General features: G+C 38.2%; 2 protein-coding genes across 4 annotated transcripts in view; both read left to right on the top strand.

Moving 5' to 3' along the window:
• The window catches only part of LOC140342267 (coiled-coil domain-containing protein 170-like), a 32,827-nt gene extending 7,681 nt beyond the window's left edge, over positions 1–25,146 (top strand). The window contains exons 3-13 of the mRNA XM_072428392.1: positions 60–99; positions 4,285–4,398; positions 6,422–6,666; positions 8,384–8,528; positions 8,863–9,048; positions 10,792–11,109; positions 12,146–12,346; positions 16,883–17,056; positions 20,322–20,561; positions 22,296–22,532; positions 22,994–25,146. Coding sequence (XP_072284493.1) covers positions 60–99; positions 4,285–4,398; positions 6,422–6,666; positions 8,384–8,528; positions 8,863–9,048; positions 10,792–11,109; positions 12,146–12,346; positions 16,883–17,056; positions 20,322–20,561; positions 22,296–22,532; positions 22,994–23,212 — 2,119 coding nt within the window. The 3' untranslated portion in view covers positions 23,213–25,146. The remainder of the gene's footprint in view (positions 1–59; positions 100–4,284; positions 4,399–6,421; positions 6,667–8,383; positions 8,529–8,862; positions 9,049–10,791; positions 11,110–12,145; positions 12,347–16,882; positions 17,057–20,321; positions 20,562–22,295; positions 22,533–22,993) is intronic.
• A 10,707-nt stretch (positions 25,147–35,853) lies between these two features.
• Positions 35,854–70,021, top strand: ESR2 (estrogen receptor 2). 3 transcript variants are annotated; one of them, XM_072428492.1, is made up of 10 exons: positions 35,854–35,988; positions 43,829–43,948; positions 46,729–47,201; positions 49,543–49,718; positions 52,275–52,391; positions 52,835–53,137; positions 53,238–53,376; positions 62,093–62,226; positions 63,754–63,934; positions 69,339–70,021. In XM_072428492.1, exons 3-10 carry the CDS (start codon positions 46,750–46,752, stop codon positions 69,514–69,516), a joined length of 1,680 nt encoding a protein of 559 aa, XP_072284593.1. In that variant the 5' UTR covers positions 35,854–35,988; positions 43,829–43,948; positions 46,729–46,749; the 3' UTR covers positions 69,517–70,021. The 3 variants fall into 3 exon arrangements, with proteins under 3 accessions (XP_072284593.1, XP_072284594.1, XP_072284595.1); XM_072428493.1 differs by having other exon boundaries at positions 63,754–63,920; positions 69,339–69,434; XM_072428494.1 differs by lacking the exons at positions 35,854–35,988; positions 43,829–43,948; positions 46,729–47,201 and adding an exon at positions 49,343–49,418.
• The last annotated feature ends 2,068 nt before the right edge of the window (positions 70,022–72,089 follow it).

Raw genomic sequence — 72,089 nt, 5'->3', positions numbered from 1 at the left:
TACTTTCTAGCAATTACTTTGTGTACATTTTGTAACTCATTATTTCTTTTGTTTTGCAGACACTACTATGACCTGCCTGATAGCCCGGGAGAAGCCAGAGTAAGTTGAGATTTTCAGTTCCTACACATATATTAGATTAAGTAAGACACTGCTTTATTGAATAATACTGCAGATCTTTTACTAATTCTAAACACCATACACTGTATGTACTACCGGTATATTTGTGTCTCTGGAGATTATCATTTGTGATTGGGGTGGGTAAAAATCTTATATCCACATATGTGTCTAAAAATGTGACTAATAATGATTTCCTGTTCTACATCACCAAATGACGGACTGCTAAGGACACCTATTGTTTTCCCAATAAAAAGCCTTCAATGGGATGTATCCTTCTTGTTCCCCCAACCCATCTCCATTGAACAGGGCAGGAAGCTTGTAAATGATTATGTGCTCCAATGATTATGAAAGATCCCTTCAACGTTAATTGAGCACCTGTATGAAGCTTTACAGAGACAACATTTCAAAAAGATACATTTTCATTTATGGTAGTTTCTGCACAGTTAAATTGGATTTATATTTAAAGCAAAAGTAAACTAAAAAAGCCAAAAAAAAAAGTTATTTATTGCAGAAGTGGCAGGCTATATTTTTTCTGCTAGAAATTAAACTTACCTACCTGCTCGCAATCTCTTGCTGAATGTAAACCACATGAACAGCACAGTGGCTTAGAGGTAAGTGCTCTTGCCTTTGCAGCGCTAGGTCCCAGGTTTGAATTTCAGTCAGAACAATATCTGCATGGAGTTTGCAGGTTCTTCCTGTGTTTGTATGGGTTTCCCCCAGGTACTCCGGTTTCTTCCCACATTCCAAAAACATGCAATCAGGTTAATTAGCTTCCCGCCAAAATTGACCTTAGACTGTATTAAAAGACGTATGACTGATAGGGACATTAGATTGTGAGCCTCTTTGAGAGACACTTAAGTGACATGACTATGGACTTTGTACAGCGCTGCGTAATATGATGGCGCTATATAAATACTGTAATAATAATAATAATGAAGTGTATTATCCTGAGATGCTGGTTTCTGTGAATGAATAAAGTTCTGCACAAATGCTGGGTGAAGATTTTAGTAATGGATTAAGGAGAGAAGAAAATAGTTCTGCTTTAAAACTCTAAAACTCCAAAACAGGTTATTAAACTTGTTAGATTTTTTTTTTTTGTGTCCCTGCTGGAAAGATTCCCCCTCCCTCTATTTGTCCAAGTAACTATTGCCAACTAGACTGAAAGTGGGGATATTGTGAACTTAAATCTTGCATAGTAAGTACTTCTTCCAATGGGGACAATTGTATTGACAACTGTCTAAGAGAGGTTTTCCTCGCTTTGGAGGGCCTTCTTCATACTTCTTGATACATCTATGGAACAAGAAATGAAGGTGAAAGCTCCCCAATGGGACACAGAGAGCAAAAAGTGCATAATTTAAATTCCCAACTTCACTTTTCAACATTAAAAGAAAAAAAGTTTATACAATTCCTATGAATGCTTGAAAATTTGGCAATATTGCACCACGAGAGGGAGCTCTTGTAATAAATATAAATGACAGATAAAATAATAAATATTAAAAAAACATAGAACTCTTATAGTTGGAAGCGGCAGTTTAGCCACTGTGTCCAGTAGTTAAATCTGCTGGATTATTACAGAAGAAAAAAAAACTTTTCTTCCCACCATAATTCTTCCTTTATGTGATCCATTGCTGAAAGAGAAAAATCAGCAAAGAGATGTTTTTCGGTTGTCTGTTCCAGCCAAGCGTTGGCTGGCCTGTGTACAGATAACTGGGTGGTATGTCGCTATGTTGATTTATAGATTTTTCTGTGAATTTCCATGGAGGGCCTGTTCTAGGAATTATTAGGTGTTCCTCAGTCTGGTGTTTTCCTAATTGTACACTTTATTAAGGTGCATAAATATGCTTCATTCCATACTAAAGTGCTTTCTGTACTTTTTAGCTTTGTTTAGATGTACGTTTTATATGTTCTGGAACTCTGTTAGTGCTATCCAATGGCTTGATGAATGAAGCAGGGCCGCGAGGACTGAAGATATCTATAGATCAAAAATTATTTCTTTGCAGGTGGATGGTTGGATGTTTTTTTTTTCAGATTATTCAGACAGTAATCCCAATTCACAAAATTTACATGGGATAATGATTATCTTTTTTTGAAAAGCATAAGTGAAAGTTTTTCTTCAGATGAGTCTAATAAGATTTAAAAATTATAGTCACATGGCTGCGTAATATGTTGTCGCTATATAAATCCTGTTTATTATTAATAATAATAAAAATAATATTAATAATAATAATAAATACAAATTCTTATCCTTTGTGTTAAACTAGTAATTGTTTCCAGCGACAGTATTATTATTAATAATAATAAAAATAATATTAATAATAATAATAAATACAAATTCTTATCCTTTGTGTTAAACTAGTAATTGTTTCCAGCGACAGTACACCGAATGAGCATTGTGCAGATAGCGCTGTTCTGTTCTATGGAGAGGGGAGGGGGAGGATAAGTGGGAGGCACTTCGCTGTGTCCTGCTAATATGCTAATAAGAAATCCATAGCAGTCATTTAAAGTCTATAAAAGATTATTCAGTAGCCATTGAGTGTTTATAGTTCAATATTTTTATGTTTTTTGAGACTTTACTGTAGTCTCAGTGACGTAAATATTATAGGTTTGAATTGGCACAGCAAGTAAGATTGCAAGCTCCCATGTGCATGCATGCACTAAAGCATTCCCTTTTGGTTGAATCATCACTGTTACAGCCAATTAGTAATCATTCATTAAAACTTGACATATATCTCTTGGCTCCTCCAATGACCTACTAATGACTTCCTCACTCATAACCTCATCACACGCACAGCTCCAAGACTTTTCTAGAGCTACCCCAAATCTCTGGAATGGTCTTCCTTGCCCTATTCGGCTTGCTCCTACTTTCTGATTATTTAAAAGACCCCTCAAACCCCATTTTTTTAAACTTGCCTACCCATCTTCTGTCTCCTAAACCCTCACTACTTCCCACCATTCCATACCCTTGATTGTCAGCTCTTTGGGCCAGGGTCCTCTCCTCCTTCTGTGTCACAGTCTGTATCTGTGTGTCATTTGCAACTCCTATTTAATGTACAGTGCTGCGTAATATGTTGGCGCTATATAAATGCTGTTTATTAATAACAATAATATTAATAAAAAGCAACCGATGGAAGTTGAAAAGACAAACAAATAAAAAAAAACTCTTCCTATTTTACTCCCTATTAATCCTTAGTTAACCCAAATCCTTCCTAGTTTTCTCCTTTTTCCGCTTCTGCTCCTAGCCAATATTTTTCTGCTGATGGTTTTATTATTTTTTTATATAAAATTTGTTTTTTTCATTTGTTGTTTTTTTGTAACTTTTTTATTTAGTGGCAAGAGAATCGCCTTTTTTCTTTTGCAAAAAAATGTAAAATGTTTTGTATCAGAAATACAATTTTATTGTTGCTTTAAACAGAACAAGGTATAGAATAAAACATATATAGATATATATTTTCTAAAACTAGACCAGCATGGATCCCTCTCCTTCCTCTTCAGACCTCTTATCAGAGTGTTGCAAGGAAGTCTTAAAATCATTTTCCAACACTGTTGTCACATGTTTTGAAACAGGAGGTGGGAATAGATTTCAGCACAACTGTGTTGGCACAGCTCTGGTAATAGGCCAGAACTTTACAGGTACACTAAAGGTTATTTCAGTACTTGTTCCCGATAAACAGGGTAAATCCATAAGACCCAGGATGTTGTTTAAATTCTGACAGTCCTGTTGAATCCAGGACAGTAATGGTACCACTACTTTTTATTATTATTATTATTATTATTATTATTATTATTATTAATAATAATAATAATAATAATAATAATAATAAACAGGATTTATATAGCGCCAACATATTACCCAGCGCTTTACATTACATAGGGGTTGCAAATGACAGACTAATACAGACAGTAACACAGGAGGAGAGGAGCTTGCCCTGAAGAGCTTACAATCCAGTAGTACTTGTCCACACTACAGGGCTTTGGAGGGGCTGGAATAGGAAAAGATATTCCTGCCCATAAAAAAGGGGGTGTATGCTTTTAAAAACTACTACTTCTTTATTAATCAGTAAATTTGACTTTTTCTAGATTACTGCTGGAAAATTATTTCAGAAAGCTTCTGTGTATTAAATAAACATGTTAGCTAAATAATTATAACCATTGTTTTTTCTCTTTCAGACGTCTTATAACACTGGGTATAAAGACCAGCTGGTGAACTACAGGAATGCAGCTGAAGCTGCACAAAGTGAACATGCTGCACTGCTGGTGAAAAATACGAGCCTGCTGGCCGAGGTGAGGTCTATATGGGAATCAATGAATGAATAAAAGCAATACATCTATAATCCGTCACATTTAATTTTAGGTAGATGGTGTATAAATCATGTGTTAGCCTTTTACTTTCTTTCAGTCTGGTACTTACAGGTAAGATATGATCATGCCTTTCAGTTGTGTTGTCACCCTCTGCTTCGAATGGAGAATATCTTTCAATGCACCAACTCAATGCTTGGAGCAAAGAAATACCTGAGACTCCCTGGTATAGAGGAACATCTGACTCACTTAAATTGCTGGGCGAAACAGTGAAATCACACAAGTGCCGTGTTACCTATAACTACAATTCATTTACACAAAATTGTCCCACTCAGCTGCTGAATAGAATGGAGGGGCAACATGAAGAAGGTAAGTATATGCTGATGGAAAGGAACAGATTCACAATGACGTGCACATAGGCTTAAGATGATCATTGCCCAATCATGCTGGCGTTGGTCCGACAAGTAAATGGTCTTTGATACATGATCTCTGCAGATACGTCCAGAATGAATTTTTTAGCCTCAAGATGCATGCACCTTGTAAAGAAGTCCTTGGTTTGGACCAGTGGGGCATGCTTATGTTTTCCCCGACTGGCCTTCCAACTGCTTTCCTATATCTGTGGGTAATTTAAACCGTAGGTGGCAGAAAAACAAAGGGGGGAATTTATTATTGGACACTCCCAGAAGTAACAGATTCTGAAGATTCTGCATTTGGCAATTCTTCTTCATTACAATAGAATTTAGCATTAGGAGAAGTATTTACTATCCTTTAGCAGTAGTTACTTTACTTAGTTTACATTTTTGTTTTAGCAACTTCCCTTAAATACGCAAAAAAGAGTGATGATGTCTACTTCTGAGTGCAGATCAGGGAGATGGCGTCTGGTTACATGCAGAATTTTATATCCAGTTGGTATAAAGCTGCTTAAAATAGGTGTAATTTCTAGGAACAAAATGTACATGACCTCCTAATAGTCCCAAAACAGAGCCTCTTCAGCTGTGTCAAGTGATAGCAATGTGTCATCTTTACTTCCAGACTAAAATCTGTAACTCATCATGTAATGGTCTCTGTAAGCCTCCACCCCCCACCCAAATCAACAATGCAACATCTAACATTACTCTAAGATTGTTCCTAATATCCTTTCTCTCTCTTTTTACTCAACAAGGGCTTATTTTTTTTTTTATTAAGTCAATTTTGCAGGTAATATGATTTTTTTTTTGCTTATGAAACTTTGAATTATTACAGGATGGTGCAAGATGGAAACCACAATTTATTATTGTGTTGAACCAAAGGCCATTAGAAAATGGAAGAAGGTGCATCATCTGAAAAACAAGGACACATTTCACAATGGATATTAATGTAGTTACAAGCCTTATATGCCAGATACAACCCGCACATAAATGTGTGCTTTCCATCATGCTTTATTGTCATCACTCACTATGGTGGTCACCTCTTTTCCCCTTGCTGTTGTGTTATATATTGGTGCTATATAGCCAAAATGATATGAAGATCTCTCCACACCATTAGGCTGCTGTGGCCTCTGCAAACTGGACCCATTATAAACCAACAACATGTCATTTCTAACATAGTGACACATGATTGTAAGTGGGGACCAAACCCATAAATGACAGATGCTTTTTGCACTTTACAGTCGTGCACAACTTTCACTGATAGTAGTTAAAACATTGAAGAGGATTCATGCATTTTCAGCATTGGGCATTGTACACTTGAACATTAATCTCCTGCTTGTTTGTGATATTTTCTTGCCAAAATTTAGTTTTTTTTTTAGTTGTGGAACATTGGGAAATAATTAAACTTTCCCCACAATTGCTATCCTAGTATTTCAGCACGCAAGAAATATATTTTTATCTCTCTGCTGTAAATAGTCCACTTGGTTGGTATAAGACTGGTTCAGGATATAAAATAGATATGACCATGTTTGAGTGACCTGTGATGTTTAAAGTACGCCAATATAAATTATGATGTCTGTGTACCATTTTGCCCTTTTCAGGTTTCTGATCTGAAGAATAAATTGGCAACTAAGGATGTCTTCAATCAAGACCTAAAAGAGCAAATAGAAGGCCTCAAAGAGAAGAATGCTCTTCAGGCTTCTAAAATTAAATCCCTGAAGGACCACATAAAGGAATTGAGTCACGTGACCAGTGGGAAGGCTGAAGCGAATGCTGAGATATATTCTTTAAGGAGAGAAAATAAGGAGCTAAATGAAAGGATAACTGAATTGGAAAACAGAGTAAGGTGGGTAAGATAAGTGCACCAAAAATTAGATTTTTCTAAGTGGATGCATGTGGGCTGATGATGTACTTCCCATATGATGTAGTTCCCATATGTCTTTAAGTGTGTTTCCTTTACCTTCTGTCCCAGTGTGCTACAAGAAGACGAGAAACTCAACTATATAGAGCAATCCTCTCTTTAACAGTTGTTATTTTTGTAATCTTCATTGGAAGGTACCATTCCATATTGTTTTGTTAACAACACACAGCTCTACATTTGTCTAACAGTTCTAAGGAATTCCTTTCTACTGTTCAGATAAGGAACTGCTAACAACCAATGTAAGGTGCATTCTACCCACTGGTCATTAGTGTAAAGGGACCCTTCTCCTACTGACCATTAACATTTGGGGTCCTTCCCCCCTGACCACCAATCTAACGAGGCACTTCTCTGATCTGGATGAATATTATCATTAAAATTTAGGTTAACTGATAAAATTGAAGGCTCAATAACAAACTGGAGAAATTTGTGTAAATTGGGGCCCCATGGGATCAAGCAACTACTGCCGGTATTGTATAGTTGCTCATCGGAACCTCAAATGTGGTTGACTGCCCTAGCTGTTTCCCTAGTAAGCTCTTGGACTTGTCCCTGTTCTCATCTATTCTTCTTTTTTCTTTTTTTCTTTTCCCTTTTTTTTATTTGATTTTGCAAAGGCGTTTATTTAGGAAATGCTCATTTGTTTTACTTGATGCTAGATAAGTACTGATTGTTTATTGATTTAATCAATACGAAGGGTTAGAAATACACAGGAGTATTTGTAATCTTGTTTTTGTTCCTGTGGTTTTGTATGTATTTCAGGATGTTTGTTTTCATGTTTTGACATCATTCTGTATTTTTGTGCCTACCTTTCTCCTGTTTAATATATATGTTAAAAACTTAAACAAAAATGATAATATTAAAATAATTTGATTGTAAAGGGTAGCCCTGGGAGTCAAAATCACAAATCATACCACATTCCTGTTTACTAATTTAGTTTGCTGTTCACACTAACGTACCATAGGCTGTGTATATAGCAATTATAGGCAAGGCTTTCTTATACTAAAATGTATTTTAGGAGTTTCTCCATATGAAACAGGTGAAGTGTCCTCAAGAAAAGTTGTTGGCTTTGCCATATGTGCACTTTTCTTGGGAGATGTAGTTATGGGGTGTACCTGCATTAATAGGAACGTACACACGTCAGATGATTCTCGTCCAATAATCGGCTCAAGGCTAGTGTTGGACGGGAAACCGGCGTGTGTACAATGCTTGTCTGACGTTGTTCATGGATCCGTTCTGGCGACAAACGATCATAATGCAAGTGAAGGGGAGAGAGCGCAGCGGGGTGACGCTCCGTTGTTCTCTCCCCTCTCCATAGAGCAGAACGTCACTGTATGTACAGCGCTCATTCATGCATCTTTCAGTCTTTCGTTGTTGGAAAGGATTGTGAAAGATCCTTTCCAATGAAAATTTTTCAGCGTGTGTACGTAGCCTTGGCTCCCAGCAGCTGCACCTGTCTCAAAGAGTGATATCACCAATTTTTTACTAAAGGAACAAGATAAAAAGAAATAGATAATTGCTGGGACATTCCCATAAGGAGGTGAATGAGGTTGGGGAGTAAATTTGGTAATGCCTAGACATACACATAATTGTTCTTTAAATGCTGCAAGGATGTTTTTGTGATTCTCAATGTGCCCACCATCTGCAGGTTACATTTGATTGAAAGAGAAAAGGCGGACCAAAGGAGCATTAGCTGTGAGAACAAACTCCAGGACAGTATTGACAGGTTGTCCTCATGTCTGAGCATGAATGTTGAGGACCAAGAGGACCCCCTCAAGGTTTTGGTGACAAAGGTAATTCCGATAACCTGAGTAACTCCTTGCTGGAATAACTGTAGGGGATGATGTATAAAAACTGTGTGATACTCTTTTGATTAAAAAAAATGGTTTCACTCTCATTGGGGAAATTCTCACCCTTCTTTGTCCTGGAGAGCAGGACATTGTTGTGGCTAAGACAGAAAGTTAGATGAATTTTAAACAGTTTGAGTTGTTTTGTTGTGACAATTGTCTAAGGTGGGAATTTTTCCTACTTTGTGTTTTTTTACATTCGTACATAAAAACTAATTTGGGGCAACAGACCTTTTTTTGTCCATATTTCACACAGCCTCTTATGTGTTCTATTTTCCAGGTAGAAAAAATGGTGAGAGAACATATTTTGCAAAAATCCAAAGTGTCAAGTCTCGAAGACGCCTTGGCCAGCCAACAAACGGAGCTTAAAGCCAGTCGGGATACCATAGTGAAGTTGGTTTCAGAGACCGAAAAACACAAAAGAGCCATCACCAACTTTCCAGCAGAGCTCAAATCGCTAAAACAGGTGAGAGAGTTCCTGTGTTTGTCTTTTGTCCCTGAAGCACAACAGTCACAACATGAAATCAAGATGTGTTCCTTGTCTTTGTATCCACATTGAGTGACACGATGGGTCTGCATAACCCAAGGTTATACCTTACAGTACAAGCATTGGATGTCTGGAGATAAATGATCAATTTGAGTGTTTCTTCTACAAATCCCAGGGTCACATCTCATGTCATTTTACCACTTTGCAGATATTTAACTGCGCTTGTGACCCACATTGTCATAAGTTGGGTCACACTTCAATCTAATGTGATGTGCTGTTTTCCTGTAAAATACAGAGGATGTTTTGTTACTGTGAAGCCAAAGTTTCTTACTCTTGTTTTATTAATATGTGATTTTGTTTGGATAGGATAGGTACATTCTGTACACTATTTTATTTATTAAAGCTAAAAGGTAAAAAACTTTCTTTTCACATGAATTCCAGACATTTTTTAGTCATGGGTGAGTGGGGGAAAGGTTAGAACCTCTTTCCTGCTTTTTTCCCGTTCTTCTTGTCCCAATGGCCACAGAAAGTGATGGCATTCTTTACTTTGGAGTCACATACAATAATTCAAAGCTATCAGAAATTCAAAACCTCCAAGACATTGCCGTCTGTGCACTTGTGTAATTACTTTTTCAGTGTGGTCACGGAGACAGTAGGTTACTGGAAATTTCCCCTATGTTGCAACAGTTAAAATGTATAAGGTTCTAACTCTTCTCCACTCTACACAAAAGACATTACTTGTGGACCTACCAGGTAAAATGTATATATCCTCTAGATTTTAGGTTAAGCATCTTTTGCAAAGATAGGTAGATAAAAATGTATAAGTATAAAAATAATTAGTTCTCTGTCCTTAACCAGGACAGATAAAGTCTTATCTGTGTAGGCAAAAGCTCTTCAAAGCTTTATGGAAAGGCTAAACCCTCAATGCACTTTGCTCCAATCAACAATGTACTTTATCCTGAGCATCATTAGTAACTAAAACACTGTGCAAGGGGAATGGTATAATGTTGGAGCCATAAATCATCTCGCTATTTGAAATTAGTGGCCTGACTCTCTAATGTGCTTCTGATAAAAGCCAGCTTTACTAGCATTAAAAACACACATTGTAAAAATAAAACCAACACCATATTTGAACTTGTTTTGCAGCACCAGCCATTGTGTAGCACAGGGGTAAGCAAACTCTGGCCTTTTGGCCAGATACGGCCTAGCCAGTAGTCTGTTCCGGCCTAACGTGCTGCCTTGTCGATCTGGCCTAGTCCCGGCCGACAGGGGTCGGCAAGCCACATGCGGGCTTTTGAACCTTCTTGTTATGCCTCCTTTCTCTAATTACAGCGGTGAGTGGTAACACTTCCGCCGCCAGGGTAAGGGGACATTCCCTCTCCTCCATATGCATTGCGGAGAGAGGGATTTCCTTTCAGGGGTGTTTCTGGTGGGGGCGAGCCATCAGCATGGGACTCAAGAGTGAGTCCGGCCTAGTGTGCCTTCTTGACCTCCTTAAATGGCCTAGTAGCCAAAAAAATTTGCTGACCCCTGGTGTAGCACAACAAAGCATAAAGCATAGCCTAAGAATGTAATATTTAAATATGGCTGCTTAAAGAAAACGAGAATGAACACAAAATGAATATCTTTTAAAATGTTATGGATCAAGCGGATCTCTTTTATTTGTTTATCTATAGGAAAAGTCTATATATTTCCTTTACCAGTTTTATGTCTTGGATACAGGAGCGGGATGAAGCTATTCTAGCTAAGAAAAGTTCTGAAAGAGAAAAGGAAATTCTTCAAGAAAGACTGAAGGACAACCATAAAGAATGGGGGAGCCTGCGTCAGGAGCTGATGGAGAAGGAGCAGAAGATTAAAGAGCTGGACAGGACTTTGCATAACTCTGGCTATGAGGCTAAAGCTGCTCACAGCCTTCGTCAGAGTTTTGTAGGTCAGCTGGCCACCATTCTTGGCAATGGATTTACAAATGTGCCAAAAACTGAGGAAGCTGTGAAGGAGCGAATCCAGGAGATCTGCCATAGTGAGCACACATGGAAGTCTGTAAGTAATGTGCTGTACTCAATGAATAATTTATAGCTATGGGGATCTGGGAAATTGAAAAGTTAAAGCTGAACTCTAGGCAGATAAAAAAACATCAGTTCATGCAGATGTTAATATTATTCAACATCATCATCATCATTAGGTACAGCATACTAAAACCCTGACCTTACCAGACCAGTTTTTACAGTTCTGTGATCCGTTTTTAACATCCGTGATCCATTTTTAACATCAGTCCCGATCCATCATAGGGCAGCGCCATCTTCTTCCTTCTTCTCTTTCTAGTTGCAATATTGATATTAAAACTTGCTGCTGGAAGGTGCAGGGGAAGCGGGAAATGTTGGGTTTTCTGTAAACCTGCAGCTCAGCATTTTCTGACAGTTCCAGTGCAGAAGGAACACCACCTGCAATATTGCCCTTCCTGAAAATGTTTAACATTTTTAAATCGTATTTTAGTTTATCAAATAGGGTATTGTTTTAGTGTAGTTTAGTAATGTTGCAGATGGATTTTTAAAGAGAAAATAGGTTATAAAAAAATATGTATATTTATGGTGATGCTAACCCAAAAATATGTACTAATGTATCCTGGGGGGGGGGGGGGGGGCATTTTCTAGTGACTTGATCAGTGGTGGTCAGATTTTTTCCCAGGTAGTCTCCTGTTTTCCTCTTCTGTTACTCCATCATTATCCATTCCAAGATTGAGGTGTCCCTAGAACAGGTTCCTTTGATTAACAGCATTGTAGGCCATAAAGAGATCCAGGTTTGTATTCTCTAGCAGCGGTGCTTGCATCACTGGACTTGCTAAACAAAGTAACAAATCCTTTGGCAGGTAGGAAAGTTTATATCCAGTTTATTTATTTTGGTTTTACATTAAGTTGTTTGCCTTACATTCAGCATAAAATATCAGGCTTGGTTTCCCAGTATAAAATTGTTTTAAATAGTCTCTCTTGTGAAGGTATTGGGTTGATGGAAGATGTTTTACGTTTACTTAATTGTTGGCAAATATATGTGTAAATATATGGACCATGTGTTCACGTAGAAATGTGAGGAGCATCAGCAGAAGATCAACAAGCTCTCCAAACAACTTGAGCAACAACGGGATTTATACCACGAGGTCATGGCAAAGTCCTACAAAGCCGAAGAACTGCTCCACGAACAGCAGGATTCCATGAAGCATTTACAAGGCAAGCTGGCATCAGAAGAGATGATTAAAGATGGTTTTAACACAGAGAGGAAAAGGGTATGCACGTAGATAATGTGTGTTTTATGTGTTTTTTACAACACTAGGTTGCTCCGCGAATCCTAACAGTATTTGGCTTGTAGTGAAGAAGGGCTATTAATATTATTAATATTATTATTAAACAGGATTTATATAGCTCCAACATATTACACAGTACATTAAATATGAGTTGCAAATGACAGACGAATACAGACAGTTATACAGGAGGAGAGGACCCTGCCCGAAGAGCTTACAATCTAGTAGGTGGGGGAAGTATCACACAATAGGATGGGAGATATGTAGTGGTGGGAAGTAGTGACGGTTTCAAAAGACAGAAGAAGATGGGTAGGCAAGTTTGAAAAAAAATGGGTTTTGAGGGCTTTTTTAAATGAGCAGAATGTAGGAGCAAGCCGAATAGGAAGAGGAAGACCATTCCAGAGAGATGGGGCAACTCTAGAGAAGTCTTGTATCCGTGCGTGTGAGGAGGTTATGAGTGAGGAAGTCACTAGCAGGTCATTGGAGGAGCGGAGAGAGCGTCAGGGGGAGTACTTTTTTACCAGGTCAGAAATGTAAGTGGGACAATAACTGTGGAGGGATTTGAAGGCAAAGCACAGGAGCTTGAATTTGATTCTACGGTGAAATGGAAGCCAGTGTAGAGATCTGCAAAGAGATGCAGCGGAAGAGGAGCTGTGGGAAGGATGGATGAGTCTGGCTGCAACATTCATGATAGATTGTAGAGGAGAGAGTCGGGTTGGTGGAATACCAGTGAGGAGGAGGTTACAGTAGTCCAGACGAGAAATGATAAGAGCATGTACAAGGAGTTTGGTGGTCTCAGGGGACAGGTAGGGGCGGATTTTTAGATGTTGCGTAGGTGAAAGTGACAGGACCTGGAAATGTTCTGAATATGGGGGGTAAATGAGAAGGTCGGGTCAAAGGTGACACCAAGACAATGTGCCTGAGGGAAGGGCCGAATAACAGTGTTGTTAACAGTTAGATATATGTCAGGGGGGATTTGAAATTTGAGGGCGGGATGATCATGAGTTCCGTTTTATCCAGGTTGAGTTTCAGGAATCGGTCAGACATCCATGATGAGATGGCTAATAGGCAGCATGAGACCTTATCCAGGACTGAGGGAGACAGGTCAGGGGTGGACAGATAGATTTGAGTGTCTTCAGCATACAGATGGTACTGTAAGCCAAAGGAGGAAGGGTTAGAAGTTTTTGTTCCAGTTCCTGATGACCAGTTTTATGTGCAAAAAATTAGAAGGGGCACTACTGGTTTAAATCTCTCTAATACGATCCCAGAGTGCCATTAAAACTCAACTGGGGTTCTAATTTGTCCTCATTCTATCAAGTTGGAAATCTCTGGAAATGTATTTTATATTTATTTAATATTAAGAAAACTTTGATGGGGTAAGTGAAAACCTCTAGTTCGTCAACATAATCAAAAACCAAAGCTGGGAATGTTAGCATGGCTGGAAAATCTCTCCAAATTGTATAGGAAGCCAAGGGGTGACTGCTTTTACCAGGCACTATTTATAAACTATCATTTTTTCGTACTCTGACCTTTAGGTTGGACATACTTAAATATGTAAAAAATGATACAAGGCAAGCCATAATTCTTAAATAAAACACTTTTTTTTCTTATTTTTAAATTACCGAGGAGTAGTTATTAAAATGCAAAGCCTTTTTTTTAAACATCCTTAAAAGTTTTAATCAATTTTTACAATCAAAGTATCCTCCATCCATGTCTTCCAAATATAGTTATCACCTTTTCACTCCTACAGTGGTTTACAAGTTATTTTATCTGTGATTTGGTGTATCATTTTTCAGCATTTACTGCGTGGCTGACACCAAAATTATAATAACTTCTCAACACACAGGAAATTTTAAGATGACATAATACTCAAGAAAATAGGTTTTTAAAAGAACCTTACATGAAAAAGGTTAAATAATAAATGTATGAAGCTTTACTTTAAATGTGTTTGAATTTTATGTTGAAAAACAGAAATATGCAATTGTTTTTAGAAAAATGTATGCTTTCATACATATAATCCACTAAGATCGTAAAACTGGGGATATACAAAGTATTGCATTGACAAAATTTTGTTTCTTTTCACAATTTGCTAAATTCTAAATACCTTTTTGGCCACCATTAGTTTGTTAAATATAACATTAAAGTGTTTTTGTAAATACATTTTAGTGTTCTGGTATAAATCTAATGTTGTCCTGTGAATTCATCTTATTAGCCATGCCTGTTTTACCTATGTGACCTTCAGAACATGCACCCCCATATGTAGGGAGATAAGGAGAAGGGAATCTGTAAACTTACTTCTTCTGTCTTGAAGAGCTTTATTCAGTTAGGCCCAATGTATAATGTTCCTATGGCCACTAATGAGTTTTAGCTCTGCCTTGGAAGTCTAATTGTAGTTGGTGATATTATAAGCAGAGAAGGACTCGGAGAAATACCAGAACAAAATTTAGGAAGTATGTTCCCAATGACCTTGCAAAGGTGCTCCCTGAATTCAATGCACAGTGAATTACACAGAGTTAATTTATATTGAGTGAATATCACCTAAGTGTAGCTGAGATGGTAAATTAAAATCTTGATTGATATTGATTAGTATATAGTTGATGTTCTGTGAGGGAATTACCTTTCCAAGGGGCAGTCCGTTGAAACCAATGCTATCAGACAGTTGTAAGTGTATTGGATTCTTTATTCCATCACACTGATGTGGTTCCTCTCACAGCCCCTCTATTAACACTGTGTCCTATAGTGACTTGAATGTTGTCAGGAATAAAGCATGGCATCCAGCGGATGGACATAATTGGCCTGATTTATTAAAGCTCTCCAAAGCTGGAGATACATTTTCTCTACCGGGAACGCCCCGGTGACTCATTGGATGCAGAAGCCGGCCAGAAGAAGAGAGAAGAAGACGGAGATTGCGGCGATGGACGACGCGGGACGCCGGCAGATCAGGTAAGGCTCTATTTACTATTACCTCCCATAGGTTTACCTACCCTGAGTGTGACTTGGGGTTACCGCTTCTAGCAACTTTTTCTACCCCGAGTCAGACTCGGGGTTACCTCTAGGGAAGTTAAAAAATTAATTTCAGGTTTGCTGAATCAGTTAGGTTTACTAATGAAAGTTTATCTTCCCCAGCCTTGGAGAGCTTTAATAAATCTTGCCCATTGAGTAAATAGATATAGTAGATATGAATTTGGAGCATGTGGGATTGGGGAAAAATTACAGTGCTGAAAATTTCGATTTTCGAAATTTCGCAAAGTTTTAACAGTCCTTATCGCGGTGAATAATAGGTCCAGAATTGTTCTTCTCACTACGGCATGCATGGCGATACCCAATATATGTTATCCAATCTCTGTGTACCTACTTTGGAATATACAGAAAAGAAAACTAGTTTTTTTGCGGCAAATTAGGATTATATTGTGTAATAGCAAAAGCAAATAGATGAAAGTGTAACTTTCATACAAAAATGTTAAACAATCAGGTGAATTTCCGTCTTTCCCAATATTTTCCTGGGATGCGCAACCAGATGTCTAGACAGTTATAAAAGTATATCTCTTTACCCGACGCGTTTTGCTGGTGGGCTTCTTCAGGGGATTTTCCACAATGGACAACCATGAGATTACCTCCTGTGGAAGATGGTGCTCTTTGTGTGTTAGATACTATTTATTGGTTGGATGGAAATCAAACCATATCAGGTTCTGAACAGAGAAGTGGCAGAAAGGTTTGTGCAGGACAGCGAAAACGGCTAGCCTCAGGATAGGAGATGTACTTTTATCTGTACGTGTCTAGGGATCTTTATCTGGTAGTGCATCCCATGAAAATAATGGGAAAGACCAAAACTCACCTGATTGTAAAAAAGTTTTGTATGAAAGTTACGCTTTTATCTATTTGCTTTTGTTATTGCACAATATAGTCTTGATTTGCCTCAAAAAATTGCCTCAAAAAAAAAAAAAAAACCCAGCTTTCTTTTCTTTTTTTTTTCTTTTTTTATCACATATTGTTAGAAGGCGGCTACTCCACTAATCTATATGAGGTTGGCCTAGTATTACTCTTTTGACTACAAAAATATATTGCTTACCTTTATTCCCATGTCTTCTACTGGTGAAATGCATTGTACAACTAACTACAGTGTATGACACCATAATTTAACCAATCAACATTCGTAAAATTCACTGCTGTAATAAGGAGTGATTGAAAAACTGCTGATAAAACAGTGAAATATTAACCAAATATGTTTTTGAGACATTTTATTTAATTTTAAAATCCATTTTCAAGTTTAAAGTGAAACCTACAGTTTCACTGTAAACTCAGTCTCAACTGGTTGTCTCCTTTTTTTTTTGCATATAGATAATAATATTTAGGTAATAATATATATACTAAAAAAAGTAAGTTGAGGCCATTTCAGTAGTTTTGAATGTTGCATTTGTTGTCTATGGTATTTATTTTTAATCTTTTCATACTCTAAATGTTCTACTTGGCTGTTCTTAAATGTGCTATTATCCTAACATTTGTACATTTGTTCCGTTGTAGCTCAAGAAGTTCTTACTGCAGATGGCAGAGAAGTTGAATATCAGCCAAGATATATCTTGCGAGAGTCTGATTTCCCAGTACGAAATTCTTCTAAAGAGAGCAGAGGATATCTCTAAGAGGGATAAAGAATTTCTGAGTGACAATAAAACCCTCATCTATAACCTTCAAAAAAAGGTACATTAAAATATCTATGAACATTTTTAAAATCAATTCCTGGAAGTAAAAGTTGAATAGATTAAGGTGAGAGTCAGTCCTGCTATAATACTACTTCCATTTGGTCCAGAAAACATGGTGGCTAGCACTCTCACCTTGCACCTTAATCTCAATGGAGTTTGTATGTTCACCCTGCAATCCAACTTCCTCTCCATCCCAAAAACATATCAGTAAACCTATGTACACACATGCAATGGTTCTCGACCGATAATCAGCTCAGGGCTAATATCAGGCGAGAATCATGCGTGTGTACAGCGCTCATCATCGATCGTCCGAACGACCGTCCTGGCAGATTCACGAACGATGAACGTAATGCAAGTAAAGGGTTGAGAGCTCAGTAGGGTGCCGCCCTGTCGTTCTCACCCCTTCTCTCTCTATAGAGCAGAATGGTGCTGTATGGTGCTGTATGTACAGCTCTCGTTCATGCATCGTGTAGCCATTTGTCATTTGAAAGGATTGTGAAAAATTTGCTTACCCTAAATTTGGCCTGGGACCATGTTATGGGCATTAGACTGACATGAATACAACAAGCACAAGAAATTGTGATTGGATATAAAGGATCCAACCTATAGTAAGGAGTTATGTGGCAGAAACAGGTATAAAACATCAAACAGGTTTATTCAAATCTTCATAAAAACATACACCAGATTGGGTCTAAAAATATTTTCCATAACATTAGTCACAACAACAGGTTTGAAGGCCTTAGCAATAAGCAATTATATCTATATAAAAGCTGATGTGTTTCGCGGGAAAGACTCACTTCATCAGGGAGGAGATTCTCTTCAAGGTAAATCTGTCAAGCGTTTGGATTCGGGCTTGGACACAATAAAAAACAAAACATAGAATATGAAGAAAGTGTTCTAACCAAAGGGAAGATATCGATTGAAACAGATATTTTTCATGCCTAGTCTGCAGGGTTAAACATTATGTAAGGTAGAGAAAGAGAGAAAAAGACAGGCCTTTAGTGGCACAAATAGTTGGTTATAGATGTGTTGGTTATTTAATAAGAGTTATTTTAGTCTAATCTAGACAAAACTCCTCTGTGCTAGAACCTAGCGCTAACACAGTCCTCCTAATCTCAATAAGGGCAATTTTGTGAGCAATATCAACATATATATAAAATGCACAGGGTTATTCTTTGAAACCCGACGCGTTTCGCCCAAAGGGGGCTTCCTTAGGGGATTTTGAGAACTCAAAACTGATTTACCATATAAGACATAGTACTGGTATTATAGTCCATAGTATATCATGTTTTTCTACTCTATACCATTCACAAATATAACTGGGGGTTGTGAGCTTCATACCTCTCAAGAATATATTTACTTTCAAGAACCAACTGTAACTTCAAGTTCAAAGGGTCGCAATGGGCACAAAATGTACCCCCACATATGCGAACATATAATTGGGAGACTGGGAAAACAACCTATTCCTAAACTTGGATATACAAATCAATTGTCAATTTATCAGTAAATAGAAGAGGTATATAGACGACATTGTTGTTTTTTGGACAGGGTCTATACTATTCCTCAAATAATTCTTTTTGAAACTCCAGATCAATACGTACAATCTGAGATTTACAATGGAGTATAGCAAAAGTGAAATACCTTTTTTTGGACACATATCCAGATGACACCTAAAGGCTCAGTGAGCACTACGCTTTTTAGGAAGGAGAAAGCAGGCAATACCATCCTGCACGCAGCAAGTGCTCACCAGACCCCATTAAAAAACAGTATTCCATTATGTCAATATCTCAGACTGAGAAGGAACTGTACGAGTGAAGTAGATTTTGACTCAGGAGCCAAGACACTGAGAGATAGATTACTATTAAGAGGATACAGTAAGAAATTATTAAAGAAGGCTTATCATTAAGCAAAATCATCTCAATGCAATCATTTACTGTGTTGTCTATATGCCTCCTATTAAATAGACAACACATTTATAACCAACTATTTGTGTTACTAAAGGCCTGTCTTTTTCTCTCTTTCTCTACCTTACATAAGAAAAAAAACAGCCAAGAAATCTGTGCTTCAAGAACAAGCAGGTGTATAAACCATCAAAGGCAATCAATATGACTGAATCCAGATTAATGACCTATGAAGCACTTCAAATGCAGGATTGATTTATAAGGTTGGCTCATAGGGCTATGCACTGCCTGTCACTTCACAGTCATGGACAGCCTCAAATGCATTGATGTATACTGCTGTCTGATGTTCTGTTTGGGAAATGTCTCTTCACTTCCTTTCTGTTAGATTGGTGTCAGGCAGAACAAGAAAATTTTCATAAATCTAGCCAACATGAAAATCTATCCAAGGGTGAGGAAAAGTTATAATGTGTATGATGATTATTAATAATATTAAACATTATTTATATAGCGCCAACATAGTACGCAGAGCTGTACATGAAATAGGGGCTGCAAACGACAGACAGATACAAACAATGACAGAGGAGAAGGAGAGGACCCTGTCGAAAAGAGCTAAATCTAGGAGTATAAAGTTTTTATTCTTGGACCTTGTCCTCCATGAGGATATTTCTGCCTAGCTAACTCTACGAAAAAATGCTTTCCCTGAAACCAGCACCCAAGGGGAGTACTTCCTTGTACGATATCAATGGACACAAGGCTTTTATTGGATGACGGTTGTTAGCACTCTGTACTGTAAGTCACAACTGAATAAAAGACAGAAAAAAAAGTAATAGCTATACTGCTGTCAGTTTACTAATATTTGTATGCTACTCTCCTCATCCACACACCCCCACCACCATGAACACCTGCTTGGTCCAAGAATGGGCAAATGTTTTATCATTGGCCCTGTTTTTTAAAAGTTCTCCAAGGCTGGAGAGGATGCATTTTCATCAGTGAAGCTGGGTGATCCAGTAAACCTGAAATGGATTTCCTAAAATTCATTAGCTATTTGTTAGCAAATGTTTTCAATTCTGGACTAGATTCATTCCAGGTTTGCTGGATTACCCAGCTTCACTGGTGAAAGTGTATCCTCTTCAGCCTTGAAGTGCTTTATTAAGTCATGGCCAATATGCCAATCAAATATTGATTTAGAGTCCCCTAGTTTTTAACAGATTTTCTTTGACAGCAATTCTGCCATAAAAAAACCCTCGAAACTTGAGCCTCGAGTAATACGGAATAATGTCTCATAATGTACTTTGTCTTTATTTGTACTCCTTTGTCTTTTAGCTATTTCTCAGCCCAGCTAAATGTATTATATCTCTGTAGGTGAATTCCCAAAGAGAAAAAATAGAGTTAAAATCTTCCCAAATTGAACAACTGGAGAAGAAGATCAAACAGCTCGGGAGAGAAAAAGAGCATCAAGCCTTACTGAGCGCTGAAAATTCAGCTGACGTGACAGCCCAAAAATTGCAGAAGAAGGTCGAGAGACTCCAAGGACAGCTCAGTGACATGAAAATTGCTAATCAGAACCTGACGGCTCAGCTTGTCGATATGAACGATATAAAGGTGAGCTCGCCACTTTAGGAAGTTTAGAAAAGAATTATGCAGTGCTCTCTAAGCTCTAATGCAAGAGGTAAAAAAAGTCTCTAGTTAGAAGTTGTATAATAATTCTCACTAAAATTACATTGACAATACCATAGAGATATATAGCACTGGCATATTCTGAAGTGCTTTTCAGAGACTACTAAACCATTTATCTGTACCAACAACTAAAAACCTTAACATCCTATAATTATTGCAAGAAAAATATAGGAAGTAAAAATATGGTTTCATTTTCCTTAATAACTTTAATGAAAGGATATGTTGGTCAAAATACTAAAAGAAAATGTTTAGAAGTAGAGACAGCTATATATTTTTGTGCATATGTACAATTTGATATTAAAATGTTAGTAAAAAAGGCTCTTATTCTGTACTGAGGTTGTCTACTCTGATTTCATTGCATGCTTTGAGCTTCTCACAGTGTGAACAGGAAGCTGCAGATATTTCCCACCTTATTTCCTGGCTGGAGGACGTCAAGCCCTTTTCTCTTCATCCTGACCGTCCCTGGACCACTTATTTTATTAACTGGTTTTCAGTTCCTTTATTTGTGGAGGCTCAGCATCACACATGGGAGTTCCCTAGGGCTTTCAGCATGCAAATACAGTCTGCCCATCTAGCACTCCTCCAAACGGACATATAATCAATAGTACTAAAGATTTGGGGGAAAAAAAGTTTTTTTTGTGGTTTTCAGAGTGGCTGCACCCTACTGTCCCATCCCACCCATGATCTGCTTACATTGCATAGAGATGCACATAAACTAATAATGAATATAATAAAAAAGAAAGGCTTTATTTTAAAAAATCACCACTCATATAATGGCACTCCATTCCAACACAACCCAACCTTACCTGTTCTGAAACAGGCACAACTTAGCTATTATATCTCAAAACAAAGCCTTTTCCTTTAGATATTTTAGCTTTTTTTTGTTCTGTCTTTTTACAGACATTTCCTTCTACTTCCTGTCCCACAAACACTACAGGACATTTACCAGAGGGGAACTTTGGTTTCGCCTCTTGGCTTACCTCCTCTTCATGTAACCTTAATAATAACCATATACTATGCAATATTTTTGATAAACTAAAATAAAATGTGAAATTAATCAAAAATCAGACAAAACATTATTCTCAGACATTTGGGCAGAATGTCAACCAATAGATCAATCAGGAAAGGCAATTTTTTAACCACTCAATCAATTGTTTAACAATCATAATAATAAAGATTGATTATTAAACAAGTGGATAGTCAGATAAATACCTGCAGCTGATTGTAAAGGATCGATTTGTTTATTGATTGTTATAACGTTTGCAAAAAACGTCCAGAGAAAATCCCATAGTGCATGGCTAGAATACAATGTAGTATTTCCAAGCACTGTTGGTTCCAATTGTAATGGTGACAAGGACAAATAGGGAGGGGAATCATCCCAGCAAAGACACAAAAAATGATTAAAAAAAGGGGTTTCCAACTATTCTCTTTTAGAAAACATGTTTTGGCTTTACATCACACTGCATATAGTTTTATGTCTTTATGTCTTTACATTATTTATGTCTTTACATTATTACAACTGCTCAGTTTCAGATGTTCTTACTCTATTATAACGTTTAATATATATAGTTAGAGAAAAAGAGAGCTAGATATAGATATACATAGATTCATATATGTATATTAAGTTGCAGTCTGCAATATTATTTTGTTCGTTTTAAGGAGAAAACCATCCAGCAAAAAAAAACAATTGAGCTGCTGAGCAAGTCTTTGGAAAAACTAGAGAAAATTAAAGAGAAAGCTGCTAAAAAGGTGGTGAGCTTGAAATCAGAACTGGACTACACGGAACATGAATCTGTCGGAGAAAAAGCGAGGTGTCAGCAGATGGTAGATGCGGTTACTAATGAGCTGCTCACAGCCAAAAGAGCCCTCGAAGAAGTGGCAAGGAGAGAAAAACAGGTACACTTTGCTTTTAAAGGGAATCATTAGTATCTTTTTAGCAACCCTTTAAAAAAAAAGAGAGGAGCTCATTAAGTAGTTTTTTTGGGCTGTAACTTGCAGATACTTGAGAACTTTGAGAGACTTTATACAATAAATGGAAATAGAAAAGGTTTTTGTCCCGTACTTCTCGTGATGTCTTTTTTGGGAAAAAAAAAGGGTGTAAAATTTGTCTTCATAAGGATTGTAACAGGAATTGCGTTTTATTTTTTTTCTGCCTTCTAAAAATGTAATTAGGAGGTGTTTTAGACAGGTGGTACGAGTACCTGTGAAGATTTTTATTACAAACTAATTACAAAGTTGTCAAAGAAGGAGACACACTTTTCCCTCCCTTAAGCAACTCTTCACAAGGCATCTCATGGGTGCAGATATTAGAAAATAATTGCATTATGTTTTTAATTGATCTCTCATCCATTTTACAGCTTGTCGACTTCAGAGAAACCATTACCAGGATGATGGGTTTTAAAATTAACACAATGGCCGTGCCAGATCATGAGATCTTCGACCAACTTAAGAGGGTTCTAAGGACTCACGGGCCTATTGACGTCAGCAGAACCGATAGATCGAAGTTGCCGTATGGGTTCCGGACTGGGGACGGTGCTCCTGAATACATTGTGCAGCACATGAATCCAAAATATTAGTCAAGAGACTTTACCTCTAGTTTCTTCACAATTATTTTTTTTCATCAAACTGTTAAATTATTAACAAGAATATGTCACTTATGTATGTAATACACATGTATTAATCTTTTTATAGTTACACGGTATTTGCATTCATAAAAGTACATTTATGAAGATTACTTTTTCACTTTGCTAATTAGGGTCTTTTTAAAGCCCCCCCGATCTGCTTAAACTTACCTTTACCTCCCATTATCACCATCCTGTTCCTTCTCTGTCCTAACCCTATACAACCTGTGTGTTGGATGACGTTGATGCTTACAAAGATTTATTGTGTGCATCCCTCCTTCTTGTGACAGTGTTCAGGCCTGGTAAATAGTTGCTCAGGTTCAAAATTCCATTCTCATTTTCACCCTTATACCCAGTAGCACCTGATGTGGTGGTTCCTAAAGGGCAGTGGGATAATACACCCATATATACCTGAATATATGAGTATTACGTTATTGTTGCCATTTTCAATTGGATGGAAAAGTATAGTGTTAAAAAAGTTTCAGTCTTAATTGTGACATTCCCAAATGGTAAAGCAGCTAATAAGCAGCCCACTGAATGATGTCTTGGGGTCTATGTATAAAGCTGTGCATCTGATATTCCCTAGTACAGGGGTTCCCAACCCCTGGTCCGCGGTCCACTAGTAGACTCAGGAGAAGGACCCTGCTTGGGGAGGTGCATTGGCCAGAGCCGCGGACCATGTCCCCCGTATGCATTGCAGGCTCAGGGCGGTGGTGGGTTATGGACACAACTGGCCCACTCTCCTATTGCAGGCTCAGACCTGCGATGGGAGAGTAAGTGGGTTCTGGTATCATTCTGGGGGGGAATTTATTCCCCTTTGAGTGATACACGGCTCCCCACGCATGTGTGGTCTGGAGTCTGAACAGTTAGTGGTCTGAGAGCTCCAAAAGGTTGAAGACCACTGCCCTAGTGGATCAATTTCGGCCATTGAAACACATTGCCCTTTAAAATTTTCAGAGAAAATCAGAGAATGTTTGAGTGAATGTCAGATTTGTTGCTCTATAAACATACCCCATTAAGTCATATGATCTGAGCTTGCTCCTTGTACAAGGTCCTATTATCTTTATTAAGCGGAAAACTTTCATATGAAGAATATTAGGTGCTCTATGGCTGTAGATCTTGGATACTAGGTGCTCTCTGCCACTATGACCTAACAATTAAGCCTCTCCACCAGCTCCAAGCCCCGTCCACCATTTTTATTATTCAATGACAACAGTCAATAGCACTACTTTTATTAGATAGGATGTTGGGTTTGTGGCCTAACCTTTCAATGAATTAATCTGAGTTTGATTGTGAAAGATGTATATATTTGCTTTTATGGCAATATATTTATATTTGTGATAAATCATTTTCCTTTTAGACTGGTGTATCCTATAACCAAAATTTTACCAACAATTTAAATTGTTACGGTATATTTTATATGCAATAAAAGTAAAAACAAAAAATAACAGAATACACTTTATTTTATCACATAAAAATGAATAATTTAATGAAAACAGGTTTGACAAAATATTTTTTGTTGTGTTCAGTGTGAAGAATTCATAAGTACTTTATTATTTGTACACAGCAGTGAGAATAGCCCCATTTTGTTTGATCTTTTAAAGGGTCTAAACCTTAGTAAAAATAAAAGTTATATTTGGCAGCTTAGCAGTCCTTGGATGTAGCGGTGGCATTCTTTTTTCTATAATTTTACCTGGTGATTTACCAGTAATATGCCACCTTTCCTAGGGTGCCAGCATACATTGCACTATATTTACAGAGAGCCAGGGTCACCTCAGGACAGGACTTCAGAACCTCCCATTCCTTCTATTCATAAACATAAGAGGAAAAAGTTCTGTAGTCAAACAACACTTCCTGATAATACTGTTTGATGCAACATTGCAGGCACTGTTAAGGATGTCACTAGATTCTTTTTTTAGCATTTAATAAACATATATATTGAAAATGCCTTTAATAGTTCTTTTGTTGACCTAACAGACAAAATATGAGAAGACTATTCTTAAGGTTTACATACACTTTATGAGTTACCTTTGAATAGCCCCACTGCTGGGGTATTTGTTTCTGAGTGGGCTTTAAATGTTTTTTTGTTAAGAAATATACTGTAAATATTTATTTGGCATATATACATTGTATATACATCATTTGCAATCCCCTGTACAGCAGAACTCAGATGGGAAGAAGGACAAGCAGCTCAAAGAGCAAATCAGTTATCCAGCAGTGTTTCTGTGCAAATAAGGAATATATTAATACCATTACATGATGTAATTGTTATTGAACTACATTTTTTTTGCCAGACGGTAATATTGTGTGCAGCAGAGCTGTGGTTCACATTGGCCATGAGGTTGTGGTGGGTTTACTGCTTCTGCATGCTAGGAACCACTGTGGTAGCTCCACAGGGAATGAGGGGCAGCAGGGAACAATACTAGTACCCCTCACTACCACCAAATGTAAAATGTGAAGACGCTGGTTCAGTGCTCTCTGGTGCAAGTGTTCGAGTGACGGAGTGTCAGCCACGCTGTGCCTCATTGAATCGCATAACTTAGAGCCCAAACTTTTCTAGCTCTTGGACCACTAAATGCACAGACTCCAGACATGCACGGGGAGCCATGTGTCACTCAAAGAGGAAGAAACTTCCCCCAGAGTGACGTCATGATGCCAGAACCCGCCATTGCTGGTCTGAGCCTGCGTTGGGAGCATAGGCGGGTTGTGTCCAGAGACTCAGCTTGGCCACCATCTTGAGCTTGCGGTCTATACGAGACATGGTCCGTGGCTCTGGCCAGTGTGCCCCACCAGGGGGGTCCGGCAGACAGCCGTACCGGAGGTTGGGGACCTCTGATTTGGAGGAAGGTCTACACCCACCCAAAATCTAATAGACCAAAAAAAATCTTTTGGCAGGTAAAACAAAGAGTTTTAAAAATGCACTTTACATTTTTTTTATATTGGAATTAACATTGGAAAAACTACTATATAAAAAATTATTCCCTTTTCTTTTTTTACTTTCAGCTTTCTACACTGTGACAAGTCCGCTTTACAGGAAACCTAAAAAAAAAAGTTACTGTTAAACTTTCAGAAACCAGTTACCTGAAGTACATATTTCTCATTTAGTATGAGCATAGTAATGATATAAAAAAAATCTAGCAAAGAGATATATTTTAAAGAGTGGTTAACAATGAATTGTCGGGCCTGTAATTCACAATCTAATTTGTTAAATTGATCAAAGCCTGACAAGAAAATGTTCCAGATGTAATGGTGAGATTTCACACTGGCCAAAAATGATTAGGCAAAAATATCACACGAAATGGCACCGGCTCCAAAAAAATATATAGAAAAAGTGGAAGAGTACAAAAGATCCTCAATTACTTAGGATGATATTCAATTTGAAAGAAGATGTCTGATTTTGTAGGTTGTTGGGTTCACTCCTCCCGTGAATAAGTAACCATCCAAGGTCATTTTCTTTCAAAATGAAGAAATTTATGTGAACAAACTAACAATGGCAGGCCGCATTTGGCCTCTTGAATCCTCGTTGTGAAACCCATTTGCAGATATTTCCTGGATTCTCTAAAGACCAACCTTTTTTGTTGGTGGCTTTATGCCGAGTTTCCAAACTCCCTCTTGTGTGCCGCATTTTGTAGGATATACAGTTGAGTTTTATATTTTATGGAACACGCATAGGTAAGAGAAGGGAGTCCAAACCAAAGGATTATATGATGCATATATATATATATATATATATATATATATATATATATATAATATTATTATTTTTAATAATAAACTGTATTATTATTTTTAATAATAAACTGTAAAGCACAACATATACACAGCACTGCACATTAACCACCTGGGCGTTACACTGATGTCTAGATTTCTGTACCAAAAGCGTTACAGGTTTTCATGAAATTTTTTTTTTTAAATTGTAGACCTGTAACTTAAAGAAATATGTCCGAATAGGGGTCTAGTAGATATAATGAATATAAAAAATGTTTGAAACACACAATCATGTAAAAATAAAATTAAAGGAAAAACACAAAAATCAGCTTAAACAAGAATACATAAATAAATGAAAAATACTGAAAATGCGATAATTCTGTATACTGTATAGTAATATATTTTTCTAAATCACCTCCCTAGTGTCCAACCGTCCAACGTCACATACCTATAGACAAAACCACATAAATATATTTTCTATTATTTTGGATTGGATTGGATACAGGACTTTGTATTCAATCCAATACAAAATGAGAACAAAATTCAAACTCTCATTATGTATTGGATTGAATACAAACTCCTGTATCCAATCCAATTCAAAATACATACTTTGTATTTATTTTTAATTATTTTGTATTGGATTGGATACAGGACTTTGTATTCAATCCAATACAAAATGAATGAATGAGTTTGAATTTGAATTTCCCGCACACGCGCCGACGTCATCACGCACGCACAAGAAGCCGGTCGGCTTTTTTTTTCTCCGCCGGCCGGCTTCTTGTGTTAGAAGCACCCGACACTGGACTGAGAACGATGTGGGACGCCGGCCGGCATCTTACCGGTCCCGCTGGTATAGGAGACGGCACCCGACGCTGGAGAGGGAGATCGATGCTGGAGGACGACGCTGGAACACGGACCCGACGCAGGAACACGGACCCGACGCTGGATGAGCTCAGCGGGACCAGGTAAGTGAGATTTTAATATAGACTAAAAAGTACGGGGTTATCGATAGTTGCAAATATTTTTTGCACGGAAAAGTACGGGGTTAGCGGTTGGGAGGTTAAATAGGGGTTGCAGCAACACAGGAGGGGAAGACTCTGCCTAAAAGAGCTTTCAATCTTATATATAGTATATCCTGTATGTCCTATACCAATCCTATACCAGCCATCGCATTTATACGTTTAAACCCCTGTTTATATGTCTTCCCTGGTTTCCCTGTTTTCCTCTTATCAACTTGTTAATCTAAATATTAAAGCAGAAGTGTACTAATTATCAAAAACAGGGGTCGGCAAAGTTTTATGGCCACTAGGATATTTATGGGGTGGGCGGGAGCACACTAGGACAGACCCGCCCTGATGGCTCCGCCCACCACCTGGAACCACCCCCTGAAGTGAAATCCCTCTCCTCCGTATGCTCCGAATATCGCAGCAGCGGAAGTATCAACGAGCGTGGTAAATAGGGGAGCCACTGCAAAGGGGCGGGACTGGAGCTCCGGTGGCTCTGGAGCTCCAGCGGCTCCGGTAGTTCCTAACGCCTCCTAGCCGATCCCAGAGGGCGTTAGGTCAGAACAATCTACCGGCTAGGCCGTATCTGGCCTAAAGGCAAGAGTTTGCCAACCCCTGATCTAAAGGAATGTGAGCAGGCAGGTTCTTTGTTGCAAAAGGTAGAGGCAAAGTCTCTTCTGCATTAAAACAAACTTACCTGCATGTTCACAAACATCTTTCAATCATCACTGAGCTGTGTACAACCCTAGCATAGCTGGCTCCTGGGAAAGAATGAAATCCGTGTACTACTTTATCTTGGCCTGGCCAGTCAAGATGACCAGTGATCCTGCACCCGGAAGATGACAAGGTAAAATGCCAGCGTGAGTTGGGTAAAAAAAATTGCAAACGGGCTAATTATGGCATGAGCTTTGGTTTTCTCCAGAGCCTCTAGAGGTGAGGATGTTGTGTTGCAGGCTGTTGCCAGTTTGCGGGCCTTGGACATACCAGGGTGGGCAGGACAATGCACAGTACCAAATCAGCAAACAAAAGATAGTCAAGGATGGCAGGGGTCAAGGCAGGCAGCAGACAAGCGAAATCAAGTATCAGTAATTCAGAGAATAGACTCCGGTGAGACAGGGGTCACCTAAGACACAGGGGAATGCAGGAGACACGGGTATCATGGGGGTCACCATAGACACAGAAGAACAGCACAAGGGAACAGACTGGGAAACAACAGACTGGGCGACAAGGGGTTAATTCAATCAACCAACAGGTATAGAGGAAATGCTCAGCAGAGTTAGGGGACTTGACACTAGTGGAGACACATTGAACAAATGCTGAGTGCTATGTCTGAGCCAGCTAAATAGCCAAGGATGATTAAGAGGCTATTTCCTGATTGGCTGACGGGAGGGGCAGGCGCACCCAGGATCAGAACTGCCCAAGAGTATGCACAGAAGAGAGGTGCCAGCACTTTATTGAGGAGGAGATAAGTGGGACATTTACTTTATTGCATAAGAAATATCACCTATCTCTTTTGCAGTAAAGAACCTAACTGGTTGAATTTTTTGTGTTTTAGGTTTAGAGAAAGCTAAAGCCTGCTATAAAGCAAGCCTTCCAGGGAAACTAAGGTAATCTTATCTGCCAGCTATCTACTCACCCAACACAAATGGTTTGGAAAAAAAGTGGGAGTTTGAAATCCTGCAAGCAATGTACTCCTGCAATTTGAGGCTCCTGGCTATTACTGAAAGGCACCGTTTTGTAGTCACCAGTATTGCCTGTAGGTTCCCTGCAGCTGATCTTCTTACCATTATTGATTACCCTTGTTTCAGAGCTAGAGACACAGTTTTGCTCCCTCATATCATGGGCACCTGTTTCCTAATGACTGGTGGCCTGGTGATCCAAATGCAGGAGAGGTGGGGGAAGCAAAGACTCACGGAATGGATAAAGCAGAAGCAGGGAGATACCTAAACTGCAGATCCTCAGGTACAGCTTCTATTCCAGGAAGGAGAACAGCGGCGCAGTATTGACCTCATCAAATTTTAGGATTTATCCTTCCTGCCTAGCCACCTTCCCCCTTACTTAAATCTCATAGACAAAACCTTCTGCAATGTTGAATTATTCCTTGCTACAGGCACATACCTGGAGATTCTCTACTATTAGGATGAATTCCAGGCAAAATCTACATTTTTCAAGTAATTGCTTATCTACACTTACCAAATCTCTATTACATAAAAATTGTCACTTTTTGAGTTCTGGTCCATTTTTATCAGCTGGCAGTATTTCTTTAAGGACTAAATAGGTGTGCAAAAATAGACATTCTATGGTTCCAGGTAACCTGTGAAACTGCTGCGTCTTAGCTGCTAAATAAATACAAAAGGATGCAAAATAGAACTAATAAAGGAATGTGAATTAAATATTATAAAATTATATTGAAAAGCTAACAAACAATTTGCACGGGAAACCATGACTTCTAACTTATTTTGATAGATTTGTTAAGCAATTATATAACACATTTATTGCTGCAAATGCCATTTGTGTAGTTTTTTAAAAACTCTTTATATCTGCATTTAGTAATTTTTTTAAATACACCATAACATTTTACAAGCATGGCAACAGAAAAAAGGACATCCTCAAATGTTCCTATGTAATTGGCTTGTTTTTTAAAGTTCTGCACAGTCTTTGATCTCTTAGCAGGGGACAGTGTTAACAATAATACAATAGAAGGCAATTAAATATTCATAAGGTTACATGAAGACTTCAAGCAAATCACAAGATTCAGTAGCATTTACCTTATTTTTATTACTCATAGATTTTTCCTAGCACAATTTTCTAATAGCCCAAGAAGATATATGGTATCATATACAGGGACACAGGAAGATGCAAAATGTGCCACTGTGCAAGGGTCCCAGACCCTCCTTAGCCAATAGGGGCTCTCACAGGGGCCCCAAGTCATTTCTGCAAAGGGGCCCACTTTTGGCTACGTCTGACACTGATCATATGATCATATAGTTACCAAAAGCATTTAGCATAGTGGGTATCTATATATAAAAAAAAATCATACATCAAGTTTACTTTAAACACAGCTTGATGCCAGCCCTTTACTGGGCTCCATAGCCAGATTCTCTATTTCCCATTACAAAATTTGGTAAAATTCTGCTGTCATTATATGATGCTTTTTCTAAAACAAAAGAAAATTTCTGTTTAAAAGAAGTTAGGGATCATTAGAAAAGAATTTTGGAAAATCTGTTGCTGCCTTTTCTAGGGAATGAAATTAGCAAAAATAATTATAACTTGGTATTTAGAAGTGATATATACCTGTTTGTATATATAATATGATATATTTATATATATATATATATATATATAAATATATATAGAGTCAGTTCACAGAGACAACCCTGTATTTTTATGCTATTCTGAGATAAGATGTTATGCCTTTGACCACTTGTGACACTATTGTATGGATGATAAAACTAGTTTGGCAATGTTGAAATCTGGAAGTTAAATGTGATTATTACATAAACTAAGTTGCCACAAAGAGCCATTCTTCTCTCTTTCTTCTTTTTATGATGTCTTTACATGGCAACCACATTTAAAGTGTGAGAAGAAAGCAAAATCTTTTGGGTTTTCATCTAATTTTGATCACTGATGTTAAATTGCAAATGTTAGGTGCATGCATTTAACTCCAGCTGTTGCAAGAGATACTTTGAGACTCCTTTTAGCATCAAATGGGAACCTGAACTGCCCAGGTGGCAAGTCCTGGGCAGATTAGTGGCATGACTTTGGACTTTGTAAAGTGCTGCGTATATAGTTGGTGCTAAATAAATACAATTCAATAATATTAATACCCAACATTTATAATATTACCCAACATGTAGATTATTTTTTTTTACACTCACCTGCTAATGATTTAGCAGGGACACAGAAATCAATAAAAGTTTAATAAACTGATGGCTCCTGACATCCACAGTTCGTAATCAAGCACTATGCCCATTTCTGAGCCGGATTATCTCAATGGGCCTGATTTTTTAAAGCTCACCAAGGCTGGAGAAATATACTTTCATCAATGAGGGTGGGTGATCCAGCAAACTTGAATGGAATGGATTTTCTCAAAGTAATTTGTTATTTGCAAGCAACTGTTTTGAATCCTGGACCAGATCCATTCTAGGTTGGCTGGAGTACCCAGCTTCACTGGTGAAAGTGTATCTTCTCTAGCCTTGGAGAACTTTAATAATTCAGATCCAATAGGTGGATAGAGGGTAATGATAGCTCTTTGCTATGTTGATTTTTTTTCTAAATTATAAGATGAATTTCACAAATAAAGAATATGTTGTATGTAAAATTCAGAATATCCTTGCAGAGCCTCTACAGCTACTACACCTTGGGTGACATTCCGATACAAGGATTTGGATCTAACTAAGCAAGAGGTTGGCAACCTGCTATAAAAAAAAATCAACCCTGCCTTACATAAAACAGATTTCTTATTCCAGCACCACTGTAAACAAAGTGAAAAGATGGCCATTTCATATAGAGAACAAGTGAAGCATACTTCTGCACTGCAAATCTGGAACTAAAACAACTATGACTTAATTTTTTATTACATTGGATTTTAGATAATAATACAATCAATGATTAATGATGCTTTATCTGCTGCAGCAAAGTCCTAACATCACCATCCCAATTTAATTTTCCTTATATTAGGAAACATTCTACAAGTACACTATGTGGGTAAAGGTTTGTGGATCCCTGACTATCACATATATAACATCATATATGTGATAGTCAGGGATCCACAAACCTTTACCCACATAGTGTACTTGTAGAATGATAGCATACATGATGGTATACATCCTAATAAAAAAGGGGTTATATTGTACAGTTGCACCCCCTGCCAGCACCCCTGCAGCTCATTATAAGGGAGAATTGTACACATTTCATCAAAACAAAATTTTAAGGTCAAGTACGGACAGTGGAAGGGAAGACGTGTCTCGAAAGAGGTCAGGTCTCAATGTAGGTCATTCAAGAACCTTATGATATCTTTCACCGGAAACAACTGAAATGTATAATTAGGAGGATTTTACTTTTGGCCATGCAGTAGGTTATAACATTCAGCCTATTGCTGGGTTCATTGTATATTCCTAAATATTTTGTCTCCTTCAGGCCCACCATGTTGATTTCTGGACAACCCAGGGATCAGCTACATTCACCTCCCACCAGACTATTCACCTATTAATTTTTCTTTAACCACCCTCTGGCTGCCAATTCTCCCTACCTGTCCTCTCCTCTTTGCCTTTGTACTACCCTCACCCCTTGCCCTTTGCATTATTTATACCGTCCTACCCCTATAAATGAGACCCACCCTCCTCATTCCCCCATCGCCACAGACTCATCCATTCTTCCCACCATTCAACTTCTGCTGCCTCTCCTGGTAGTTCTCTTCATTGGCTTCCATTTCACCGTAGAATGAAATTCAAGCTCCTGTGTTTTACCTTCAAATCCCTCCACAGGTCCCCACTTACATTTCTGACCTAATAGAAATATTAGGTCAGAAATGTCCCCCTCCCCCTGCCGCTCTCTTGGCTCCTCCAATGACCTACTAATGACTTCCTCACTCATAACCTCATCACACGCACGGCTCCAAGACTTGTCTAGAGCTTTCCCGACTCTCTGGAATGGTCTTCCTTGTTCTATTCAAGTTGCTCCTACTTTCTGTTCATTTAAAAGAGCACTCAAAACCCATTATTTCAAACTTGCCTTCCCCGTCTTCATCTGTCTTTTGAAACCATCATTACTTCCCACCACTACATATCCCCCTCCTATTGTGTGATACTTCCCCCACCTCCTAGATTGTAAGCTCTTCTGGCAGGGTATTTTGCTTCTCCTGTGTCACTGTCTGTATTTGTCTGTCATTTGCAACCCCTATGGATCACACTATTCACATTGAGCATATCAGATATTTATGGATATTTGCATTGTTGCTTGTGTGTAATTATGAAGCCCTTGTACTCATCACACCTCATATTTATTAGGAAGAAGCACATTGCAGTCAGGTAACTGATAACAGATAAATGACAGGAGTATCTTGACACATACAAACAGCAATGAAGTGCAGGAATTTATAGCCAACAATGGGATTACAGCTGAATTTTAGATGGACTAGTAGAGGGGTTATTGCTCTCAGTCTGGTGTTGATTAAAGTAGAGCTATGACTTGATTGCAGCAATTATTAATAGGTGCATGTTACAGTGATTCATCTGCAAAGACCCACAAATACCTGGTAACATGCCAATGAAGTCCTTTCAGTTCAGCTTCTTGTGGAGTGGCTACAATGCTGCACTGCTCTTGAATTTAAAGCAGTGTTGCCCCCTCCATGTAGGCTTTAGGGATGTGGCTGTTGGCATTGTCACTCCTGAATCCCAAGCCTGTGCTTAACTAACCCTAGTTCCCATGTCATGACAACAAAAAGTTTATGCGCACATTTAAGCCATTATTGGGCTTCCAGGCCTGTGCATTATTTCTAGCTGGCCTGCGGTGGCTCAGTGGATAGCACTCTGGCCTTTGCAGTGCTGGTTCCCAGGTTCAAATCTCGGCCAGGACACTGTATGGTTTGCAGGTTCTCCCAGTGTTTGCGTGGGTTTCCTCCGGGTATTTCATTCTCCTGTATTAGACCCTAGACTGTATTAATGACATATGACTATGGCAGAGACATTGGATTGTGAGCCCCTTTGAGGGACAGCTAGTGACATCATTATAGACTTTGTACAGTACTACATAATATGATGGCGCTATATAAATACTGTGTAATATTAACCTGAGCTCCCCTAGAAAAACAATATAAGGTATCTACCCATTTTTTGATTCATGACTATACAATAATCCCAAAGTGAAGACCCAACACTGGCTCCCCTATGGTTGTTCTTGGATGATAACACGAAGCCTGTACCCATATGTGCTGTGGTATTGTGCGGGCACCCATGTGCAATAATCTTAACTAGCCCCACAAGAGCTAAGTTTGGATAAGCTATTGCAACCAGGGCATGCAGACAAATGCAAAGTAATGCACCAAATATAATATTGGTGGGCAGATGCATGTTCACCGTTCTGTATCAGGACAAATAAAGCAATATATGACTACAGAACTCTGCCACTCTCATATGGTCTATAATATAGAGGGTCAAGGTTTTGTGATGTAATGTATGACAGTCAAATAAATTCAAGATTTCTGGCAGGATCAGTAAGTATTGTTTGGACTGTATACTTACCAGACACAAAACACAACAAGTTTGTTTAAGTTGTGCTTAACTCGTTAATGTCCAATATGTCACCTGCAGCACTGGATATCTATGCCTTTCATCATTTTAATACAACCCTTATAAATGCCAGTGGCACAATTATCCTAATTCAAATGCTGCACACAAGGGGGAATAATTCTGAAAGCAGCAAATTAAACACACATGCACTAATGCTTTGAAAATATACGGCGTGCAGCAGTTTTTCATTAATATCTGACTTTTTCCTGATTCAAATATGATGAATGGCATCCAGCTAGAACACTGTGTATTAATTCTGTGATGTGTGAGTTTCTGATCAGCAATCAACAGGTCAGTAATTCTCAGGATTACTCAACTCATAAAAATATGTTTTAGTGGGAAAGAAACAGACTAAGCCAAAAAAATCATTTTTAGACTTCTGGGCTGACTTTCTGGCCAATGTGCAATACTAAATCACACTGGAGACAAACTGTTTTTTTTCCAAGGAATATTTTGCATCTGATGACTTCCAAAAACTAGTGCTGAGATCTGCAGGGTCAGTTCCTGTAAATGGCCACAGGATGGCGCTCACGCCCCTTTGATCTAAATAGCAATAGCCAAATCAGTAACCACCCACAAGCCATGCAGCCCTCTGCTCCTGTGTACAGGTGGTTGTAAAATTCTGCAGAGTGATGGAAAGCAAAATGACAAATATTTAAAGATTGCATATCATGCCTGGATGAAAGAGGAACAGCTTGCATGAGTTGAGAACAGCTGCTGTCTCCAGAAGGTAAGTCACCATATTCAATCTTGTCTGCAGTCTCAGTAATGCCAAAAAAAAGTATTTAGCTGCTGGCTACAATGTCACTGCAACTTAGCTATAAATAGACTGAATTGCCAGGAGATATTATTAAAAGAACATTGGGTTTGTCAGAAGCCATGCAAAAAGATGTGTAAAGTGCAATCACCTGCAGCAACCAAACTGTAGCTTGGAGAGCAATAGAGGTTACTATAAGTAACCAACAATCAGTAAATCTTATTGGCTTGTTGAGTAAAGCAAAGCGATGTGATCTATAGTATTTAGAAATTATTCTTCACAGCCTTGACTACAGTACACTGAAATCTAAGCTGAGCGCTATAGGATCGCTGCATCACCGGTGCACTTTGCAATTAATGAATAAGCTTTTTGTTTAAAGCAACAGATTGAAAGTGCAGAAGTATCCTACTAATGTATCATAGTTATCCTTTTATAACTGATTTTATGTTGTTTAAAACTGTCACAAAAGTGTGATCTGGTGTGGATATGGATATAATTTTTTTTTGGGATAGTGCGTAGTTTAATAATTTTGTTGACCATGCAAATCACATTTCTCTCTCTTACTTCTAAAGCAAAGGAAATAGAATATGTGCCAGTATTGACTCTCTAAAAACCTAGACACAGAGACCGTTATTCTAAGCTGAAATTAATATTCAGACTTTTCTAGTGGGATTCTTGTTCCAAGTCAGTGATGTCAGAAAACCTTCCAATTGTCCCTGGTTTGCAGAGACTGTCCCTCTTTCAGATCCAAATCCCCCTTTACTCCTCAGTTCTCCTTCTTTTTTTAGGTGGGTGTATATACCATTATATAAAAATGTATCATGTAACTATAAAAAAGTGTTTTTTGCACCAAACCTTTCACCAACTCTTTAAATCCTTATGTATGATATTGGAATATAATATTCTAAAAAATGTAGCAGTTGTCAAAAGATTTAACCTATCACTTGCATTTTCCGTTTTTTTAGTCCGAAAAAGCAGAGCATGCTACTTCGAGCTAAAAAGTATCCCCTTCCCTTTTCCCAAAAATTGGGAGGTATGTATTATTTTGTGAAGCTAGGATTAGGGTAGCAGAACCACAACTTGGACCTTTAAAAAGAAATCATCATTGGCAGCCCTGACTTGTTTTACATTACGCATAAAGTAGGCATGCAAAGTGCAATGCTCCATAGCTATCAATCAGAATCCAATCACCTTTCATTGATTATCTGAACAATTACCAGAACAGCACTCTCTTTTTATTTCTTTTTTGGAGAACCATAGTATTATCTTTCATTGCCATTTGAAACATAGAAAGTCCCTTCCCGTTTGTTGATCCTCTCATATGGCGTTCGGTGTGTTACTGAGCCCTGTAGTGCGCACAATAACTTGGTGTTCTTTTTCTCAGCACAATTGATGGCTGGACATAGCGGGGAGTCTGCTTTCCAAGAAAACAGCAGATAATTCATTTCCAGTACTTGTTACACAAGCCAACCCATGTTTTTATAGCTTCAATAGACTGGGCAGTGGTAAAACCTTGGCTATGTTTTGGCTGCTCTTATCACCTGAATATGGACTTGATGTAATGACTGATCAAAGAGCTAAGTCTACAAGCTGTTTACAAGAAGTTTTGTAATTCCTGCAAGAAATTATTACCTTGAGCTGATTTTTGTAAACCCAGTCTGTTCCTGGATCTGCACACTTCGGTATAGTATACTAAAGGTACATCTAAGTTCCTATTTATCTATGTTTTACCCAACATTGACATGTTGTTTCACGTTGGAATGTTGGGTGAAAATTGTGCAAATATTGATAAATAGACCCAACAGACACAGCAGGACTGTTCAGTCAATCCAGCACCACTGGACGTGGACATCCCCCATGCAATTGTTGTCATATGACTGTCTTTTCTTTTTGTTTTGCCCCACCAGGACCTTTGATAGGTCCACTAACCCCTGGGTTCTGTTCTGAATTTTTATGGGATGTTTTAAAAAATGATAGTCTAGTGATCCGATGATGCCCACACTGTTTTATTTTGAGTTCTTGGGTGGTTATTCAAAAAAACCCAGATAAAGGTATATTAAATTACACTTCTAACCTATTGAGGGCTTTGGGGCCGATTTCAGCTCCAGTACCTGGTAATAGTTGAGCTGTAACAAATATGATCAAATGTTGAGACTTCACTGTCAGTGAGTGACTAAGCCAAGGGATTAACATGGCAACCAAGGCCCATGCCTTTAAAAACAAATCAGTGATATCAACTTCTACATTTCTACCCTCACAAGTTCACTTTAAGGCAGACATGAAAGGTTATGTAAGCTGCTATTTTTTTATTTGATTCTAAAAATCTGCTTGCCTAGTTTGTGTTCTGATCCTCAGCCTTTTTTTACAGACTGAGGTTGCAGCTCAGGTGTTTAGAAAATTCCGTTTTCTGCAAGCCCTTTTCAGATTGAAAATACTGAACCCAAATGATGAACTTTACATCCAGTCAATTAGCTTTCTTTAGAATGAGATCAGCAATGGCAGCGTCTATAGTATATCAGTGGTAGGTCAACTTTAAATGAGGGCAACAAGTTTCCTGCTGCATACAGATTTTGCCTTTTATCTGTCTTTCATGAAGCAACTAATGACTTCTTTTTTGGGCTTCTCATATTTATTCTGTAAGGATAAGACTAATATGTAAAGTGTAGAAACTATTATTGTTTTGCCAGCTGTCGATTGATGTAAAATAATCTTAGTGGGTGGCTAATCTTGGTGCTGCCTCTTTGAGTTGAAAATGGAAATCCCCAATAAGGAGAGTTCTTTGCTTTCATCCAACATCAAACCAGTAACACCAAGAAAAAATTAAGGAAATAGGGTTGATAAACCAGGACAGAGGCTATTAGGGGTTCTTTGAACAGTGGTGGTTTGATTTATTTGCGAGGGTATCTTCATAGTTCTTACACCATCACTCTGCAGAGCCTATGGTAGAGCTTCTTCTCTTGTCTCTTATGAAAGTAACCACTGACCACCAATGATCTGTTGAGCAATTGTTTGAGTTCTTCCCTCATTGATACAAGGAAACACTCCTCTGACCAACAATTTAAGGGATCATCATACTACAGACCACCATTGTATGGAGGCTTGTCTAAACATGAGACAACTTATACAGACCACGAATGTAAAGGATGCTAATCCACTGACCACCATGTATTGTTGTTGAATATCCATGTATAGAAAAACTATACAGACCTCAAATGTATGAGGATAATATTCCCCTGATCACCAATACAAAGGGACTTTTCTCTACGGACAGCTGGTATAGTCACTAATGTAGAGGGTACTAATACACTTACCACCAATCTATATGGGGACCTCTTCTTTGACCGGCAGGTCTAGGGGCTTGTCTTCTCTGACCACCAAGTATAGGGGCTTGTCTTCTCTGACCACCAAGTATAGGGGCTTGTCTTCTATGACTACCAAGTATAGGAGCTTTTCTTCACTGACCAACACTACATTTACCACCAAGGTAAAGAGGCATTTCCCACTGACTATAAATGAAAGAGGGCACTATACTGATTACTATTATGTGTGGGCACTATTCTGACCAATGCTAGAGGGGATTGTTCCACTTATAACCAATGCAGAAGGGCATTCTTCTTCTGGCCACTACTCCATTGATCACCAATATAAGGGGGCACTTCTTCATCAACCTCCAAAGTAATCTTTCATTAACCACCAATGCCAATGGGTATTTTTCTATTAACCACCAACGTAAAGGGTGTTACAATTTTCACTTTTAGGACGTCTGTTTCCCATTAATGTTTATTTCTTTTCAATTATAATACAAAATATATTTGGGTCATATTGAACAGGTGTACACCATGTTCTTTATTTCATCAACGCCTATTTATCACTTTTATATATATAGTCAACCCCTGAATATATTTGTAGCAGAGGTTCTCTGAGCTCTAAAAAAATGTTTCAGGAATTACTTTGGAGTAAAAGGGTTCAGAAATTTTGGAATAAAGCCACTAACCTGGACTAGGGGCAAAACAGAAGTCAATCGACAGCATGATATATATTTATATGAAGAAGATGGTATAAATAGTATATCTGGGGTTCTCAAGCTTAGCTTTCAAGTACCCCACTGGGTAATGTTTAATGGATTGGACATTGAGTACAGCTGTGCTAATTACTAAGACAATGAACTTGATTATTTCACTAGTACGAGATGACGGAAATGTGGATTGGGTATTTGAGGGCTGGTGTTACGAAGCTCTGTAGTATGGCATATATGATATTATTATACATTAGCAGTGTTTCCTTAATTATAGGGAATGCTTCTAGTTCACCTTGGGTAATCTGCACATCACCAATATGTCCCTTCACACTTCAGTGCTTTACTAATTCATGTGTTTTTCCAAGTAAGTCTTCCATTCCCTTTCAATTGTACTGCAATGCACGAAAAGCCTTTAGGTTGAGTTCAGACTTTGTTGCACATCTATGGGGTAAATGATACAATAATACAGTTCATATAAATATCAAAACTCTCACGGCAGCCAAAGCCCTTTGACGTTGTCTGGACCTTGAAGCACCTGCTTTATTTTCTTTATTCTTATTTTCTTTGGACTGGGTTCAAGTAGTTAAATGGTTTATTTTTTTGGTATTACTCTTTTGTGGCTTCCTTCCCTTATTTCATTTTATAGGAACTGAATGTAGCAGAAATGTGGAATCATTATTTACAAAGCAGATGTAATAGCCACAATCCCTATCAGTCCCATTTAAGGTGTCTCCGGTCTATTGGTGATACTAGGGGCTATGTGGAGGTCCACTATATGATAAAAGTGGACCAGTACTGGGCTATTGTCTAAAAAAATGTACAAAATTAAAATAAAAAATATTAAAATAACACAAATGTGTGCATAACACTAGATGCACCATCAATTATATAAAATAACTGGAGGGGAACTCTGGTGACCTACCTAAAAGGGGGTGGTGAGGCAACAGACAGGAGAGCAGTCACCCTAATTCCAAGCTAAAGACAAAAATATATTTGCCCAAAACAAAAATGCTTAATACATACTCACAATTTCAGTAAATTTCTGCATGAATGGGACTTGGAACAAGCTTAAGCCCATTGGTACACAAGGCTGATCCTTACTATTTGGGGCTTTTAGGTAGAATATAGTGATATCTTAGTCAGTACTTTAACCACAGCCACTGGATATATGTAGCAAACCACCTGCCTAATAGTGTGTAGGTTCAAATTGTGCTGCCAAAACTTTTTGAGACATGGACTTCACTCCATGAGCCCCACAACACCCCTTGGTATCAAAAACAAAGATGCTAGCAGCAGATTCTTTGGTTCCACCTGCATTCTCCAGCCTGCCTCCTTTCTATAGTTCATTCTTGCAATTTTGGCTATAGTGGTTCTACTGTGGGTTCAGCCAGATATGCTAGTCTCTTCCCGGTGCATGAGCCTAGGGAGGTCCTTCCTTGGACCACTTTTTGTAGATACTAACCAATGCACACCGGGAATACCCCAAAAACAGTTTGCAATTTGGAAATGCTGTGACCTTTTGCTTCTAGTCATTCAGATCTTGCACATTTTTCCTTCTTCCAACACATCACCTTCAAGAGCTGACTTAAAAAGTTCCTACTTAAAAAGAAACCTTCCTTGATGGGTGCCATTGTAACAAGATGATTCTTATTATCCCTTAACTGACCATAGATTCCTCTATATCCACCTGTCTTCCATGGGCCAAAAAAAACAAAACAACTTTAATATTAAACCAGACATAATTATATATATTTGTCTTTCCGAAACTTTAGATTGGTCTGCAGTATACATGTGAGATTATGATTGCTATATGGTAGCTGTGACTGGAAATTCACAGATGTTACCGACTGCTGAGTTCTCCTAATGAGGCAAACATTATTCATCGTCCACCAACATCCATATTCAGAGAGAGCAGGCACATATTTCAGCACTATTATAAAAGGTCATTCTTGATTTTGGAAGGATAAATGGCTACAAAAATGGATATGTTTCCTAATGTGTGAGTCAATTAAAATGTTCCTGTTCTGAACCATTTTATCACAAGCAAAAACAGTAACCAAATATAACCAGCCTGCAGGATAATGTTAGGGGGCAATCAAGGCTTTCTTCATCATCATCACTTCTATAAATACCTAGAATGAAAAGATATAAATATATGGATACCAAACTGTTTAAACCAAGTTTTTGGAATGGTCACATGACTTATAAGGTCCTGTCCCTTCCTAACTTTTCTCAGTGCTAGGCAGTACTAGAAAATAATTAAACAGCAAGACCCAATGTGTTATGTGACCCTTTCAAAGCCAAAGCCATAATACTTTCATGACATCACTTGGCTCCTTCCCCTTCCTCTTGTGGAATCTGGTAAAATATATATATATATTTTACCTGCTGAAAGGATGCTGAGTTCTGTTCAGCCACACTTTAGATCCAGGTAACAGCTGTACACTGTACAGTCATCTCCCTGTTGTTCTCACCTGTAAACCTGCTGACAAGATTGCAGACTAGCGGCATAGGTCAGACTCCCCCTCCCTGTCTGGGTAATGCTGTGCAAGGAAATATCAAAGGTAGATATTAAAATGGATTAAGTATCTGTGACAGTTCAATGTAAAATATATTTTTAATTAGAATAAATTGCAAGCAAATCTGCCTAGAGTTCAGCTTAAAAAGAAGCCTACTATTTCCGGTCTTCTAAAAATGTTTTTTACATTATGTTATTACATTAGGTTATTGAAATGTTACCTGGCTGTACTTTATTAATTTTATTTTTGTAAAAGAGTAGAAAAGGGTTAAATCTCATGTTTGTTTTTTTATGTACCAATAAGGGCTTGCATTAGAAGATTACCCTTCCCCTCAGTTTTGGGGACAACTTCCTTACACTTTCTAAAAGACCAATGTTTATCCATACATAAAGAAAAGGTAAATGCCCCCAATGCAAACACCGGACACAGTAAAAGGTTTTAATCCTTCTCAAATCTATCCAAAAAAATAGATATTACTTCTTTAGTCTGCAACAAACATACGTAAGTTTAAGGCAAATACATGCGTGGAGACACATTACATAATAAAAAAAAAATTAAGTATATATATATATATATATAAAATTATGAGGTGTTTAAGTGGGGTCCCCAAATTTGTAGTTCATCACATTGAGAAAATGGGTGTGACTTTGTTGAATAACCAATAACAATAGTTAATCAAAAATTTGTTGATTCAGACTGTTTTCTTATCTTGAGGTCGTAGCATGATGTCCACATAATTGTGCTGAACTGTTCAATACCAAAACTTTTTCTTTTACAAAAAAATAATTATATAAATAAAAACAGATCTTTTGCTTAACATAAAACATGGCTAACTTAAAATTAATATTATACGTTGGGTCTTATTTAATAAAGCTTTCCAAAACTAGAGAAGATAGACTACCATGGGAGAACATGGATGATCCATCAAACCTGGAGTTAATCAGGACCAGGATTAAAAAAATTCGCCAAATGATAGCAAATGTTTTTAGGAAATCTATTCCAGTTTTGCTGGATTACCCAGGTTCAACTATAAAAGTCTATTTTAATAAATCATGCCATTTTGATTAGCCAGGCAGAAATGACGTAACTCCTGCCATGTACAGCTTAGTGTTCATTGAAGAAAGGTTTGCTATCAGGCAGGTAAGTATATTTTAATGGAGAAGGGTCCTTAACTTCTAAAATAAATAACCTACCTGCTTGCAATTTCTTATCGTTAAAATTAAGTTCTACTTTGGTCAGAGTGAAATCAGGATGCTAATTTGTATTCTTGTTCCAGGTCTATGTTTCAGAAAGTATTGAAGCTGCTGGATCAGCATGACATCCAGGCTACTAGTGTTTTCAATAGGAGAGGCCAACAGTGGCAGCCTCAGTATTTACTTGGTGTAGTTTTGTTAAGGTAAGAAAAGATATAGACTTTTTTCCTATTTGTCCAGTTTCTTCATTTAAAAATTGTAAATGTCTATATCTTATATTGTTTGCAAATATTATCATTGTGCCCAGTGCTTTCTACTATATATAAAGATGATGGATCTCAATGACAATCTGTGCATGCTCTGATAATGTGCTGTGTGTTCTGTGATGGTGCTTTTTGTAGACTCTGTATGTGCAGTACTGGTCTGCTTTGTGGGCTCTTTGTGCATGCGTTTTTTTTGTCTTATGTGTGTGTGCTCTGTCTGTGTGTGTTTTCTGATTGTTAATGGGCAATGTGTGTGCTCTGTCTGTGTGTCTTCTCTGATTGAGAATGTGCTTTGCATGTGCTGTGCCTGTGTGTCTTCTATGATTTGGGAATGTGCAATTTGTGAGATCTGCCTGTGTGTCTTTTCTGATTGAGAATGTACAATGCATGCGCTCTGCCTGTGTGTCTTCTCTGATTGAGAATGTGCAATTTGTGTGTGTCTTCTCTGATTGAGAATGTGCAATTTGTGAGATCTGCCTGTGTGTCTTCTCTGATTTGGGAATGTGCAATGTGTGTGCTCTGCTATGACTGAGAATGTGTTTCTGTGTGTGCATGCTTTGTGAAATCTATCTACTTCATGTGCTATGTGTGCTCGTTCTGTGTGTATTCCCAGCTTGTGCACGCTCTGACTTTGTATGCCCTGACTGTGTGCCTAATGCTCCGTGTTTTGACATTTTCAATTTGTGTTTTGGCTGTGCATACTTTGTACATGCTGTGTACCTAGGTGGCCTGTGTGTGCTCTGAATGTGTCATAAATCCTCCAGCCCTACTAACAAGTCACAAGAAGTCCTCTTTATGTATTTATAAAATACCCCATACCTTTTCTTTGAAATAACAATGATGGTATAACTAAATTATTTTTTAACAGGACTGCTTATGTACTGTACTGGGTTTCTTGCTGATTCTGTCCTAAGCCCCTGGATTGCTCTCCATTGTTTCCTTCCCGCAAAATCAAACATACGGAACACTCCATTAACTTCAGTTCTGGAACGATGAGGGTATGTGGGTATGAACTTAGATATGCCAGTCTGGTCTAAGATTAAAACTCCGGGACGATTATACAGAAACACAACCTTTGATGCTGAGATAAAACAGAAGAATACTGATTTCTCAATATTCTTCATTTCATCATGCTGTTGTTTAAAGCTGAACTCCAGCCCTCCCTTCAGCCTTGCACTGTTGTATCAGCTCCTATCCTGTACTGAAATTGTTCACTCTGATTTCACTAGTCACTGGTTTGCAGTAGAAGCTGCAGTAAGTTAGACAGAGCCAGCCTCATTTACTAGATTAAGGACATCCAGCATCATCAAGTTCTTTTCTCCCCAGCATGACTGTCCCCAGTTCTTTGAGCCTGATTTAATAAAGCTCTCCAAGGCTGGAGCGGATATACTTTCATCAGTGAATCTGGGTGATCCAGCAAACCTGGAATGGGTCTGGTCCAGAAAACATTTGAAAACATTTGCTATTTAGACCAGATCCATTCCAGGTTTGCTGGATCACCCACCTTCACTGATGAAAGTATATATTCTCCAGCTTTGGAGAGCTTTAATAAATCAGGCCCTTCCAATCATCATGGCATTACCTAGGGAAGTCTGCATGCAAATATAATCTTTCTTGGAAAAAGTCATTTTGATATTTGCATAGCTCTTCCCATGAGCCATCTCACTGCTTCCATTGGCTATGGGGCTTTGAGAAAAGTACTGAAGCAGGGTACTATGAGGTTTTCAGGAAGCCTCTACCGTGTCTCCCACCCACCATGATCTGATTGCATTACATTGGGGAGCACAGAGACTCAATGATGATATTATAGTGTCTGCAATAAGTTATGCAATAAAAATGTTAAAGTTTCATTTAAATGTTTCATTAGCCTGTTAATGAAGCTGGATAAAGAAAGGAAGTAGTGAAGGCACAATATAAGTAGACTTTATCTCAATATAAGTGAACTTCATCTTTAAGTTTTAATTGGAATTATGATTTTTTCTGCACTGGGTGCAATCATTTTATTGGTGGTCAATGGGAGCTGAATCACATGGCATAAATACGATGTACTCTTTGGTTAATCCAGTTGAGCGTTGCACTAACTCTCCAACAATTGGTTAACTTACATAAGTGTGTATCTAACTATTATCTAACTATAGTGTTATTTATGTAATTTTGATGATAGATTATTTCAACATTTATTGTCATCACCTTGTATTTATATAGCACCACCATATCACTCAGCGCTATACAAAGTCCATAGTCATGTCACTAACCGTCCTTCAAAGGGGCTCACAATCTAATGTCCCTACCATACCATCATTTGTCAATGAGGCCAATTAACCTACCTGCATGTTTTTGGAATGTGGGAGGAAATCAGAGTATGCAAAGGAAACCCACGCAAACACGAGGAGAACATAGAAACTCCTGAGTCCTAGCTGGGATTTGAACCTGGGACTCTTGGGCTGCAAAGACAAATGTGTTAACCACTGAGCCACCATGCTGCACCAAGGATTTATTGAGTTGCTAAAAAAAGACCGCCTTACCCAAAAAAGTAACCTACTACCCATTTTTCCATGGGGTTCTGGTACCCAGGTAACATTTCAGAGTATCCCAGCACTGCTCATTCCCAATGGTCATACAGAACTATAATGCATTTCCAAATCTTCTCTACAGTAGAATTTATAAGGTGTTTTTTTGATTATTTTTCTGTTAATAACACAATCTGTCCTCTATCTTAGTAAATTGGAAACAATGACTTTATGAAGAGGGGACTTCAACCTTCAATCAACATGTCAGCATACATGCACAAAGAATTCTGTCAGTTGCAGCCAATGCAGCATGGCGGACATGGAAAGGGTGACATCAAAAATTCTCCATCAGCCATAGCATCTCCTGAGTACAATGCCAATCAGAACCTCATGACAGTAGACCAGAGCCCGGTGTACCTTTCATCTTATATGGAAAACAGACATGATTATTCCTCTATAGCTTTTTGCAGCCCTTCTGTTATAAACTACAACCTCCCGGGAAATACTAGTGACTCTGACAGTTCCTTAATGAGACAATCTATGAGCCCCAGTTTAATGTGGACAGCTCCAGATCATATGTCACCCGTGACTTTACATTGTCAGTCCTCACTGTTATATGCAGAACCACCCAGGAGCCCATGGTTTGAAGCCAAACCGGAGGAACATGGTTTGCCAATGAACAGGTAAGACTATAAGACTCCAAGACTATATATAAAAGGGAACAAACAAAGCTATATAATACAGGAAGATGAGTATTACAGCCCATTCATTAATTGCATGAAGCAGCATGTAGCATAACGCAAACTAATTGGAGGAGACTGACGGGTCTAACAACCTGGCACTCCCAACTTTTTTTTTCTTACATTTAAGCAATTTATTTGCACTATGCAAGTTGTGGTTTGAGGATTGTTAGACCATACCACTGCTTTATAGATTGGATCCTAAGAGTATGTGCAGTTTTCTTTACTATGCTGCTGAACTCCTGCTAAAAGAAATTTGCAAGCAATTGCTGCTACCTTCATTCTGCAGCACCTGATTGCAAATACCATTGAAAGCCTGATACAAACGGCACAGCTGTAAATTATATGTATGTGTGTTTGAAGTTTAGTTTAGCAGCAAATGAATCAGGTATGCTGCAATGCAAGGAGAATAGCTGAGAGAGAGCAGAGCAACAGAGACATGAGCTTATCAGTGGGCTGCTGCTCCTTTCACTGCTCAGTCATACAGTGGGGAAGGGATGGAGACCTGCAAGTGAAAGTGAAATGTGAGCAAAGAAAAATCAGGTCTTCTCCCCGGTATTGTAAGTAAGTACTGTGTGTATCCTAGAACTGGATAGACAGTAATATAAATCTTTTGACAGGTAATATGAAAGTCAATATATAAATATATATATATATATATATATATATATACATATATTAATTAATTATATTTAAAATTTATCATTCATTTTTTGATTGTCTGTAGTAGGGTGGAATTCTGTAGCCTTTAATTTAATGATGTCTCACTAATGTAAGTTAGATTTCTAAACAGAAATGGAGGAAACTTTTTTTTTTAATATTAATTTTTATTGGTAGAAAGAAAACAACACACAATACAGGATACAGAAACTTTAAAGATAACTGAAAGAATCGTTATAACAGAAGTACAGGGCATTCAGATAATTTAGAAAATAAGTATTGTACGAGATAAACAGGAACAACAGTCATATTAACAGACATATGAATGTGTTTCTGGAGGAAACTTTTAATTGCAAATGTAATTAGTACCACATTTTATACGTACAATTTATATTTTTCCTGTTTTCTGTATATTTAGGACAAAATTTTCCTTTTGGATCACAATAGATATAAAATATGACAAATTGATTAACCACTTCTGCTCCTATCTATACCCCTTTTATTTGTTTGGCCAAACGTTATAGTTGCCTAACATAATAATGTTAGGCAACTATAACCAATAAAAAATAAAATAATGATTGCAAACAGAAATCTCCTATTTTTTTCGTGTGCATTACATTCTTGCAGTATAATATAATAAAATGCAGTAAAGTAATACACACAAAAAAATTGGACTTTTCTGTTTGCAATCATTATTTTATATTTTATTGGTGCTATAATTGATACCTGGAGGGGCTCCTGTTGGCTGAGGAGGTTCCAGGGCCCTCTTTGCACTTCCCTATGTACCCCCTGCTTTTTGGTTATGCCACACTGAAAAAAATAACTTTTTTATTGATTTAAATGTTATAATTTGCATTGGATTATTTTTTATCACCAAAAAAACAAATAAACAGAATCATCATTTTAATGCTCCCTTCTAGTAAAAGGGGCAAGTTACAGAATCTGCAATAATTTAAATTTTAAAATACTTTTGGATGGAAGAACACATGTTGCGGTCTGTAATGTTAATGGGATTTGGCTCTGCTTTAATATGCCAATTGGATGTATTCACATGGGCTTCACCATATGACGACACCTCCCTTTATCCATTCCGGTTCTTCAATAAATCTGGTAAATCTAAAGCCAACTGACAGTGGCTTATTTCTGCACCTTGTTCTGGCTTGGCCATGTGCTAAAAAAAGATGCCCTTTGGCATCTCCATTTTGTTGGCCAGGAACCTTGTCCTGGCACTGCCTACGGTGCATCAAGTTCGTGGCTGGTTTATACCAAGGGCCTACCATGTGTAATATAACACCCAGGGAATAAATTTATTGCTCAGATTACAGTCTGCTCTTGGCTTCATGGTGGTGTTTAGTTCATACCATAAAAACCACACCTAGATTGGCACGATATTTAAATGTCTTGTGCACCCTGGACTTTTAAGCAATCCTGTTGTCTTGTAGGTTACTTTAATAGCTGCGAAAACACAAGCAGTCGAGGAACCTGTTAGGGAAATAAAAGGTATTAAGCTCTTGATTAAAAAAGATTTTAATAACTTTTTATTTAGGGACAGTTTGGTAACATTAAAAAAACATGGAAAATGTATTGGTGAATTGACTTACTACTTTTTCTACATTGACTGCAGGGAAGTCATGAAGAGAAAATCCATTGGAGGTGAATGCACTAACCACATTGGAAGTAACCCCGGTTCTAAAAGAGACACCCACTTCTGTGCAGTGTGCAGCGACTACGCCTCCGGCTACCACTATGGAGTCTGGTCCTGTGAGGGCTGTAAAGCTTTCTTTAAGAGGAGCATCCAAGGTATGTTCAGCTCTCTCGGATCTTGTTGCTTGGGTTGATTTAGGACATTCCATTCCCTGGTGCTGAGTGTTCCGAAGTGATTAATGTATTCAGATTATTAATGAGGTCTAATAATGATTGTTGTGTTCAGCTAAAGCCTTCTGTGCTCAGCAAGTTTTAAAAAGCAGGCAACGTTTCAAATTAGCGTTATTTGTATTATAAGTATGGTCAGACTAGCAACGGTGCAATTCTGGAATTTGCAAAAAGGGCTGGAATGTATTCCGGAGTACTTATGGACAGATGGCAGCACCTGGGGTTTGTATTAACATCACAGAAGCTTTAGTTAAAGGTTCAGTCCAGGTACGATTCAAACAGAAGCTTGGGATGCTTATGGAGGGCATTGCTTACCTTAGGAGCGTCCATCCCTTATGAAGTCATAGCTCCAGGGTACTAGCCCACTTCTACTTATTTTTAGTAATTGCGTGGTCTGGGAATTCATTAGGAGTACCTGCTTGCAATGGCTGGATAACTCTTCCCAGCCACCCACTGTAGGTTCCTTGTGGTCTTCAAACCTACTGTAGGCTTTTGAATCTGATTGGCATTACAGCAAGCCCGTACAAAAGAAGTTACATAATATGGAAAGAAAGCTGACCAACCAAGACACAGATTCAAAGATAACATGCGTATAGAGCTCTTTGAGATCTGGTGGAGTAGGTAGAATAAAAACCAGAAGATAGTAAACCTAGTGCATTGTCTTTGACTTGCATCTGACTTTGGTATAGTTGCACAGTTTGCTTATTAGACTAAAGTTATGTACACACGTGCAATAATTGTTGTTGGAAAGGATCTTTATGGATCCTTTCCAACGACTAACAACTGCACGATGCATGTACATACAGCACTGTTCTGCTCTATGGAGAGAGGAGGGGAGAAAAATGGAGCGGCACCCTGCTGTGCTCTCTTCGTCTATCGTCCGTGGATCCGCCAGGACGGTCGTTCGGACGATGGATGACGAGTGCTGTACACACGCCAGATTCTCATCCAATATCGGCCCTGAGCTGATTATCAGACGAGAACAATTGCAGGTGTGAACCTAGCCTTAGTGGTTTATTTAATAATTGTAAGATACTTAAAGACAGAAGATATCAGCTGACTGTGCGTTTATTATCTAGCTAATAAACACTCCAACTGAGGGGCTTGGTATTATTAACAAGTATTTTTGTAGCTCCAACATATTGCGCAGCGCTTTACAAAGTCCAAAGACATGTCACTAGCTGTCCCTCAAAGGGGCTCACAACCCAATGTCTCTATCATAGTCATATGTGATTACCACATTTTAAGGTCCGTTTTTTGGGGGAAGCCAATTAAACTAACTGCATGTTTTTGGAATGTAGGAGGACACCAAGGAACCCAGGGGAAACCCAGGGAGAACCTGCAAACTCCATGCAGATAGTGTCCTAACCTTAGAGTGCTAACCTCTGAGCCACCATGCCACCCGTCTCTCCTTACCCTGGGAAAAAGGTCACTTTAGTAGGCCCTTTGTTCTAATATTTGTTAAACAGAACTTTCACATTTGCTGTGCAAATGTGCGTATTGTTTTATCAGCATCTTAAATAACTTTCTTACCTGCTATCTATAAAGCATCAAAAATAACTTTGTTAGTTTATTCCCAGGAGGGCTGTCACAATACACATAGAGGGTAATGGCAAGTATGGATTTTATAGAATAATTGTGTTCTGCATCACATGATCTCATCAATAGAAAGCGAGTAGTAGAAAAATTCCTCTGTTGATGGTTTGTTTACACCAGATTTGGCTAAGCTGTCAGTGCTTCAATTGCCACCTGTTGCTCATCCAAGGAAATTGCCCCTTTTGTCTTATTATTGATACAGCCTTGTATTCTGGAGTTATTGGTATTTTAAAGCAGCTACCCTTAGACCCCACTTTAACAAAATCCTGGGCTAAAGAAATCCTCTCCAAATTATTTTACATACCTAAATGGGTCCTGTGTCATTTATTTTTCTCATTCTAACGTTGAAGGATCACTACTTGGGTCTATTGGCTGTCCAGTAGAAGGGTGTGATGAAGTTGCAACGAGAGGACTGGTTGACACAAAAGCATATTGCAACACTGGAGTAGCATTCATGAATGAAATATTATGCCCATTCCCAGAATAACCACCAAGGGATTTTTTTCTGGATAGCTTCTGGTTAAGGGACAATGGTCCTGCTATAGGCATTGAAGAATTGGATTTTCCAGCATTTTTGGAGTTTTTTTGTTCTTTCTTTCAGTTGTGTCATTGGAACAGGAATTATTGGGAATAAAATTCTACCCTATACAGTACAGAAAGCAAATGAAACCTCAATTTTGCAGTAAAAAAAAATGAGCACTGTACTGAAAAAAACTGCGGTGTTAGTGAACTGTCCCTTTCTTTTGTAACAAAGCAATTGGCCACCATAAAGACATTATTTTTAAGGATAGGGTGAAAGCTTTTATTGACATTACAATGGAGTATGTTGCATATTATTTTTATCCCTTCCTGGTGTATAATGCTTATTTTTATTTTATTATATTGAAGGACACAATGATTATATCTGCCCTGCTACAAACCAATGCACCATTGACAAAAACAGGCGAAAAAGTTGTCAAGCATGCCGACTGCGCAAATGCTTTGAAGTGGGGATGATGAAATGTGGTGAGATGGCTTTCATTCATGTTCGAAAGTCTATTTCTTTTTTTGTTATTCAAATGGCAGCCAACATATATCACAATACTTTTTTTCTTTCTTCTCGAGTTTAGAAAATGTTAATAAATCAGTCCTAGACATCTCTGATTGTCTCTATTTGATCATTAATTTTTGCATATATTTGTTCATTTTTTTATAAACCAGTTCAATTGGATGTGTAAATGTTTTCTCTGATAAAGCTCAGTATATTCTTGCTCCAAAAAGACAAAAGAGATCATTCTATTTTTTTCGCATTCAGTAATATCCCTGGTGAGTTTATTAAGGTGAGTAAAAAAAAGTTAAAAAAATTAGGTTAAAATATTTTATTTTACCTGGCATGGCCTTTAAAGTGTTCTTCACCAAGGCGATTTGATTTATCAATATTAATTAATAACAGCATTTGTTAATTTAAGGAACCAGGCGTGAACGCTGTGGGTACCGCATTATACGCCATCGTCGACACTCGGAGGACCAGATGCATTGTCTTGGGAAAAGCAAGAAAATTATTGAAAATATAGGCCGAGTGAAAGAAGTTCTTCCTTGTGCCATGGGCCCAGAGCAGTTTGTGTTATCGTTAATTGAAGCTGAACCCCCTAATGTTCTGTTAATGAATCGCCCCTGCAAACCCTTCACAGAAGCATCCATGATGATGTCGTTGACTAAGCTCGCCGACAAGGAACTAGTACACATGATAGCTTGGGCAAAGAAAATTCCAGGTATGTCATAGAGGAGAAGTTGTGTTCTCTGTGCATGCACAATTTTAACAATGCTTGCAATTTCTCAGTTACAGTTATAAAAATAATATATTGTTTTTAGGCTTTGTGGAATTGAGTCTATATGATCAAGTTCGCTTGTTGGAGAGCTGCTGGTTGGAGGTTCTAATGATGGGACTCATGTGGAGGTCAATCGATCAACCTGGAAAGCTTATCTTTGCTCCTGATCTCACTCTCGACCGGTGAGTTAAAAAATGGGGCAAAAATATTAAAAGGAACTGTAAAACATATGTTTTACTTTTTTCTAATGCATTGAATAAACAATAAATATTTTGTAAAATAATCACAATATAGGAATGCAAATAGTTTATTTGTTTAAAGCAGTGGCCCACATTTTTTCCAGAGCCATGGACCACTAAATTTACCGGCTCAGGACCACGTCTGCGCGGGGAACCAAGAAACTCCCCCTATAGTGACCTCATGATGCCAGAACCCACCCACTCTCCCATCGCAGGCTCAGATCCGTGACCGGTACAGGGGACATGGTCTGCGGCTCTGGTCGTTGCGCCCTCCCAGTGGGGTCCTTCTCTTGACTCCACGGGGGGGTGCACTGTGGAACATCAAAATGATCTCCCGGACCACCTGTGGTCTGTGGACCACTGGTTGGTGACTGTTGACCATGCTGTTCCTATATTGATGCAAGGAATGTTGCCTCTCTAGTACAGGGTAGGTACTAGGTTGATGGGTAGGCTTTAATGTATTTTCATGGTTTTCCTGTGTGTGCTGTAGATGTATTTTGAATATTTTATTAATGCAAAACGCATCAGCAGAAGAAGCCCATTTGGGTTGTGTATGGTTTTTAAGCCTAGTAAAGTTTTATGATGTTATTGATTAGCAAGGTGCAATTTTTATTTGCTTTCTTGGTACTGTACAGTTCTTTTCTGTCTGGGAACTAAAGCACAATTAAATGTGATAAGTTCTAACCAACAGCAACTATCTGACTTTTAACAAATGAAAACTGGTTGGTTGCTACACACTTTTCGTATCATCATTGAACTTTGTACCAATATGCTTGAAAGTGTTTTTCAGCTCAGAACAGCTATAGATTTACCTTGAAGAAATGGGTAGAATTGTAAGATTACTTTGGTGATAAGACATTAGATGTGCGCCGTCCTCTGAGCTGCTGCCAGTGCTGCAGCAATTTGATGCAAAGACAGAGCACAATTTACTCTTTCAAAACTCTCTCGATTGTACATGAAGGATTTAGAACATTGGGACAGGCATGCAGTTGAAATCAAGAAGTCATTGCTATGAAATGACAAATTCTTTAACAAGTTACCATAGCATGACCCAATATTGGGTACTAATGCTAAGATAATAATATAACCAAAGAACAGAAAGGACACTCCAATGATGGAGAAGATTACATATCCTGTAAGTTTGATACAATGGGCCTGATTATTAAAGTTCTCTAAGATTACCCCGGTTCTCTCATGATAGTCTATCTTCTCCACTCTTGAAGAGCTTTGATAAATCAGGCCCAATATGTTTAACCATTCATGCTTCATACCGGATAGGACCTGACAAAGGGAACATTATTCAGATTTAGCAAATGTATTATATTGTGCATCATCTAGGTGCCCTGTGTCCTATTTCTGTATTGAAATAGAAAATGAGTATTAAATTTGTATTTAAAATGAACAGGTAGGATGTGTAAGACTTTTATAGCCCATTCAGACTGTTCCCATACATTACAATACATGGCCCTATGTCTGTTAACATGCAATATTTCGAGCTAGCATTCCTAGCAGTAGGATAGGTTATTCTATTCTGTTTTATTTGTTGCCAGTGTACCTCCATGCATATTTTAATGCACAAGAAGCAATTTTTTACACTGCAGCGTAGCACAATACACAGGTGGTTCACATTTATGTGTTGCAATGCAATAAATCTTAAGTGATTGGCACTTCACCGCACTGTTATGTTTTCACATTTATGTATACGCTGCTTAAAAACTTTAGGGGAACACTGAAATCATATATCAGGTCTTGATTACTGAAATATCCAAGTTTAAAATCTATATTGATATGCAGTGTGTAATTCATTTAAATAAATGACATAGGAACTGCCAAAATCATTAACCGAGTGAGCATAGATTCTAAATCACCCTAACATGTAAAAAAGTGAAACCACAGAATGATTAAACTTAACACTACTAAAGTAGTAATGTGCACAACTCTCAAGTGCCAATAAGCACTCCCTGACAATGTCTGGACATACTTATAACGACATGGTGGATGTTGTCCTGGTGGAACTCCTCCAAGACCTGGATCAGGGCATCAGTTAGCTCATGGACAGTCATTTGTTGGAATTGGATGCACAGATATATAATGTCCCAGAGGGTCTCTATTGCATTTAGGTGTGGGGAACACAGACCAATGGCATCAATGCTTTGTGATCCAGGAACTGCTTTTACATTCTGGCTGGGTATTGTCTTGCACAAGCAGAAACACAGACCCACTGCACCGGCAATACGTCTGACAATAAGTCTGAAGATTTCATCCCAGTACCTATCAGAGTACCATTAGCTAGCACATGGAGATCAGTGCAACCTTCCAAGGATATGACCCCTGGACCATTACTGACCCATTTCTGGATCATGTTGCAGCACCATAATGTTCACCGCCATGTGCTTAGGGTGAACCTACTTTTATCTGTAAAGAGAATGGGACACCAATGACAAACCTGCCAATTTCAGTGTTCTGTTGCAAATGGCATTCAAGCTGCAAAACGCTGGGCACTGGTCACAAGACTCACATAGCACTCCTGTATGTGTTCCTGACAGTTTGGTCAGAAACATGCTCACTTGTAGCCCACTTGAAGTCATCTTGTGGGTCTTTGGCAGAGTTCTTACTGTTCCTCCTCGAACAAAGACCCATATACCAGTCCTGCTGTTGGGTTGATGCTCTTTTACAGCCTTGTCCAGCTCTACTAAGGTAAAAGCCCTTCTCCTGGTATCTTCTCTATGCCCTTGAGACAATGGGCCTGATTTAATAAAGCTCTCCAAGGTTGGAGGCCAGTTTATTACATCTTATAAGCATTGTGCCTGATTTATTACACCTCTCCAAGACTGGAGAGAATACACTTTCATCAGTGAACCTGGGTGAAAGCAGATCTGGTCCAGGATTGAAAACATTTGCTAACAAATAGCTGATAAGGAAAATCCATTTCTGATTGCTGGATCATCCAGCTTCACCAATTAAAGTGTATTCTCTCTCCAGTCTTGGAGAGGTGTAATAAATCAGGCACAAGCTGGGACATACAAACCTTCTTGTGATGAAACATATGGATGTGACATCCAGGAAGATCTGGACCATGTAACCTGGCTGCGCCATAGGTATGGTTTCATGCTACCGTACAGTACCAGCAGTGTTAGAACCAGAAAAGAGAAATAGTATGTGGCAAAACCATTCCTTCTTCGGGGGTTGGTTTGCTGTTGCCCCTCCTGTCCACTTGTTAGTGCTTTCATTTGCACCAAATTAATTTTATCACTTACATTTCCCAACAGGACAGATTGATATCTTGGAAATATTAATTATTTGGTGTTATTGTTGGTTGAGTGTTCCCCTTATTTTCTGAGCACTGTATTTAAAAAAAAAGAACAGGGCATTGTTACTTTTAATTAGGATAAATGAGAAAAACATGAAATTTTTCAATCCTCCCCTTTTTTTAGACCTGGTCCATTTTCACTGCAGTGAGTCAGTTCTTAGTTCATAATACAATAGGAGAAGGTGTGAAGCTTTGTCAGTTTTTAAGAACCTTATAATATTGAAAGTTTCCAAAGTAATAGGCCCTAATGTTTTTAAGGAGCTTTCACAAGTACTTTGTTTCTTACACAGGATACAAAGAACATCTTGGCACTAACAATCCATTTGCTTCTCATTACATAAGACCATAATAAATGTATTACAAAAAGTATTGTTTTATCACATGTATATTTGATGCACAATTGACATGTAAATTGATAATAATTTTGTAGTAGCCGCTCATAAAACAGCAAGTAACCTCATACTTGAACGACCCAGTAAGATAACTTGCTTTATCCCTCACGTTAACATGGGCTGAGTTATAAGACCTACTTTAACCAGCAGCAAAAATTGCAGCTTTATTACTTTTTTATTCCTTTGCCAGTTGCAGGTTTTCCTCAGTCATCACTTGCAATACAATCCTCTTCAGATTTTGGGCAACCAATGCACCACAACACATGGAAAATCAGATATGTCCCATTTTTCCAACACAGTGCACAAGAATGCTTAGCTTTGTTGATATTTTGAGAGTCCAATGAATTGGAGCGTTGAGTTTCCATTTCAAATGAATGGCCTACCTTGAAGAAGAATTTATGGGGGAATTTCTAAGCAAAAAGCAACCTTGGAATACTTTGATCGGTATATACATAAAAACTAATTAAAATTTCCCTTGATCAATGAAAACTTTGGTTTTCATTCAAATATAAGGGGGTTACCAACCCCTATATATTGAAGCATAAAACAAATATGAGAAAGAGATGAGAAACAGCCTTTTTGGAAAGTAACTATTTGTATTGGTATAGGTTATAAATACAGTTAGGTACAGGCTTGGTCGGAGTCCCATTTAATGCTTTATTGGATATGGACCTTCAAATACAAATACAAAGACAATAACTTGTGTAATATGTTGTATAATATGCATAGTAAAAGACGTCTTGAACCCTGACGCGTTTCACCACTTGGCTTGGTCAGGGGTATATAAAAATATGTAAAAAAAGTATTTTTTAGTGTTACTATGTCTTTTATTTACCCCTGATCAAGCAAAAAGGGTAAAACGTGTCCATATTCAAGACTTGATTAGCTATGTTTATATATCATTATAGAAAGTTACTGTCTAGTTTGGAGGTCTACATGACAAGACTCCTTTTTTGGGTCTCGGACTAAGTGTGTACCTAACTGTATTTATGAAAAATAACAATACAAACATTTTTTGTGGTAATAATGCCCCTGTTTCTCTTCTCTTTCTCAAATTTGTTTAAACTTTGATTAGAAGTGTGCAATGGACAGCACAGTGTGTATAGTGTAGTGGTAAAGAAAGAGTAATCTCCAGCACATTGTACAGACTGCAGCAGTGTGAGATATACTGCTCTTTATGTTGATAGGTTAAGAAAGAACTTATAGGGACAGACTTATTGGTGGTCAGTGGAAGTAACAACATCCTACACATTAGTGGTTAGTGGGAATAGTAATTTCCCTTACAATGATGGTTAGTGGGAATAAGACTGTCCCTATATTGATAGTTATTCCTAGGAAGACTGCATTTTTCTTGGTAGGTAATGGGAGTAAAACTGCCTCCGTCTATAGAAGTAAGATTGTCTTTTATATTGGTGATCAGCGTGGGTAAGACTGTCCCTTATATTGGTAGTTATTCCTAGCAAGACTATCCTACCCCTTTTCTTGGTACGTAGTTGGAGTAAAACTGTCCCTTATATTGAAGATTAGCGGGCGGAAAGCTGTCTCTAATATTGGTAGTTAGTGGGAGGAAGACTGTCATTAGTAAGAACACATACCCTTACATTGTTGGCCAGTGATAGAAAAGTTGCCTTTTACATTAACTGCCCCATATATTGATAGTTATACCCAGCATGGGAATAAACCTGCCCATGTCTATTGGTGATCAGTAAGAGTAAGACTGTTCCCTATATTGGTCATCAGTGGGACAGTAGGACTGTCAGTAATAAGAATATGCACCCTTACACTGATTATTGGAAAGTTGTCCTCTACATTGGTGTCAGTAAAAGGAATACTGGCTCTTACATAGTAATAGTAGTCTTGGAGAAGAAGATCACCCCTTTATATTAGTTGCTGGGAGGCAATACATCAGTATTTACTCATCTGAGAAATGGGACAATGTACCGTATTTTTTGCCGTATAAGACGCTCTGGAATATACGACGCACCCAATTTTAAAGGAGGAAAATCCAGAAAAAAAAGATCTGAAAGATTATTCCCCTTCTGATCACTCATGTGCCATTCAAATTCCCTTTCTGATCACTCTGTGCCATTCAAATTCCCCTTCTGATCACTCTGTCATTCAAATTCCCCTTCTGATCACTCTGTCATTCAAATTCCCCTTCTGATCACTCTGTGCCATTCTTACCTTTTTTTCCACTGTACGGCAGTTAGGGCAGGGATCAGCAGGGGGCGCTGTGCCGGCTTCTTTCGCTCTGCACTGCAGCCAGGAGGAGACACACGCTGCAGCCAGAGAGGACAGGAGACACATGCAGGATCGGGTATCGGGTGAGTATATTATTTTAATTATTTTATAACACATTTGTCGTATAAGACGCACCAACTTTTCCCCCCCAGTTTTGGGGAAGAAAAAGTGCGTCTTATACGGCAAAAAATACGGTACTTCATGCCCCCACACCACTGACTTTGCCAAGTGATGGCACTGTAAAGTAGGGATCAACCAGCCAGCAGGGCAAAGGACCAAGGGCATGTGCCCAGTTGCCCATGTCTACCTACAAACCTGATTTAAAGACAAGTGGGCATTTTTAAAGGCATTTAGATTCTTTGGGCTGTGTTCTTTGTCTAAAGAGTTAGCAACCTGTAACAAGTATGAAGGATATGAGTTCATACTTTTTAGTCTATGCTGTTTACATCTTTTCCCTGGGTCAGTGATTCACTATGCCCGCATGCCAGGATCAGAATAGTATGACTGACCTACAACTGGCACCTGTTGGCACCAAAGTTGGCAATGACATCTCCCATAATTATGTCAACACAGGTAAACCACTTGGACACACAAAGCAGGAACTGTTCTTAAAGTCTGAGGACAGCTTTAAGAATTGTGTACCAGAATTGTCATCCTTTAAGATTTCTGGAATTTCTATTCTGCTGTTTTTTCTTCATTTTAACAGACATTTGTTTCTATGCTGGTGTTTTTATTCCCGATCACCCTGTAGCTAAAATCATATTCTCTTTAAACATACATTTTGTGCCTGATACCCGGGGCTCCGTGTCAGGACAGCCAATCTTCAAACACTTTTAAACAACAGTGAGAGTCTGTACAAGTTGACTCATTATTTTTTAATTTGCTCCTAGATGTGTCATGTATCTTCCTGCTCTTCACAATATCTTTCAATTTCCTTGGAATGACTTGCAAATTATATTTTTTTTTGCATTTTTGTCATTGTTTGTAAATGAACTCTCCTGTGAATAAGAATTATGTAAAATATTCTTCCTGCTCGCGGCGGAGTTAACAAGCAGGTCAAAACAGATTTGGCAGCTGTTGTTTAGTAAATATTTATTAAGGCATCTCTTTAGGAGGGAACATTGGGGAAATGGTGTTTTGTGATTAAAACTAGCTTCTAAAATAATTTATTCGTGGTTACTTGTATGAGTAGACATAGTCCAATGTTAAAAGTACACAAATTCAATTTTGAACAATCTTGAGAAGTAAATAAGTAACATTGCTTGATGCGTGGTTCCGTTCTTTATGCACCGGTCTACGTTGCTCATTTTTGTTTAGATAACCTGTTGCTCCTCGAAAATATCTCTGGTGATCCTGAAATACCTGAAATACCGTCCTTGCTTCCTTACCTTCCTTGTAAGTTTCAGTGTGAGTGGAGGTGAAGGTAGCAGAATGAGAAGAATGTTCATAGATCACATGGAATTCCATTATTTGTACCCACCTAGTGACCCATTTTGGGACGTTGTGTGTATATTCTGCAGGGAATTAGAGGTTCCTGATTTCCATGGCCAAATATGCGGATGTTTTTTGGTTCCCCACCTGAAGTGTGTTTATATAACCTGTACTGTGAACATTTTGAAGTGTGCTACTTCCAATTTCCCCAATTCTAATTGACTATCATACAGAACCAGTGGCTTTATTGCAGTGGCCCGAAACAAGTGTAAAGAGCAGGAGCTCTAACTTTCTAACTTTCTAATCTATGTAATCTATGTAATCTAATGTAAACTTACAATCCTAGATTGTAAACTCTTCGGGGCAGGGTCTTCTCCTCCTGCTGTGTCACTGTCTGTAGTTGTCTGTCATTTGCAACCTCTATTTAATGTACAGCGCTGCGTAATATGTTGGCGCTATATAAATCCTGTTTAATATTAATATTAATAATAATAATAATAATAATATTAATAATAATACATGCTTGTTCCTGGTCAACCACTATCAAAGCCATACAACTACAATTTTGTTCATATATTCCGAGGAGAAATATACAACATACAGAATATTATTGCATGTACATCAATTATTATAACATAGGTGTTGGGGTAAACAAATTACAAAACAAGAAGAAAATAATTACAAAATTACAATACAAGAAGAAAAAAAAGAAAATTATTTAGAGGTGGAGTCGACTTTATGATATTGTCACATTTTATGAGAGGAAGAATAATATTTCTCATACAATGTTACAAATTACAAAGTCTTGTTTAACATAGTACTGTGGGATCATTATCTAGCAGGCGATATGCATACCATTTAGTATGTTCGAAGGTGGAGATAATTTTTTGTTAAATATTTGGCAGAGTGGCAATTTAAGATTCTTATACCTGAAAAATTTAGTGACACAAGTTTCTTTATCCAAGGACACCTCCATCCATTTTATCTGAAAGACACACAACTACTACCACAACTAGTATTTTAAGAAGGGGTCAACAACAATTTTCAAACTATTTGAGTGGATATGCTGACTTATATCAAACCTGCAGATGATGAAGTCAGACAGATTTAGTTCAGTGATTTAAAGAATATTGAAGCCAAATTACATGGCCATAATGAGGAGAAGTCAGATAGCCCACATACCGGTATTACTTCCATGACAGGTGTTCTTTACCAGCAGATCAATAGGAATTACTCATGGCACAGTGTGAAAATGGTGGGTGATGACTGATCTGTGTATTTGCAGGGATGAAGGAAAATGCGTAGAGGGAATTGTGGAAATCTTTGACATGCTGCTAGCTACAACTTCAAGATTCAGAGAGCTGAAACTGCAACACCGAGAGTACCTGTGCCTGAAAGTCATGATCCTACTGAATTCCAGTGAGTGCAATATAATGTACACTGTGTTCCTTTACTTCAATAAAAAAGTGTCAATGACCTGGCCTAAAGTATTTGAAAACAACAACAATCCATTGATGACATGTTCTGATGTCTGAAGGCCCCATAGTTTCTAAGCCCAGGCTGTATATGGGGCCAAGGTGTCATCTCAAATTGGGATTAAGCCCCACCAGTCTTCTTTTTAAACTTCAAGTTCTAGTAAAGTTGGGGCAACAACTTGTCCCTCAAGGGACAGCTAGTGACATGACTATGGACTTCATACATCGTTGCCTTATATGTTGGTGCTATATAAATACTGGGTAATATTAATGAAGGTTTTGGCATTTGACTGCTGAATAGAAGCTAAAAAACAGAACTTAGTCATTAAAACCATTTTAGACTCCCGCAAGGTTCCATAAAACCCTGGTTGATAAACACTACCCTAATGTATGTTATCCCCTTGGCATGTGTACAGATAGTTCTAGTACTGCATATTTCTGTATACTAGATTTTACTAGAACCAATATACTCTCTCTGACACAACTCAATTTGTATAACATGTCATGACTGACTGGTGTCTGATTGGATGTTACGGTACGCACTTTGCCCATCCCTACTGCTTATTAAAACACATGTAATCCCTATATTTATTTTATTCCGTGTTTGGCATCAAGCTTCATTGTATACGATGTCCTTTTTTATGAATCTGTTGCAATTCCTTTACCTCTCAATAACAGAAGACTGACAACAATGCTTCGGTTTGCAAGTTATTGACTTAGTGTTGTTTGCCTGGAAAACTGTCTTAAAGCCAGGATTTCTGGGTAAGAAACTTTGGAACAGATACAAAGTATTTGTTTAGGAAAACTGATTACGGTAAGGCATGATGCCAAACATGTTGAAAAATAGATTTAGTCCCTTTTCAGACTAGCGGATGAAAAGTACAGCTGTTAACTTATTCAACTACTGTGCTGTCAACCGCAGAGTTTAACAACCGCTTTGTCATATGGTTCCTGCAGAGGTGGAAAAGCAACCACATGGCCACAAGCAACGTTGCTTTCAAGAACTGCTCTGCTGTAACTGCAGCCGCAGCTGCATGCGCAAAATGTTTTCTAACAGCTCCTGTTCATTTGAATAGGAGCAGTTAGGAGCTTAGCTAAGCCTGCGGCAAAATGCTGTAGTAGAGCACTGTGGTCTATAATTACCCTAAAGAAAAAAAAGTCTGTGTTACAAAAAGGCTTTAGTTCCTCAACTTTTTATGCAATATTTTTGTTCAACCCACTGAAATAGAGCTGAAAGTCTGCGGTTCAAATGCATCTGAGTTGTTTCATTTAAAATTTATTGTGGTAATGTACAGAACCAACGTTAGAAAAAAGTTGTCTATGTCCAAATATTTATGGACCTAACTGTAAATTAGTATAGGGATTACATTCCATCATGATGCCTAGTGTCCTATGTCTATATAGCCAAAGTCAGAAATGTTACATTGCAACATAATACTTTAAGCATTTGCTTTCTTTCTATCGCCCAAAGACATGTTCCCACTATCAAGTTCTGAGGAGGAATCGGACAGCAGCAGGAAGCTTCACCACCTCTTAAACACGGTCACCGATGGACTGGTCTGGGTCATCGCCAAGAGTGGAATTCCCTTCCGGCAACAGTCCACCCGCTTGGCCAACCTACTGATGCTGCTTTCTCATGTGAGACATGCCAGGTACATTTACACAGTTCATACAAACTTTTACCTTTTTTTTAATACTTTGGGAGGGGAGATTAGGAATTAATTCTTTAAAGTGAATGTGTATATCGCCAATTAAAAGCAAAAAAAAAGGGGTTGCTTGCTGTTTATACTCTCCTTTTGTAAAATTGCCTGCCAGAGCTATGTCCTGAAAGCCCTGGGAAGCCTCATACATTTCATTAATATTTGCTGTTTGCAGCAATGATTCCTGATACATTAACCAGATGACTTTGGTTGATATCATGGTATTACTTAGCAATACAGTCCGGTACAATAGGCCCGGAAATGGTAAAATTTTATTCATACATGGAGTTGTCAATTTGTGAAAGAGAAAAATGTCTGTGATGGTAAAAGTAAAGTGACAAAAATAGCTGTAAAATACTGTATGTACTTGAGTATAAACCAATATTTTTTTCCCCTAAAATTCCATTAGAAAATTATGTTCTATATTTAAGCCACTAGATGGTGCTGTGTCCTCATGTAAAGTATATAACAAACTCTTGCTGTCTTAGACTGTAGCACTTTACATGAAGACACAGTGCCATCTACTGGTGACCAAAAATAATTCACAAAAGATCACTTTTGGAAGTGAGCATAACCAAAAAATACTTTACCCTGTAAAAAGAGGGAGTCAATGTATTCAGTCTGATTGAAGCTTAGACAAAGCTAAGGTCATTTGTTCTGTGACCATATAAAATAACTTGGCCCTGGTATGGGAGCAAATAGAAAGTCAGTATAAGCAGCAGAAGGTGGTCTGTTAAGCATATTTGTTACTTTGCAGGCCTTCTGATCACTTATTACATAATGAAATTACATGAACATGTGTAAATGATATTTTAGTGTGTTTAGATCTACATTAGTTATACCAGTGTCTGCTGTGAGAGATCTTCAGGTGTACCGTGGGAAATTATCCAATTACCATTGTCCAGTGTCTGTGCTGTAGTGACTGGCAGAGTAATGTAATACTCCTCCATGTCAGTGGGTGGCAGTAGGTAGCTTTTATGTCTTGTTTATTCTTAGAGATAGGAGAATTAGCTACAGAGTGTCACTTTATAACATTTTTGATTTGTGGTGTGCTGCAGGATTTTTTCAATGTAAAAAACCTCAAAATAGGTTGAAAAACACTGAGTTATACAATGATATACATGTTATATTTATGACTGATCAAGCTATCATCAACCGTGCAGGACATTATGCAATATTTTCTTCTGTGTCCAAACACTTTTCATTCCTAGGGGACTATTTATAAATCAGTGAATCTGACATTCACCCTGCATTCCCTTATTCATTGCTCCCAGTAAAAACACATAGGCATTAAAGATTCTGTACCAGTGAATGTTTTAATTTATTTTAGATTCACTGCTCCATAAACAGATCTGCTAGTGATAAAAATTGTCATTTTTGTCCTCAAAAAAAGATGATTATTTAAAACAGAAAATGGGACCAATGCCAATACCAAACACTAATACACGTGTTAAGATTGGTAAATTCCTTGATCTGACCCGGTGAGAAAAGCAACCCTGCCAATTATCATTGAGAACCCGTATATTATGCCAGCTCCTGATATTGCTTAATTCTAGTTTTTCAAAGAATGTGAACAGATACAAACAGATTTGCATTTGAGATAAGATTGAAATGACAAATTGTCCTATGCATATGGCCAGCATAGACGGATGAATAAACCTTAATAAATCATTACATGCTGTCACCTCTATTGCTGCACATGAAATCTGCATGGCTTACATTGCTCTGCATGCCAGGAATACATCATATACAATACTCCTATGGCTGTCAGGAAGGGGTTACTGATTCAGAGGTGGACACACAGAATAAAACACCTGATTATATCTGAGCTTCTCATCACACTCACCTGTGTCAGTGCCAGACTAACAGCAAAACACCAACACAAAGGTAAGAAATACACCTACATGACTTCTCTACCTTTCCATTATTGCCTGTGTATAGTTTAGTCATCACCTTTTGTCACATACTAAAGTCTGTAATAAAAGGTTTATTCTTGCTTGACAAGGGCAATTCAAATTCTAAAAACACAATAAAAGTTTGGGTCTTTGCATGCAGTGTTCCCTCTGCTGAGCTCCAGCTCTTATTTTGGGATAGGGATAAAACTTAAAGTTATTGCTGTCTGTGGTTCCACTAAAAAGATTTATGGGTGGCACCTGGGTAAGAAGTGATAGGACAAGAATGAAAAGAATTGTTTTATAGACAGGTGGAAATGATAAATAAATATGAGAGAATCCTAACCTATAACTGTACAAACAATGCTCATGCTCAATGCTCTCATAGTTTGTTATACCTGTGACACAAGAAATTTGGAGTACATGGATCCTTGATAGACAGAGGTTCGCATCTGCCTCATTTTATCCAAAATGAGAATACTGACTTAAAAGATGATGTTTAAATGTCATGGGTAGCAAATTTGACATAAATGTTGTGTATCAAAGGTAGACCTGGCATTTATTGTCTGCATGCTGCCCTCTGACTCCTATGTGGCCCTTAGTGGTTTAGACATGAAAAAATAAACATTAAAAGAACATATGTGTCCTAGATGTTCTACAGTTTTGGGACTTTATATAATCCTGCAGCCACATACTTTAGTTAATGTTTCATGGCCCCTTTCTCTGTAAGCAAGGGCCCATTCACAATTTGCAATTTTGTGCATTGTGATCATGCATGCATCAACATTTAGTTTGAATGTGCTGCCAATACACAGGTACAGAAGTAAAACTGGACATTTGTATTGAAGCTTCTATGCCATAGTGCTTTGTGGTGCCATTTAAAATCAATGCCACTAAAAATATTCAAAGGAATTTTTTAAAAACATATTTTTATATTTTAAGGTCAATCAGCAGTGAATATAAATTCTACAATAAATATAAAGACGTAAATGGTACAATACAAACTGATTTTGTTCATTGTTAGTTATTTTGCAGTCTGATGCATTTATTCAGTAAGGGTGCACATATAATGTGTAAGGTATTGTAACTTCACAAATCTGTTTTTTATATACACATATATAGCTGCTGTGTGACAGGGCAGTTTGCAAATCATCAATAAATAAACTTTATAAGGAGGAAACCTGCATATATGGATTTACGTGAGGGTGCTGAGAAGTTCCTGGCTTTGCCCAGAAAGAAGAGAGCCAGAGTTAAGAAATAACACATTTATTCAACATATTCCCCCCTGAGACCGATGCACTTGGTATAGCGTAGTTGCCGCTTTTCTAGACCGCTCAAATAAAAGTCCTTTAGTTGGGTCGCAAACCAGCTCTCGGCTACATCTTTGGAGTCAGAAATGTCCTCAAACCATTGCCCCTTCAGGTGTTTCTTTAAATTCGGGAACAGATAATAGTCCGAAAGGGCCAGGTCAGGTGAATAGGGGGGATGGTGGACCAATTGGAAACCCAGGGTGTTCAATTTGGACGTTGGGGCTGTCCTGCAAAAAAAGGATCCCTTTGGTCAACTTTCCACGGCATTTTGTCTTAATTGCCTCCTTCAGCTGGGCCAAGAGGTTAGCATAATACTGTCCTATGATACTAGAGCCCTGAGGTAGGTAGTCCACCAACAGAATTCGTCTTTGTTCCGGAAAACAGACGCCATGTCTTTTGGACGATTTCTGGGTTTGGAACTTCTTCGGCCGCGGGGATCCAGTGTGGTACCATTCCTTTGATTGTTCCTTGGTTTCAGGATCATAGATGTGGAGCTATGTTTCATCCTCAGTCACTAACCTAGCCAAAAAGTCCTGTGCAGCTACAAAATGGGCCAAAACGGCTTTGGATGCTTCAACTCGTTCCTTCTTCTGATCACTTCAAACATTTCGGCACCCACTTTGCTGAAAGCTTGCGCAAGTCTAAGGATAGTGGTGATAACAAACCCAACACGCTCCCGTGAGATGTCAAGTATTTGGGCTATCGCCGGTCCTCAATAATCAGCTCATGGACAGCATCGCTGGTTGCCGGGTCAGTTGAGGTTGGGGGGTGCCCACTGCGGGGCTCATGTTCAACGGTGAAATGCCCAGTCTTAAAACAAGATTTTCAGGTTTTGACAGTGCTGTAGGAAGGACACTTCTCCCCCAGTGTTTGTGACATCTCAGTGTGAATGTCCCTTGCTGACTTTCCCTGGAGAAACAAAAACTTCATGATGACCTGTAACTCTGACAACGTGAAACTTGCTTGTGCCTCTGCCATCACAGCTTCAAAGCATCAAAGCTAAACTTTCCATGTATTAGGATGTGTTCACAATGGCTGTTCCTGGGCTGCTGTAAAATGCTGTGGTCACATGCAGTGTCAGGCCATATGGAGGAGTCACAAGGATGGTTGATGAATGCTCACCAACTGTCCATTTAAATACTTAGTGGGCATTGCAATTGCAACTGTCAGTCCCAGTAACAAAAAAATAATTTTTTTCCAAAAGTACTCTGTTCATTAAATAGTGTTTATATTAGATTGAAATGCAGTAGAACCAATATAGGTGAAAAAAATGAACCAAGAAGTCCCCTACTATACTGGTGTAAAGCATAGTAAATTCCCCTTAAAGTGACTCCTAATTGCTTTGCCTAATGAGGGCAAAATGACAGAGTATCTGAAAGCACACTTCTCTACCTCTGCCCATACACACCTGCACTGCACTTCCCTGCTGCTCCATTGCCACCTTTTTATGGTCCTCAGTGGCTATTCACCAGCTATTGACTCATGAAGTGGAATGGGGGGGGGGGGGGGGTGAAATCTGTAATTCTGGGAAATCATTAATTCTGTGTAAGCCTTACCACCATCCAACATAGATTTGACCTTAAGCTTTGATGAAGGAACTGAATGGCAGGGAGAGCAGCAGATATTAGTATAGGTAGGTGGACATTCAAGAACTACATTCTTAAAATAGAAAAAAAGACTGATAATACTTACCTCCGAGTTGGATGTTGATTTGGGTTGTTGCATTATTTCATCCTCTGGATGTGTTGAAGTGTGTTAAACACATAATGTTTAGATGGATCAGTTAAAGCTCTGTAATGTGTTTTCCCTTCTAAGTGGACCTTCTAAAATTGGAGGACTTCCTATTTCATGGAAGGTCTACTTTGATTCTATGCACCATAGCATGTCAGGACACTTTGGGCAATAATACAGCATGTACTACTTTCTTCATTGAACACCAGTCCATAACATGTAAGACAAATTGTCTTGTTCTTGCTTGGCATTGCATTGGGTAGCATGCCAAGTGTGAATGGGTTTACAGAGGTTCCACCAATTGATTAGCTTTGTGTCATGTGCCAACACTAAAAAAAGAATGTATTAAAAACAAACATTTTTATTATGTTTCCAAAGTTTCTATATGCAACACACTTATAACTTTTCCCTTCTTGGTTTTAGTAACAAAGGAATGGAGCATCTGCTCAGCATGAAGTGTAAGAACGTGGTGCCTGTCTACGACTTGCTGCTAGAAATGCTAAACGCTCACACACTCCGGGACCATAGAAAACCGATGGCAGCTGCCAGCTACAGTGCCAAAGCAGACGGTAGGGACCCCAGCTCCCAGCCACCTCAATGACTGCCCAAACCCTGTGTAACTAATGTGAAAACTAACAACTGAACAAAGCCTGCAAAAATTTACTTGACTTTGATTAAGTCAAAAATTGGGCATTTTTTGTGCTGAACACAATTTTTGTTCCATATTTCAAATGAACATTACCAAATTTCCAAAAAAGATAAGAATGTACTTTATATAGTTACTACGAGAAGATAATTTTATATCGGATTCTCAGGTGAGTTTGTTCAATTGTGCATGCACTTGATTTGTACATATGTAAAATGGTGGAACCCAGACTTGTACTTGGAATTGCCTTTTTGTGGGGGTGGGGCACTGTCATTGGTGTTTTTTGTTTGTTTTATTACTATACTTGTCCTGGTAATAATGACTGCAAAAAGTCTTGTTTTTTTTACCCGTAATGCCAGTAAGAGTTGGCTGGTGGCAACTTTATTGTACCTATTTCTGTAAAGATAATTAATGACTGAAAGACTGTCTACAGATTAAATTTGTCAAAATGCTGGAAATATTCCTGTGTTTGGGGCCATTGTCAATATAAGTTGCTTAAAACTTTGTAGTGATGATGTTTAATGCTATTTGCTCAACAGAAACAAAATATAATGATTTGGGGAATGTGGGCTAAATGGAACGGCTAAGTGTATGAGAGCTGAAACAATTAAAATAGCTGGTATGTAAGTTTCTTGGGTTGCCAAAGTAGATGATGGGTCAGACAACTTCGAAACCATCTTCAAGGATCCTGAGGTCACAGCAAACAAGCGTGACCACTTACAGGAAAAACTGTTTTTGGTGACCGGGTTGTTTCCTAGATCAACTATTGAGATGAGATAATGAGTCTCCTAACACGTTTTTTTCTGAGATATTGCAAACAATAGCAATGTAATTTCGGACCAGGTAAAGCAATGTGGTAATTCTGTTCTGTCTGTTTACAGATCTTGCCCTAGCTATGTGAGAAGTGACTAGTTGGAGCAGCTTTTCTCAACCTCTTTCAAATTTGGGAACCTTAAAATAACTTTTACGTATTGAAATAACTTTTATGTCCCCTGATAATATTAATATTAACATCTCACAGTACAAGTGGTGCTCAGAGAGTTGTCCAAGGGGAAGAATGTCATCTTTTATAGGTGGCCAAAACCGTCATTGGTAACTGACCTTGGGTGCACAAATGAATTGATTAAAGAACCTCTGAAAGAATCCTAGGGTTCTACAGAACCCTGGTTGAGAAGCACCAGTTAGAGAGGCCCTATAGAAGATTTCCAGTTCTATATCTCCTTCATTTTTCTTTTCTACGACTCACAGATAGTCTGCACTGCTTGATGGGTTCATATTATTCTCATTACATGTTAGTCTGATTGAACACCTTGTCTACAAACAACAGTACAAGTATCAACCTAATTGGATCGAAATTAACTGAATAGATCTGAGTAAGTTTTTTTTGTTTTACATAGTTTGAGCAAATCAAAGGTTTATTGTACAAAGATTTTATGGTCAAAAAATTTAACATGTACACCCCCTATCAAAAGGTCAACTTAGGACCTATAAGTTTTCCCAATCATTTGGTCACTGTAACATAGGACCTGGCTTTTATTATTCCTGTAAACTGGGACCTGAAGGCCCAATCTTATTGTCTCTAGAAACTGGAAACCATTTTTTGATCCTGCAGTTTCTATAACCCGAGACCTGGAAGGTGGCTCATTATCTTTCAGTCTCTGAAACTTGAGACCTGGTAGGTGGATTCTAGACTTTAGGTCCCCATACCTTGGTCTTGAAAGTTTTCTGCCAACCTTTCTGTCTATGTGGCTTTGGCCCTAGATGTTGTCTTCCCCTATCTTTGTTACCTTAGACCCAAAAGTTAGTAACATTAAACAACTTTACATGACACTGCATCAGTCCTGTAGCATGGCACTGATTTATCATAGGTAACATGTCACCATTCTGTCTCGCGGTACTTTGCTTTCCTGCGTCCCCCCCATATACTTAGTTGTATTATCTGTTTATCCTTCTAGTAGATCCTTTGTGATTCCACTCCGATTAATATCTTTCTTTGTTCATCAGTGGTCACTCTGTGGACAGGGCAGTCTTAGAATCACATGTAGTTTTAAATGAACTTTAGGTAAGTGATAAAGTAAAACTAACTTTACTAATGTTAAGCAGTTGCAGCAGCCTCTTTCTTTTTTTTTTTTGGTTCGAAATATATTAATAAAACTGATGATTGTAAGCACGTGTTAGCAGTGTTATATAAACCTTTTTAACCATTGACATTGTTGGCCTGTTTACCTGGGGCTACCTGCTCTAAATCGTTACCAGGATGCCCAAAGTCCTCCTCCAACATTGTAGAACAGGCTTTCTCAACCCTTTACCCTACACAAAGCCTTAATAAATTTCAGGTCTCAGGGAACCCCTGATAAAATGAATTTATTGAAGATCGGTGGTAAGAATCCCCTCGTTATGGTGATTATCAGGAAAGAATGTGCTTTACATTGTTAGTCAAAATTGTATCCTTCTAAAAGATTGCCGGTGTCATCCTATTGGCTCTTCCAAATGACATTGACCCAGAATTATGAATGCATCATCAGATG

The sequence above is a fragment of the Pyxicephalus adspersus genome, chromosome 12 (genome assembly GCF_032062135.1).
Source record: "Pyxicephalus adspersus chromosome 12, UCB_Pads_2.0, whole genome shotgun sequence".
Lineage (NCBI taxonomy): Eukaryota > Metazoa > Chordata > Amphibia > Anura > Pyxicephalidae > Pyxicephalus > Pyxicephalus adspersus.
Note: the sequence above shows the minus strand (reverse complement) of the source record. Positions and strands in the feature narration are given on the sequence as shown.

Coding starts and splice junctions, on each gene's coding strand:
- ESR2 (XM_072428492.1), top strand. CDS start 46,750: ATGAAGAGGGGACTTCAACCTTCAATCAACATGTCAGCATACATGCAC. Junction 52,392..52,834: donor AGTGGGGATGATGAAATGTG/GTGAGATGGCTT, acceptor TGTTAATTTAAG/GAACCAGGCGTGAACGCTGT. Junction 53,377..62,092: donor CCTGATCTCACTCTCGACCG/GTGAGTTAAAAA, acceptor GTGTATTTGCAG/GGATGAAGGAAAATGCGTAG.